At 34.7% G+C, this 60,948-nt stretch overlaps 1 protein-coding gene across 2 annotated transcripts; it reads left to right on the forward strand.

The window, feature by feature from the left end:
* Positions 1 to 41,550: 41,550 nt before the first annotated feature.
* CHORDC1 (cysteine and histidine rich domain containing 1) lies at positions 41,551 to 59,919 on the forward strand (the record flags this gene model as incomplete). 2 transcript variants are annotated; one of them, XM_080712337.1, is made up of 11 exons in its annotated part: positions 41,551 to 41,614; positions 45,544 to 45,593; positions 48,554 to 48,610; positions 49,173 to 49,330; positions 49,988 to 50,091; positions 50,739 to 50,797; positions 54,517 to 54,587; positions 55,603 to 55,708; positions 58,461 to 58,580; positions 59,507 to 59,569; positions 59,773 to 59,919. In XM_080712337.1, the coding sequence occupies 11 exons, from the start codon at positions 41,551 to 41,553 to the stop codon at positions 59,917 to 59,919; spliced, it is 999 nt and encodes a 332-aa protein (XP_080568463.1). The 2 variants fall into 2 exon arrangements, with proteins under 2 accessions (XP_080568463.1, XP_080568464.1); XM_080712338.1 differs by lacking the exon at positions 48,554 to 48,610.
* Between the last annotated feature and the right edge of the window lie 1,029 nt (positions 59,920 to 60,948).

The following is a 60,948-nucleotide window of genomic DNA, read 5'->3' on the forward strand; positions in this document are numbered from 1 at the left end:
GTGATGAGTTTCTTCAGTTCTTTGTATATTCCAAATATTAGTCCTCTATCAGAGGAATAGTTGGCAAAAGTTTTCTTTCATTTTGTCAGCTCTCTGTTGAGGTTCTGGATAGTTTCCTTTGCTGTACAGAAGCTCTGTTAATTTCTTGTACCTTTGTGGTCTTGTTGACAAAGTTTTTACCTGTGCCTATGTGTCGAAGCATTGGACCTACAGTCTCTTTAAGGAGATGCAAGGTCTCTGGTCTGATTTCTGAGTCTTTGCATGCATATCTATATTTACAGCTGCACAATTCACAATTGCCAAACTATGGAACCAGCCAAGATGTCTGTCAACAGAGGAATGGTTTACAAATCTATGAGATATGGACACAATGGAATTTTACTCAGCCATAAAGAAGAACAGAATTATGTCATTTTCAGGGAAATGGATGGAACTGGAGTGAGAGCTGAGGTGCTAAAAGAGATTAGTCAATCACAAAAAGTAACAAAAAATCATATGCTCTCCCCAATATGTGGAAGCTAGGAATAAAAAGGGCCATAGGAGGAACTCTAGATGAAGAAGGAGAAACCATAGATGAATAAATAAGGTGACCTAACTGAGTAGGATAGGAAAGAAGAAGAGAGAAATGCTCAAACATACATAATGTACATTCACAAACATATCAAAGTCAATCACTAAGCCAAACATGAGAAGGAAGGAGGGAGAAGGAATGTGATGGAAATTGGGAAAGAGCTAAATGAGTGATGTATGCATGTATGCCTGTATCATCTTATACCCCACTAAGATGTATGACTACAATGCACCAATTAAAATAGTAATAATAATATCTGAAAAACACAAAACTCTGCAGAGAATCAGAAAATAAAGAATTTATCTAAACATCTGAAAGTCAATATACAACAAATATACAACCAACATCATTTTGAATGGGGAAAAACTGCAAAAATTCCCTTTAAAATCAGGAACAAGACAAGAGTGCTCACTATATCCACTCCTTTTCAGTACAGTACTCTAGACTCTAGCCAGAGCAATAATGCAAAAGAGGAGCTCAAAGGAATACAAATAAGAAAAGAATCAAAATTATCCCTATTTGCAGTTCACATGCTCCTACACTTAGAAGACCCAATAAACTCAATAAAAGGACTTTTAGAACTTACAAATTCAGCAAAGTGTCTGTATACAAATCAATCTAAAAAAATTATATGTTTTTATATGACAACCATAAATCCACAGAAAAAAAATCCAGAAAACATTTTTATTCACAATAACTTCAAAAACAATAAAATACTTAGCAATAAATCATATAATCTTATTTACCCACTTTTCAAAATACCTTAACATTCTAATTCTATTCTTCTCTTGATTAAAATTTTATTTTGCTATCTCATAATGAAAAGTTGGTACAGGAAGGAAGATTCTTTTCACTTGTTTCTTCCAAAAAATATTTTGTGTTTTTTCACATGAACTCAGTTTCATTTTTTCATATGAAAGAAATGGTTAATAATCTAATAATTATCTCGATATTGAGGTAGAAATGTTTCTTTATTATTAACATTAGTATGTCTTCTACACAGGTCTCAATGCCCTGAGCCTTCAGCTATGCAAACCCATACCATGATACACCTTCCCTTTTCTTCTGTTGCATCAGGGAATAATTCAGCTAAAACTAATGCCATCAACTGTTATAAATTTCAAGACTCCTAAATTCAGCAATCATCTCCACTAACAGATATTCTACATGCTTAGTATTCCTCAAATATTCTGTTTAGCCTGTCTACCTCCCCCTTTCTAAGTAATTGCCATCACAATCAACAATAAATCTTTGTCAAGCCATATTTTGTATTAAGTGTCATTCTCTATGCCGGTCCTGCAGTGAGTTTCAAGAAACTGCAATTAATTTACTAGATACTATTCTATGCACACTGGGACTACAATAAAGATTGAAAAGGATTACCAATTAAATTAAAAGTTTACCTCATACACATTAAAATATAAATCATAGAAAATATATGGTGTCTATCTAGTGATTATCCCAGAATTTAATTTTAAAAAACTTCTGAAAAAATATTTTTTCATCAGGAACAATCAGAAAATCTAGGGGTGAAAAAAATGTGTAATATAGAAAGGAGATATTCTAAGAGAAAAGAAGCATTGAGAAAAATTATGAAGGTAATGACATACGAACTGGTTTTTCTGATATAGAAAATTTACATAAGAAGTAGAAGAGGAAAAAATGGGACTAAAGCCTCCAGTGTCAAAGTGCCTAGATTTACTTCGTAGAATGACAAAGAGCAAATGAAGACTTTTCAACTTTATCTGACAAGAACTGAGACTTGCCTTAAAATTAACCTGGCATCACAGTCATATATACCAGAGGTTGGAAGATGTGATAGGTGACTTTTGCAGAAAGGTAATGATAATTGTGTCATATGATATAAAGTGCCAGTGGAAATTAAGAAGAAAAGAGTGCAGTGATGTTACAAAGCAAAAATAAAATCTATAAAACTTAGTGAGTAACATCACATGGACAGTAATTTGGAAAAAGACTAAGACTAGAAAAGAATACTGCTATTTCATGAAACCTATACACATCAAAGTCAGATCAGTGTCTGGACGATATAATGTGCATAATAAGTACTATTACTCAAGTGTTTTTTTTAATAACTTGGATAATATCTTTTCTGTGTCTTGTGGCCTCATCTTCTCCTATCCTAAGTGGTTATATTTTTAACTACCCTTTGACAAGGAAAAACATTCAATAAATCTTTTTTTCTGCAATGATTTTATTATTCATTCATTTAAAAAACATTTATTGAATACGTACTAAAGGTTGGATAGTGGGAAACAATAATAAAAAAGACACAGTGCCTACCCTCATAGTAATTAAAATATAATGTAAAAAATGTATTTAATAAGTAATTGCCCAAATAACTATTCAATATGATTATTATGCATACTATTAAGTAAGTACAGAGGAAAATGAGGATATATAGCAGGAAGAATGAAAGTATTCTGGTAAGAGGTTCTAGGAAAGAAACCATGACAAATTAAAAAAAATAATCTGAGACATGTAGAATGAGTATTAGTTTGATGCATTAGGAAGAAGTATGAGTGTGTGTGTTTTCAAAGTGAAGAAAACTCTCTCATAAAAAAAAAGGATAAGCAGGGTTATGAAGTTTTAAGTTCTTAGGGAACTTCAGAAACAGAACAAGTTCCTATGGATGGAACAAAGTGAGTGAGAGAGAGAGATTAGTGAAAGATGAGGATGGAAAAACAGTCCGAAACTGTATTGTTTATGTCTTGTGGAGTTCATAAGTTTATCCAAATCGATGGAGAGCTATGAAATCCCTTTCAAAGGGTTTTTGATAATTTTAACAATCTGATAAAAGTGTGAGTATGGAAAAAGAGAAAGGCAAAATTAGAAAAAGAAAAACTAATTAGAGGCCTATTTGTCTAATTCTAGACAACTAATGATGGTGGCCTCAAGAGGTAGCAACAGAGTTTGAGAGAAGTGGATATATGCAAGACATATTTTATACATTTATGGAGAATAAAATTGAAAATTTGCATAATGAATTACATGTAAGAAAGTGAGGAAGGAGTGTCAAAGATGGTTCCAAAGTTCCTGAAATAACCAGCTCAGTGTATTAAAATATTACTTGCCAAGACAGTAAATACTGGAAGACAAACTGATTTCATAGGAGCAGATCATGGGTTGAATTTTTAACTACAGAGATCCTGCATGGATTATTCAAGTAGACCATTGAATACACAGATACTGAGGTCAATGTGGATTTAATACTTGAATGAGATTAATGTGGGTTTAATGATTGAATGAGACAATTTTGAGAGATTTCTGATAAGTAGGGTAAAGTTATGTAAAAATAATTTTCATTAACTATATATTCTATTTTAGGTAAAATGAAATAATTCAAAGTGAATCTGGAAGTATGAAAACTATGTAAATTTTATTCATTTAATTAAAATTCTAATGAGAATTCTTTTTTTAAGAGAAGATCAACTAGTTTAATAATAGTATTAAATGAAAGTAACTACTGTCAAGGTCAAATTTCTTTCCATGCTGACAGGCATAATATTTGACAGGCTAATATGCCATCTCTTCCTGATCACTTTTTACTTTCTTTTTCAAGCAAGTAACATTTTTCCATGACCTATGGAGATGTAGGAAAAGGTCATTTAAAAGACACCCTCCACTTCAAGGACGAAATATTCTAGGAATAAATGAACTGTTGAAGTTGTTTTAGATTTAACAGCACTTACCTAATTCATGAGTCTTTTCCATAACTGAACATGCTCTGCTAAGCTTTACTTGAAATCATCTAATGAGAGATAACCTGTATTTCAAGGACAAAGATTTTATATATATATATATATATATATATATATATATATATATATAATCATGCATTTACTTAATTCATATATGCATTTTTATTTTATGTGCTAATTTAACAAAGAACTGTTTTAAATGTTGAATCAAATATGAATCAGATATGATTATTTGTTCCTCAAGCGGCTTAAAATAAAAAAATATAAAATTGTTACAATTCAATAAAAATGTAATAAAAGCATATAAATAAATATCATAGTAATTTTAGAGTTAACTAACTCAGAGATAGTCTCTGTGTCACCTAATCATCCAATCTAATCAGCATTTTTCTGGCCATATAGGTGAAAAGTTGACCTAAGTTAATTCAGTAGGACTCCAAAGACTTTTATTGAATAGGCCTGGTGGAGTCTCTTTCTTGATAGACATGACACAGAATGCTAATGTACGGCTTGGAATTGCTGAGACATTGTGCAACCATATAGGAAGCCAGCCTAAGGACACAGATCACAGGAAGGAATGCGGAGCCAAGGTAATTGGGGATAAAAGACTGGTGACTGGTCAAATTGTATGCAAAGCTTTCCCTTTATCTACATTTTCAATTCTATAGCCTATACAGTTCCTTTATAAAGAACAGCAATTTGAGTGGCTCTGTTTTTTATAAAGAAAACTTTCGCTTAAGTCCCACAAAAGAATTAGCATCTGAGCTAGAATTTTTAAAGTGTTTAAGATTTCAGCTGCTATTATTTGGCTCTTAAATTTCTCTCAAAAACCATGTGTTAAAGGCTTGGTCCCCAAGGTGGCACTGTTAGGAGGTGAGGGAAACTCAAGAAATAGCTGGGACCTCATGGGAGGTGATTAATTCACACGAAGGGAATTGTGGCTCCCTGGTCTCTTTTTCTTTCCTTTTTTTTTTTTTTTTCTGGCTATGAGGTGAGTGGCAGTGCTCTGCCATGTGCTCCTGCCAAGATTTTCTGTCTCAAAGAGACCCAAATTCATGGGTCTAACTAGCCTTGAATGGAAACTTCCAAAACCTCCAAACTAAACCTTTTATGGGTGGGGGGGAGGGGGATAACTGGAATTTGAACCCAGGGGCATTTTACCTCCAAACCAAACCCCCAGCCTATTTTATATTTTATTTGGAAACAAGGTCTTGCTAAATTACTAAAGGTCGTACTAAGTTGCTGAGGCTAATTTTAAATCTGTGATCCTCCTGTTTCAGCATTCCAAGTACTAGGAAGCCTGGCTACCTTTTAGCTTTATGAGTTTATTATCTCAAGTATTCTGTTATAATAACAAAAAGCTGACTGAGAGTAATGGTAATGGGATAAAATATATTCCAGGCAGAGAAAATAAAGGCTTAGAGGAGAGAATTTCTGAAGTAAACTGTATCTCAGTCTGACTATAATAAAGACCAAATGTATTCAGTTAAATTGCCTACTTTTTACTGGGTACTACTTAGTATTTTTCCAAAAGCTTTAAAGTCAACAAGGACAATAAAAGTACATAAAAAAGCCAGACATGGTGGCACATGCTTGTAATTTCAGTACTTGGGAGGCTGTGGCAGGAGGATTTCAAATTCAAGGACAGCCTTGGCAAATAGTGATATTCTCATTAACTTAATGAGATCTTGTTTCAAAATAAAAATAAAAAAGGGCTAGGTGTGTAGCTGAGATAGAATGACCCCTGGCCGATAGATACATGAAAAAATGTTCATCATTAGTCATCAGGGAGATGCAAATCAAAACTTCACTGAGATTCCATCTAACCCCAATCAGAGTGGCAAGCATAAAGAAGTCAAATAACAAATGCTGGTGAGGATGTTGGAAAATAGGAACTCTTTTACACTGTTGGTGGGACTGCAAACTAGTTCAGCCACTATGGAGATCAGTGTGTAGATTCCTTAGAAAACTGGGAATGGATTCACCATATGATCCAGCTATAGCACTCCTGGGTATCTTTCCAAAGGGGTTGAAATCAGAGAACTACAGTAACATATGCATACCTATGTTCATCGCAGCACAATTCGTAATAGCCAAAATATGGAACCAACCTAAGTCTCCATCAACAGATGAATGGATTGCAAAATTATGGGAAATACACACAGTGGAATTCTACTCAGCAAGAAAGAATAACCATAGAGGTTTTTCTAATTTACAATCCCAACAAGAGCGTATAAGTGTTCCTATTTCCTCACATTTTCACCAGCATTTTGTTATTGTTTATATTTTTATGATTGCCATTTTAACTGGAGTGGAATGAAATCTCAGTGTAATTTTGATTTGAATTTCCATGATTGTTAATGATGTTGAACATCATTGGGTTATTTGCTTTTCTAGTGTTTAGTTTTTTGTGTTTTTTTAGATATTTTAGATGTTAGTCCTCTGTTAGAAGAGTAGCTAAAAAAGATTTTCTCCTATTCTATGGTATTTCTCTAGACTCCTGATTGCTTCTTTTGCTGAACATAATGCTGCTCATCACTCACTAAATCAATATTACAAAACAAGAACCATCTGTATTTTAAGCCATAGTGAATTACTCCATTAACCTACATATTTATCTCGGAATAATTTTATCTAAAATATTTAAAAATATCTTTTGCCATCATTTACTCTTTCACCTCATATCCTTCGCACATTCAAACTTGTCAGAAAGTTTCTTAATTTAGTCTCCATTACCTTCTCAGACAAATGTAATCTGCCTGCTGCCCCACTATGCTTTATGTCTCAGTTAGCCCCCCATAACTAAATTCAAGAGACACGGTTTACCTTCATGCTACTTAGTATTCCAACAGCAGCATTTTGCAAAGTTGATCTCTCTGATTTTTGAGAGCCCATCCTTGTTTCATTTCTATGACACAACATTCCATCAGGTTTTCTCTCTTTCCTCTGCCTACCATTTTTGGGCCTTTTTTTTTTTTTTTTTTTTTTTGGCTCCTCCTGGATTGGATTTTGATATATTGGAGATCACCTGTTCTTTCACTCATCTCTCTCAGCATCTCCTTCTTAGCCTCACTTTAGCTCTTCCTCTACATCACTCAGTGCTGGAATTACTATCACATTTTAGGAGAAAAGTGCAACTATCTATAGGCTAGAGGCCTTTTGGACATTAGGTATATAATAAGGTTTCTCTCCCCTGGACAATATTGGAATGTTTTCAATATTTCAGGAACTCAAAGGTTCTGAGTCACTTCCAGTATACACGGTTCTATGACAAAAATACTCTTTTTTATAACATATTCTTATGACCCTAAATATGTTATCACATGTAGGATTAACTATAATTTTGGCATATCAAATAACATTAACATTTCATCTATATTCTTTATTTAAATTCAAAGTTTTCTCTTATCCTTACAGGACTTATGTATCCCTGGAAATTAACAGTTTCACTTGGAAGTCAGCTGGAAGCCTTTGAAAGTTACAAGCTCAGCATCTGAGGAGTAGATTTTTCATGAAGTATGAATCATCACACAAACCTTTCCTAGCTTTGAAAATTCTCTGATCTGCTCCAAGAAATTTGGCAATTCCTTCAATTTTTAATTGCATTCCCTGGAGTGTGACCAAAAATATTTTTACAATATCTATAAGAAAATGAAACTCATCTTTATCTTTTTGTGTATTTTCTTCTAATAGGTACTGTAGATCACTTGGTTGATGCTTTAAAATTATGCCCATAAAGTTCTAGAAACAAGTATTTGCTCCAGTCAAAATAACTTTTCATCTTGTAAATCTATCTTACACTTCTCTGCACCCAAGTTTTCATTTCAATATTTCATTCCAGTGTAATAAGTTTATGAATTTTGAGCAGCAATTAAGATCCCAAATTAAATTAAAATCAATTTTCTCAGTGGTTACCAATCTGAAAATTGTCTAGTTGAGTTGACAATTAAATATGCACCTACACATAATTAAGTTTGTATGCATTAAAGATCATACAGCAACTTATTGCTTTACCAAACTTTTGGCAATGTGTGTGCAAAATTAACTGGATTAAGCAACGTACTCCTATTCTGAACTGTTAAACTGTGGAGACAATACAGTTCTGGATCAAATAAAAATGATAGTATTAGTCATTAAAACTTTGCTAATTGAATCAATGAAATTTGCAAAGAATCAGTATAAATTTTGAAAAACTTTTATGTGAATTACATAACTTAAAATAATTGTATTATGTATGGCATATCTCACTCATTATATTCATGTATAATTAAAGTTTGATATATATCATATATGTGTGGCAAATATACAAATTCCAGAAAATTCTCATTTGTTATTCAAACTTATTTAGTTACTCATCTAATTTCAGCACTCAGTTCATTCCTACTACTGCCAAGAATGCCTTTATTTTGGCTTTGAAAACCACTAAAACACACCATTTTTAAAGCATAAAATCACTATCATTTTGTTCCTGAGAACTGTAACCAAAAACATCATATTTTTATATTTTCACTATTATATTAACAGTTAAAGAGACACAGAAACCAAAACACTATAAAATGTATTACAGTAATTAAGATGTTAATATGTATGCATTTGAATTATAAAGCTGAAGTTGTTATAGGGGCAAGAAATTACTGAAATATGATATATCAATTACTTGTCTTAGACTTAAAGGAAGAAACAGCCTAAGTTTTCAAGCCATCGTTGAAAAAACTTAAATAAACCTATTTTTAAAAATTTTACTCAAGTAAAAATGCATTTTTGAAAAATACAGACATTAAATTTAAGCCCTAAATTATGAATGTTGAAAGTATCAACAATCAAAAATTGGTATACATACAGATATATTCTCTAAAGTATATAAGTATGAGCCAAATAATTTCCAAATGTAGCAGGGTTTTGTGATCACAATATATTGTTTTCTTGATTCTTTTTATCTCTGTTTGGTCAGTCAGGAAAATCTCCACCTTAAATATAATTCCCTTACCAGTCCAACCTAGGACAGTTTAAAAAATGGGCTGTCATTCTGAAGGCGTGTCTCTAAATAACCATTAATGTGTTTAGGAAATAGAGGCTTTTTCTAAATGTGTAATAACATTTGGGTATTATAATGGCCATTTTCCTCAATTTTACAATAAACCAAAAATGTGTGGTAATGTACTGATTAGGTTGTCAAAGTACCAGAAGATGGTAAAATGCAACTTGTAAGATAAAACAACTCAAAGTTGGGTCCTGAACAATCAGTCTGATAATATTTTTCTCCTGAGAGAAACGATATTGAGTAATGGTTAAAAGCACAGACTAGTCAGATTGCCTTCTTTGAATGGTACCATTTATTTGCTGTATAATCCTGAGCAATTTACTTACCTCTTTGTGCTCTTTCTTTCTATTAAAGAAGAAAAATAATAGTACCTACCTCATAAAATTGCTTATAAAACTACATGGTATAGTATTTATGAAGAACCTAAAAAAGAACCTGGAAAATAGAGTATTATAAAGGTTAACAGCAAACAATAGCAATTTAATGTGAATTTCTTTTTTCCTAAACTGAATCGTAATCTTGTCTCAGGCAAGGACCAAGCATTAAATTTATTTTTACTGCCCGTCGTGATGGTGAACTCTTGTAATCCCCGCGCTTGGGAGGTGGAGACAGGAGGATGATGCAGGTTCGCAGCCAGCCTCGCTGGCTTAAGAGACCCTGTTTCCAAATAAAAAGTATAAAATAGGTCTGGGAGTGTAGCCCGGAGGTAGAAGGGCTTCCAGGTACCCCAGTACCACCAAAAAAAATTATTTTTACTTCCAACACTAGCATGCAGTAGGTATTCAGGAGAAACTTGGTAAATAATAATGCAAAATCACATTATTTTATATGTTAGAAAGACATCAAAAGTATTATATAGATTCTGATAAGGGTTCTATGAGAATCCTTCAGAATAAATGAATTATATCAAAACAAGTATCTATAGGTAAAGTACATGCAGTATGCTCATGTTTGTTAACAGTCTAGAGTTTATTCTTAAGCAGAAATTATTTCCACAAAAGATGATGTTACTAGCTTTAAAGCAGAAAAAAAAATTATGAGCACCATTTCCAAAATAGTGTTCCATGGACATATTTGCAAGTGTTAATGATAAGATACTTTTATTTATACTCTGATATAACAGATAGAACATTTAAGCTGAGCACAGTAGTGCATGACTATACTTGAGATGCTGAGACTGGAGAATCACAAGTTCAAGGCCAGCCTCTGAAACTTAGCAAGTCCCTGTTTCAAAGATTTTTTTTTTTAATTGTGACTGGGGATGTAGCTTAGATGTAGGTTACCCCTGGGTTCAACCCCTAATACCACACCCACACAAATAAAAGAACATTTAATAATCTGAGTCATTTGAAGACCATCTTAAACCTATGAACTACTTTATAATTACAATATACAGTTTGTTTACAAAAATGACGTAAAGCTTTTAATTTTCATAGGCTAATAAAAAATGTATGTAGCTGATGAATTTTGCCACATTAAGTCCAAATATCATTTAAACATATTAATACTGAATTCACGAGGCGTGGTAGAGCATGCTTGTAATCCCCACGCTTGGGAGGCTGAGACAGGAGGATCCCACAGGTTTGAAGCCAGCCGCAGCTACTTAGTGAGACTCTTAGCAACTTAGTGAGACCCTGTTTCCAAATAAAATATAAAACAGGTCTGGAAGTATAGCCCAGAGGTAAAAAGCCTCTGGGTTCTATCCCCAGTACCACCAAAAAAAAAAAAAAAAAAAATTAATAATGAATTCAAAGGAATTCAAGCAGCAAAATGTTATAATCAAATTATCACATAGTCATGTAAAACTAAAACTTGTCTTCATCCAGAGAAAGTACTTTAATGTCCATTTATTCATTGCATCAAATTAAATCATTAGTATTAACATATTAACATATCGTTAATATTGATTTTATTTTTTATAGTTTAGGTTCCATATTACATGTGATATATAAAAATTTTTTATTTAATTTTCTGGTCCTGTATATTTAAGTACCAATACAATAAAAGTAATTTATATAACCATAGCAATATAAGTGTATTTTCTTTTTAAGTTGGGTCCTTATATAATTCAAGTGTGAATTAATGACTAAGACAATAACAAGGCCATTGGCATAGTGAACTTTGTAGTGCTAGAAAGAATTTAGCAGTATTTCTGAAATATCTAATACTTCCTTCAGTATGGATTGTACCTCAATTAATACACTTTTATTAGAAGAGGGATCGGAAATCGCAGAATATGGGCCAAATACAACCTATGGCATGCTGAATAAATAAATTATAATTGTAAAACAGTAACACCTATTGACTTATGTATAGGAATAGATGTTTTATCAGGAAATAAGTTATGACAGAGACCATAAAGGCAAAAATGTTTACTACCTGAACCTACACAAAAAAAGTCTGCTCATTTTTCTAGACTTCTTCCTTTCCTTTTATTGTTAGCAAATATATCTTAAAATATATTTACAGAAATCCAATGGGAAAGAATGGATAACAGAAATACTCACAAAAAAAACCCAAGTGATTTTTGACAGAGGTAAAGAAGTGTTTCAAATTCATAAACATAGAAAAGTCAAAAAGTAAGCCAAACATGAGAAGGAGGGGAGAAAATGGAGTGGGAACTGAGCAAGGGCTAAATGAGTGATGTATGCCTTTACCATCTTGAACCTCATTAGAACATATGATTACAATGTACCAATTTTTTAAAAAAGAAGTGTTTCAAGAGAGGAAAGGTAGTCTTTTCAACAAATGGCAATGAAGCAATTAAGTATGCATAGAAAAAAGCAAAATAAAACAAAAAATCAGTCTAGACACTCTTTTATATGAAAAAATTCAAAATGAATCACAAACTTAAATGTAAACAAAATACTATAAACTTTGGGCACGGTGACATAAAAAAGAATTTTTTTAAGATCTAGAATTAGGGGGAAATTGACACCAAAATTAAGATATATAAAAGAAAAAATGCTAAATTAAACTTCATCAGAATTTAAAATTTGTCTTCTGCAAAAGATTCTATGTTAGATTTCTGCTACTGTGACAAAATGCTGGAGATAATCCAACTATAAGGAGAAAAGGTTTATTTGGGCTCATGATTCCAGAGGTCTTAAGTACATGGTGGTTTGGGTTGTTGCTTTTGTTTCTGTAGTGAGGCAGTGTATCATTGTGGGAGCATGTGAGAGAGGAAGATGTTCACATCTTGGCAACTGGAAAGCAAAGAGAGAAAGACAGAAGGGAGCCTGCTTCCCAATATACCCTATAAGGACACACCTTCCAAGGGCCATACTTCCTTCCACTAGGCTCTGGTTCTAAAAGGTTCCTTCACCTGACAGTGGCACCTTTAACACTAGGGCTTTGGGAGACATTTATCCAAACTATAGCAGATCCTGTTAAGTGGATTAAATAGCAAATAACAAACTAGAAGAAAATATTTGTAAACCACATAAAGGACTAATCTTGAATATATAAAGAACAAATGACAAATATCTGCAATATATAGCAAATTTTCAGAATTCAACATATAAAGTAATCAATAAGAAAAGATGGGCAAAATTGTAAATAGATATTTCACCAAAGATGATATATAAATGCAAATAAAATTTGTCATATATATATATATGTGATAAAAAATAAAGAGATAACATCTGAAAAAATATTCAACATCACTTTCCATGGAAAAATGCAAGTTAAAAACCACAATAAGGTAGTATTATACATTGATCAGAATGGTGAAAATTAAAATTAAGTACAATAACAAACACTGGCATGACTGGTATGATCAGAAAGAAACAGGGTCACTTAAACCTTGCTGGTGGAAATGCAAAGCAGAGCAGCTGTTGTAGAACAATTCAGCAGTTCTACAATTACCATATAACCCGGAAATTACACTTTGGGACATTTATCACAGAGAAATAATACATATGGTCATGGAAAAACACATAGACAATTGTTCACAGCAGCTTTATTTGTAATAGCTTAAAACTGGAAACAACCCAGATGCCCCTCCATGAGTAGAAAGTTGAACAAATTGTGACGTATCCATACTATAGAAGAGTACTTTAGAAATAAGAAGAAATACAATATTGAAATAGGCTATAAATTGGATACATTTCCAGGAAATTATGCTGAATGGAAAAGGGCAACCCTTAAAGGTTCTGTACTACATTCTATTCTACTCATATAAGAGCCAAAATGGCAAAATTTTAGAGGAGAATAGAGTTCATAAGAGTTAAGAAAGTAGGAGTGGGGTGTGCAGGGAATTTTGTTTGATTTTGGAAGTGCAATAATAGAGACCACTTTAGTGATAGAACTCTTTTATATCTAGTATAGGAATAGGTATTCATAGAATTAAATGAACAAAGTTCTAATATATTTTATAGAAATTCATATAATTAATTTGAACATATTTTCTGGTGGGAATTGGTTGACATTATCTTCTCAATAAGTGGTCTATAGTAACCAAAGTTTGGTCCTCCTTTCATTTTTAATTGCCTGACAATGTCATTATAGAATATTATAGCTACCTAATACATTTGCATTGAATAAATTTTGTATTAAGACCCCCAGAGAAAATAGTTTAAGAAAGAAGTGGTTTCAATATTTGAAAGCTACTTTTTTTCTATGAAGTAGATTTAAACATTTTTAATTAAAAAGCCAGTGTGCAGCAACTTAGCAAAACCATGTTTCAAAACATTAAAAAAACAGCGAGGTATAGTTGCACACGCTTATAATCCCAGTACTTGGGAGGTTGAGACAGATCACAGGTTCACAGTCAGCCTCAGCTCTTAGTGAGGCTTTCTGCAACTTAGTGAGAATCTGTTTCGATAATAAAGAATAAAAATAGGGCTAAGGGTATAGCTCGGAGGTAGAATGCTCAAGTTCAATACCCAGGATCCAAAAAAAAAAAAAACATAAAAAATTATTAAAGAGGACTGAGGGTGTAGCTCAGTGGTAGAACACCAATGGGTTCAGTTCCCATTAACACACACACACACACACACAGACACATTAAATGTTCAATTTGAGGACAATTAAATATTCATTTGCAGCTGGAAAAAATAACTGTAATAACAGCAATAATTCTGTGTACCCTTTACTTATTTCTCCCAATTTGGCACCATCTTATAAAAGTATAGTATAAATATCATAGTAAGAAAATTGACACTGATCTATCTACTTAGTCAGACTTCCAAAATTTTACATGTAACAGGTAAGTGTTGTTTAATGACGGGGACACATTCTAAGAAATGTGTTGCTAGGAGATTCTGTCATATGAACATCATAGAGTATACATACTTATACAAACCAAGTTGATATAAGACTACTATACACCTAGTCTCTTATATACATTTATAGACATATATGTAAATATATATAAACACATATCTATATCATCTACTTATATACCTACCTATTGATCATGGGCCATAATGAACAAAATAACACAAAATTAAAAATAGTGTAGGAACATTGATGCAATGAGGAGATGCAGTAAACATGAACTATATGAAGCTGCTTCTGTTGTAACACAGCATAGTTTTAAGATAAACTTTTATAAAAAAAAAAGGTAAAATGCACCCTAAAATAATGACAAAAATTATAGGTACAGTAAATACATAAACCAGTAACCTAGTAGCTTATTAAGTACTATGTAGTATATATAATTTTATTGCTATATTTTTATGATGCATTTTTGTTGTCATTGTGTTGTATTATTGTCAGTTATGTTATTTTTATAATACATAACAATATAAGATAATTTTATATGACTTAAGTGGATATGCACATATTTAAAAATTAGATGTTTTTACAGTGCCCTAAAATTTAATTTTTTTATGTGTGGTACTGGGGATAGAACCAGGGGCCTTCTACCTTTGTGCTATACTCCCAGACCTCTTTTATATTTTATTTGGAAACAGAGTCTCACTAAGTTGCTGAGAGCCTCACTAAGTACCTGAGGCTGGCTTTGAACCTGAACAATTCTCCTCTCTCAGCCTCTAAAGTACTGGGATTACAGCATTCCCAGCTTTGTAACTTAATTTATTTTTAAAAATTGTGAAATAAAGCAGAGCGTGGGGTGCATGCTTGTAATCCTAGCATTCAGGAGGCTGAGACCAGAGGATTGCGGTTCACGGACAGCCTCAGCTACTTAGTGAGGCCCTCTGCAACTTAGTGAGACCCTGTTTCCAAATAAAGAATAAAAAATAGAGCCGGGCGTGGTGGCGCACGCTTGTAATCCCCGCGCTTGGGAGGCAGAGACAGGAGGATCGCGCAGGTTCGAAGCCAGCCTCGTGATCTGGCTTAGGAGACCCTGTTTCCAAAATAAAAATGTAAAAATGGGTCTGGGAGTGTAGCCCGGAGGTAGAAGGGCTTCCAGGAACACCAGTAACACCAAAAAAAAAAAAAAAAAAAGAATAAAAAATAGAGCAGGATAGAGCAGGGGGTATAGCTTGGTGGTCAAATGGCCCTGGGTTCCATTCCCAGACCCGCAAACAAACAAACAAAAAAAAAGAGTGAAATAATATAAGTATTTTAGAAATATGTGTTGATTGAATTACTCTTAACTTTTGAAATTGTAGCTTACATTATTATCTTTCAGAAATATTTACTTATTTTCAATGACAAAATAGTAAACAAATATTATGAAGCATGTTCAATCAATGAAATAGGAAATATTCATTAAATGTGATCTTGAAACTTACAATTACATCAGTATAATAACCCAAAAAAATGAGAATTTGTTTTTGCTTCTTTAACAAATTTAAAGCAGAAACATCTGGAATCCTTTTTTATTTTAACATGAACAAATACTCCTTGAACTGGTCCTATTAAAGCCTGATATACTTTAAAGTACTTAACAGATGTTTTCTGCTTTCACTCTTATTTATATTTTCCTTTCCATTACATTAGCCCCTATTTTATTCCCAGTTTTCATTTTATAGAATTATTTTCCCAGAGAAGTAATATGTGTGAATAAATATATGTAATAGAGCTTGACAACACTTCATAACATTTTTTAGTTTCAAAACTCTTTGAAAGTTGTCATTACTGCTATTATTTGATAGGTTAGTAAAATGTGACCATATTTTATTAAAAGCATCATGTTACCCACATTGGTCACATTATTTTTAAATTTCTACTTTCCAATGGCAAATGCCATGTAATATCGCCATTCTACTTTATTCATACCAAGTAGATATGCTAAAGGTCTATTAGGCTCCTACTCAACTAAACCACTATATAATATTACTCCCAAGAGCATACTTTTTAATGCTGTTTCCAGGCTGGTCTTGAATAACTGAAGTTTTCACACTTCCCACAGGAGAATATTTCATAGCATGACTTTAGTATTAGACCTTTGTTCCTAAAAATATATTTGTTAATTTTTTCTTGTATTATAATATTATATCTATTCAGTTCTTTAAACACACTCTACATTTTTTTACAAATTTCTCATTCTGCTAACTTGTGACCACCTAATGAGTAATATGAGACTATCATTTTCAATTTAAAAAAAACTTATATTAAGTCAGCGATTCTAAAGAATGGAAAAAGCTTATGCATGTATTATTCAGAATCACAGACAAATGAGCAAATATAAGATTTCTTAAAATTTATTAAATGGTATTTATTAAGTTGACTTATTTTCATGGTTTTAAGAGGTATATTATAAATATAGTTTAAAAAATATGGCTTTGAAGCATTTCTAGGACACAGAGTGATTGAAAAAATTAGGAAGAATTGAATTACACATAAAGAAAATTGATCCTCGACATAAGCACAATTCCAATCTACCTGAAGGCAACCATATATTTTTCCTTAGGACTGAACAAGAAATATGTAAAATCTCATTCTTTAAATTGAGGAATATAACTTGCACAAATAAGCAGAGAAAAATACCTTCATAAATAAACAAAACTAAATATGTAACATTCTGATATAAAAATTTCATGGAAGCACATTAGATTTCATAGAAATAGTTGTCATCAAGAAAAATTCCCAATAGTAGCAGTTACAAATAATCATAGTATTTTATAGATACAAAAATAATCAAAGAATCAAATCTCAGTTTAAAACTTTATGATAAAATATGCATATTGATGAGAATAATTTTAGAAAGAAAAAAGCAATTCAGGCACGGTGACACATGCCTACAATCCCAGTACTTGGAAGGCTGAAATACAAAGATCACAGGCTGAAGGTCAAGCTCAGCAACTCAGCAAGACCTTCAGCAACTTATCTTTCCTAAGTTGGGAGTATGGCTCAGAGGTAGAATGTCCCTGGGGTTCAGTCTCCAGTACGAAAAAATTTAAAAAGGGCAAAATTATAGTGAACCATGCAAAGAAAACTGATTAACAGATTAAACTGACACAAAGAAATTTATTCACCCAAATACTTTTTCACAAAAATTATAGGAACCCTTATACACTCTTGGTGGGATTGCAAATTAGTACAACCACTCTGGAGATCAGCGTGGAAGTTTCCTAGAATACTGGACATGGAGCCTTCATATGAACTAGCTATCCCACTACTGGGCATCTTTCCAAAAGAAATGAAGTCAGAATATTTTAGCAACACATGCATATCCATGTTTATAGCAAAACAATTCAAAATAGACAAACTATGGACAGAGCCTATATCCATCAACAAATGCATGGATTACAAAACTGTGGTATATACACACAGTGGAATTTTAGTCATAAAAAGAATAAAGTCATGTCATTTATAGGAAAACTGATGAAACTAGAGAATATTAGCCAGACAATCTCACAGAGTGATGGGCTATATGTTTTCTCTCATATGTCAAAGCTAGAGAAAAATTGGAAAATAAAAATAAATGTCTTTAGCAATTAAACAGAAAGAGTCTAGAAATAAACCCACACATGTGTATGGTTAATCAAAGAAAAATGATAGTCCCTTCAACAAATGGTGCTGGAAAAAAACAGATACAGTATCTTAAAAATGTTATTAGACCCCTATCATATCCCATGCACAAAAATCAAAATGAAATGGATTAGAAACATAAACATAAACTTAAAATTATGAAACTCCTGGCAGAAAACCATTCCTGACAGTGGTTTTGGCAATGTTTATTTTTATAAATATTTTTATATGATACAAAAGCAAAACAACATAAATGCTATTACATCAGTCTACAATGATATGCACAGTCAATGAAACAAAAATAAATAAAATGAAAAGCAAACCCATAGAATGAAAGAAAATATTTGAAAATCATTTGCTTGATAAGGAATTAATACCCCCAAAGGGGTATTATATAAGGAACTCATATAGGTCATTACCAAAATACAAATAATTGAATTTAAAAATAGGCAAAGAACCTAAATAGACACAACACAGATGAACAAATTCAGATGTTCAACAGGCATATGAAGAAGTACTCAGCATCTTCTTCACTCATCAGGGAAATGTAAAGTAAGACAACAATAAGATGTGTGCCTCATACCTGCTAGGATGACTGTTACCAAATAAACAAAAGAAAACAATAAGTATTGGTGACAGTGTAAGGAAAAGGAACCTTGTACTCTTCTTTTCAAAGGAGCCTCTCCAGTTCACTGGTCTTGTAGCCCTTTCTTTACTTCTCATCACTACGACTCAGATGCACCTCAGTCATTTTCCACCTGCTACGCCGCTAAGGTCATCATCTAGGATACTTCTGTCAAATCTAATCGGTTGCTCTTAGTTCACTTACCAATTAATAAATGCAGCCTTAGACACTAGATTATTCCATTTGCAAGTCTTTCAATGCTTGCCGGGGTCCAGCCCTAGCAGAGTCAAGGTTCGTGTGTTGATGAGGGGAAGCCGAAGTCGATGAGAGAAGATGACCACACGAATTAGATTCAACCTTCTCCATTTTATTCAGGATTTGTTACAGTTTTTATACTTTATTTTTTGGCATAAAAACAAGGGCATAGCCATGCAAGCAGGATTGCCAAGGATGGGAAAAAGTTATTATGTTTTATAAAGTTTAGGGCAAGGGTGCCAGACATTTAATTAATCATAGTATGCTTTGTCTCACTTCACAAGGCTGACTCAAACTTAATCTTATACAGTGGCTCTAACAAAGGTCAGTTTGAACTTAATGTTTGGCCCAATAACTTTATCCTTGGGAAAAAAATCTTTGCTGCCTGAGTCTCTCACAAGCCGCTGCCCATCAGTTTTAGTTATAATGTTTATACATAAAATTCCAATTATACATATTAATCCAAATAATCCTAAAATAATTTTATGAAGAAAGGAATGCTAGACATTCTTCATGGGGGATCTACGCCATTGCGGATGCCTTGATCTAGCTTTCTCAAGATCTGCAAGATATGCAGTAGCAAATGCTTCTCATATATAACACTATTCTCCCAATGCTAATCCAGTGGACTGACCATTTTTCTTCAGTATCATTTGCTGTCCCCTCTACCTACTCTTTCCATACCATTGAGTTGCTCTTAAAAAAGAATGCATATATGGTTCCATTTATAATCTATTATGTATATAGTGATAGACTTAGAGTTGATCCATAACTTGTGTGTATGTATATACATATATACACACATATTACATGTACATATGCATATACATACACACATATGTATATGCACATTAGAAATAATCTTAGTGAATTTCAGTTTAATCACTTCTATAGTTCCCAGTAGCTCTTAATTATTATGTATAATTTTTTAAATTGGAGTCAGTAATAAATTCACTAGTTATGCATATATATATATATATATATATATATATATGTGTGTGTGTGTGTGTGTGTGTGTGTGTGTGTGTGCGTGTGTGTGTCTGTGTGTGTGTGTCTGTGTGTGTGTGTGTGTGTGTTTTACTGGGAATTCAATCCAGGGATGTTTTACTTCTGAGATACACCCTCAGTCCTATTTTTTTTTTTTAATTTTGAAACAAGGTCTCACTAAATTGCTGAGGGCCTCACCATGTTGCTGAGACTGGCCTAAAACCTGAGATCCTTCTGTCTAGGCCTCCCAAACACTGGTATTCCAGGTATGTGCCACCAACTTGAGCACTTAAATATTTTTAATTGGACTTACCTGTTCTTAATTCTCAAACTGTTACTTCAAGCCTAGGATCCAGCCTAGGATCCCTGAGAGCATAGGCTCTCTGACTTTGAATTTGATCTAATAGTGAAACTAACTCCTTACTCCTTTTTTTTTTTTATCCACAAACCATAGTTTTCCTTAGGTAAGTACTTTATTGCAACTGTATCTTTAAAGATGTATAATTCCCAAATGGAATTATCCATGTTTCTATTTCTAGTGCCCAACATGCATAGTGCATTGTAAATAGAACATAGTTACTGACATTGAGTGAATAAATTGACATTATTCTTTAGATCTTATGGCTTAGAGAATTTTTGAAATTATTTTAATTAGTCACATGTTTGAATTTATACTTTAAAGTTAATCTGGAGGTACAGTTCTTTCCTGTTGAACAGTGGGGATACATTCTGAGAAATGTGGCATAAGGTGGCTTCCTTGTAGAAATATCATGTAGACGCCGGGCGTGGTGGTGCACATTTGTAATTCCTGTGCTTGGGAGGTGAAGACAGGAGGATCTCGCAGGTTCGAAGCCAGCGTTGCTGGCTTAAGAGATCCTGTTCCCAAATAAAAAAAATAAAAAATAAATAGGTCTGGGAGTTTAGCCCAGAGGTAGAAGGGTTTCCAGGAACCCCAGTACCACCAAAAAAATAAACAAAAGAAAAACGAAATACCATGTAGAGTATTATACAAACCTATCTAGCATAGGTCCATTACTTGATGAGGTCTGTTGGTACAAATAAGAAATACAATAAACATAAGAATAACAAAACTGCTGCCAGCATAAAATGGCATATAACTTTAAACTTTTTTTATATAACTAGAAGTACTCTTTATTTTTTATTTTATTTTTCAGAAGTACTCTTTAAAATAAGAGTAAATGCATAAACCAGTAACATAGTTATTATCTTTACTATTATGTAATATGCATAATTGTATCATCACACTCTCACACAACTGCCAGCACAAGTTTCTTTACACCAGCACCACCACAAACACATCAGTAATGAATTACACTACAGTGATAGAAGACAGGAACTTTTCTGCCTCATTCTAATCTTATAGGGCCATGTGGCTGTCTGCTTTCATTGATCAAAACATCATTAAGCAGTGTGATTCTATTTTTTTTAATTGAAATGGAAGTGGAGAGTTTAGAAGGAAAGAGGCATTAAAAAGTCACATAAATTCTTTTTGTGTGTGTGGTAGTGAGGGTGGAACTTAGGGGCTTTTCTACCTCTGGGCTATACTCCCAGACCTATTTTATACTTTATTCAGAAACAGGGTCTCACTAAGTTGCTGAGAGCCTCACTAAGCAGCTGAGGCTGACTTCGAATTTGTGCGATCCTCCTATCTCAGCCTCCCAAGCGCTGGGATTACAAGCGCCACTATGCCCAGCTTAAAAAGTCACATAACTTTTAAGCATCAATGATAGAATATTCCTGATGAAGTGGAACTTTTAAGAGACGGGGAAAAAATCCTTTCCATTCCTAGTACATTTGCTTTAAAGATGTACATTAGAGTGACTGCTGTTTCGTGATTCTAAAATGAATCTTTGCTGCCATCTTGTGGAGAAAAACATTTAGGTTTTTTGTTGTTTGTTTGAACCTAGGGGAATTCTACTTCTAAGATAAATCCCTAGCCCTATTTTTTATTCTTTATTTTGAAACAAGATCTCAATAAATTATGGAGGGCCTAAGGAGATGAGACTGGCCACAAACCTGCAATCTTCCTGTGTCAGCCTCCAAAGTACTGGGATTAAAAGTGTGTACCAGCCGGGCATGGTGGTTCACACTTGCAATCCCTGCACTTGGGAGGCGGAGACAGAAGGATCATGCAGATTCGAAGCCAGCCTAGCTGGCTTAAGAGACCCTGTTTCCAAATAAAAAGTATAAAAATAGCCAGGAGGTAGAAGGGTTCCCTCCCCAGTACCACAAAAAAAAAAAAAAAAAAAGTGTGCACCACATCTGGCAATATTTAGATTCTTATAACAATGTGTATTAAGCTTTGTAGAATTTAATGAGTTTAAGGATTCTCTCAAATTCTTTATTATTTAAAAGAAAATTTGCTGGTCAAGGTGGTGTACACTTGTAATACCAGTACGTGGGAAGCTGAGACAGTAGAATTTTAAGTTCCTGGCCAGGCACAGCTACTTAGTGAGACCATCCACAACTTAGTGAGACCCTGTTTCAAAAGAAATAATAAGGTCAGGAGTGGTAGTGGACGCTTGCAATCCCAGCATTCGGAAGATGGAGACCTGGAGGATTGCGGTTTGCAGCCAGCCTCAGCTACTTAGTGAGGCCCTCCACACCTTAATGAGACCCTGTTTTAAAATAAAGAATAAAAAATAGGGCAGAGGGTATAGCTCAGAGGTCAAATGCCCCTGGGTTTACATCTACAGACCCTCAAAAAAAAAAAAAAATAGGGCTGGGGATGTAGCTACGAGGTAGAATCTATCCCCAGTAACACAATCATCATCATCATCATCACCATCATCATCATCATCATCAACATCATCATCAATAAAATAAAAGGAAATTTCTACTTAACATTTAAACATCTAAAAGTCTTCCTTCTGTTATCTTTATGAAAATTTACTTTTAAATCTACATAGGCTATTTATATCATTTGGACTGAAATACTACTTCATTAATTGTAATATAAATACTTCTAACATAATATCTTCATTTAAATTTTTGTTCAGCCAGGTGTGGTGGTGCATGCTTGTAATCCCAGCATTTGGGAGGAAGAGACAGAAGGATCGCAGAGGTTCAAAGCCAGCCTCAGCTACTTAGTGAGGCTCTCAGCAACTTAGTGAGACCCTGTTTCCAAATGAAATATAAAATAGGTCTAGGAGTATAGCTCAGAGGTAGAAAGCCTCTGGGTTCCACCCCAAGTACCACTAAAAATAAAATAAAATAAAATAAAATAAAAAATAAAAATTTTGTTCAATTTTGCTCCAAACTGTATAGACTACAGAAAAATATTAGTAAAAATTGTGAGTACTTCTAATTTAGTGTGCATAAATTCATTTATTCAACAATACTTATTAAGAGCCTATCTTATATAGGTCATTTCTCTAATTACTCAAAATATAAAATTTTGGAATTATCAGAAGGAGAAATAGCAAGGAATCAATGAGCTCCCCAAATCTACAATAACAGAATCTGACAAAACAAAACTGCAGAGGTCACCAGAAGGACAAATCAAATTTATTTTATTTTATTTTATTTACTTATCATTATTATTATTATTATTATTATTATTATTATTATTATTATTTTGTGGTACTGGGGTTCCTGGAAGCCCTTCTAACTCTGGGCTACACTCCCAGATCTATTTCATACTTTTTTTATTTTTGAAAATAGGGTCTTTTAAGCCAGTGCAGCTGGCTTCAAACCTGCGCGATCCTCCTGTCTCCGACTCCCAAGCGCGGGCATTACAAGCGTGTACCACCACACCTGGCAACAAATCAAATTTCAAAGTAGAAATGATACAGGACTTCCAAAAATGAATCTAAGAACTGAATAACATAGAAGCCATGGAGAGAATTTTAAAGGCAACAAAAGCAAAAGACCAAATAACATTCAGAGACAACCAATTAAAATCACTCCAGACTTCCCAAGCCAAGTCATGAAAGCCAAGATAGGCTTGAGCAACATATTCCAAACTCTGAAAAAAAACAACTTGCTGCCAAGAATTTTCTACCAAGCAAAGCTATCTCTCAAGTTCGATGGAGAAATAAAAGTCCTCCAGCCGGGAGTGGTGGTGCACACTTGTAATCCCAGCATTCAGGAGGCTGAGACCAGAGGATTGTAGTTCACGGACAGTCTCAGGTACTTAGTGAGGCCCTCTGCAACTCAGTGAGACCCGATTCCAAAAAAAGAATAAAAAATAGGGCTAGGGGTATGGCTTGGAGGTCAAATGCCCCTGGCTTCCATCACCAGACCCGCAAAAAAAAAAAAAAAATCACAACAATTAGAAGCTGAGTTTATGCCTTCTAAACCAGCACTAAAGAAAATACTAAGATTAACTGCAAAGAAGAAATAAATAATCAACACCAGAACCAGAGAAACAAAAATTTCCATCAAACAAACAACTATGAAAAGAAGAACAAGCACTACCTCAAACAGAAGTTAAAACTCAAATTGCTAGGAATTAAAAATCATCTCTCAATTATCAGGCTGAACATAAATGGCCTCAACTGCCCAATAAAAAGACATAGGTGACCAGGCATGGTGGCGCACACTTGTAATCTCGGTATTTGGGATGCTGAGCCAGGAGGATCACAAATTCAAACCCAGCCTCCACAGCTTAGTGAGGCGCTCCGCAACTTAGTAAGAACCTATTTCCAAATAAAATGTAAAATTTGTCTGGAGATTTAGCTTAGAGGTAGAAGGCCCTTGGGTTTCATTCCCAGTACCAAAAAATAATAATAATAATAATAGGTAGCCAAATGGACTAAAAATCCATCTTGCTGCCTCTAAGAAAAACACCTTACAAGTAAAGATAGTCACAAACTAAAGGTGAAGAACTTGAGCAAGATAATCCATGCCAATGGCACTCAAAGACAAGCAGGAGTAGCAACTATTATATGAGATAAATTAGACTTCAAGCCCAAGCTTATCAGAAGAGATAAAGCAGATCAATTTATATTGGTAAAAGGCATAATATAGCAAGAGGAAATAACAATAGTCAACATTTATGCTCCAAACATAGATGCAGCCACTGTCAAAAAACTGACATGATTTACATTATAGTGTAAGAATATAGTGTACCAATAAAAGCATATTTTTTTAAAAAAAGAAAAGATCAAATGGTAAATTTGTTCCCATTCTTCTGAGAATTCTCCATACTGATTTCCAAAGTGGTTGCACTAATTTACAATCCCACCAACAATGTTTTAGAGTTTCACTTCTCCACATCCTCACCAGCATTTGCTGTTGTTTGTGTTTTGAATGATTGCCATTCTAGTTGGAGTAAGGTGAAATCTCAGAGTAGTTTTGATTGATTTGCATCTCTCTGATTGCCAATGATATTGAGCATTTTTTCGTGCATTTATTGGCCATTTCTTTCATGAAGTGTCTATTTAGTTCACTTGCCCATTTTTTATTGCATTATTTGTTTTTTTAAGTGTTGAGTTTCTTGAGTTCTCTGTATATTCTAGATATTAGCTATCTATCGGAGGAGTACATGGCAAAATTTTCTCCCATTCTGTTGGCTCTCGATTGAGGTTCTTGACAGTTTCCTTTGCTGTACAGAAGCACTTCATTTTCATGCAATTCCACATATTGATTCACCTTTTAGTTTGTTGTGCCTTTGGGTCTTTTGAGAAAGTTTTTATCTGTGCCTATGTGTTGCAGTGTTGGACTTATGCCAACTTCAAGGAGCCTCATGGTCTCTGGTCTAATTTCCAAGTCTTTGATCCATTTTGAATTGACTCTTGTGCAGGGTGAGAAAGTGGGATTAATTTCCAATTTTCTGAATATCCAGCAATACTACTTCTGGCCATCTACCCAAAAGAAAGAAAACCAAACTACCAAACTAAGGCATGTATATCTATGTTCATAGCTACACAATTCACCATAGCCAAACTATGGAACCAGCCAAGATGTCCATCAACAGATGAATGGATTACAAAACTTTGGGATATGTACATGATGAAATTTTACTCAGCCATAAAAAACACAATTGCATCATTTACAGAGAAATGGATGGCACTGGAGGACATTAGGCTAAGTAAGATTAGTCAATCACAAAAAATAAGAAATTGGATGCTTTCCCTAGTATGTGAAAGCTAAAGAAAAATGGGTCATAGGAGGAGCTCTGGATAAAAAAGAATATCTTACAGAGGAGCAATAAGACAACCTAACTGAGGGGATAGGAGGGGGAAATAAGGAAATTCTCTAAAGCACACTATGTACTTATTCATATCTTAGTCAACCACTAAGCCAAGCATGGGAAGGAGGGATGGGGAGGGAATGGGGTGGGGATTGGGTAGGGGCTAACTGGGTGATGTGTGCATGTATGTCTACACAAGTTTTTTACCCCATTATGATGTATGAATACAATGTACCAATAAAAAGTCAAATACAAAAAAAAGAAAAGAAATCATGTCAGATGTTTTTCCCACTTGAAATGCAAAATAAGAGCATATTCATCTACCAGTTCCCAACCCTAAGGAGGTCACATGTTACACCATTGTATTTGTGCTCCACTTTCTCCAGGTTTGATGATCATCAGAAAGCTTCAATAAATTCTCCAGACATTTTAAATATCGACATCAGAGAATCCAACAAATGAAAAGAAAAAGGTACTTGCTACAGATAAAATGAGATGTCCTGTTACACGTTAACACTGCAGGACTAAAATAGTGAGCCAAGAGAATATATAATGGACACAACAGGTTCGAAGCCAGTCTGGCTGGCTTAAGAGAACTTGTTTCCAAATAAAACTATAAAATAGGTCTGGGAGTAAAGCCCGGAGGTAGAAGGGTTTCCAGAAAACCCAGCACCACCGAAAAAATAAAAATAGATAAATAAATAAAATGGGGCACAAATGGTGCGTGATTCTCACCTCTTTTGTGAAGTTATTAAAACTAATAAGTACACCACTCTAGATGGGAAATAAAATAGTAAAAATATAAATTAGATTTTTATTATTAAAAAGCAATTTTTATTTGAGAATTTAAAATTTATTTCCATCAGTATTGCTATAAATATAGAAAATTTACATATGGGTAATATGTACACTTTGGGCAAAATTCTCTTTTTAAATAAATATGTACAATAGCAAGGCGTTGTGGCGCATGCATCCCAGCACTTGGGAGGCTGACACAGGAGGATCACAGTTCGCAGACAGCCTCAGCTACTTAGTTAGGCCTTTTGGCAGTGAGACTCTGTTTAAAAATAAAGAATAAAAAATAGGGCTGGGGGTATAGTTCAGAGGTAGAATGCCCCTAGGTTCCATCCCCAGTACTGAAAAAAAAGAAAAATATACTATATGTATATACTTATGGAGGTATATACATACATACATACATACATACATACATGTGCTTTAAAGTGAAAATATAAATATGTGAAATTTTAATATAGAGTATTACCACTTCTAGTCATTCTTATATTCTGTGTTTAGTTCCTCCCTTTCTAGGTATATATTTCTGATTTGAATTCTTGTTTGTAATCTTTACTCTTAAAACTTGCAAATATTAAAATGTGTATCAAAAACATATATATACTGCTATGTCATTTGTAGCACTATTCACAATAGCCATGATATAAAAATAACATGTGTCCTCTGACAAGTGAATGTATAAATAATATGTAAAATTTATATATACACAATGGAATATTATTCAATCTTAAAAATAAAATCTTGTTATTTGTGACAATTATGAATGAACTTAGAGAACATTATGCAAGGAAAATAAAGAAGACACAGAAAGACAAATACAAAAATATGCTGGGGATATTTCTCTGTAATAAGGCAGTGCTCTAGCATGTGAAAGCTCTGGGTTTAATCTCCAGCACTTGGCAGGAGGAAGGAAGGACCTATTCTACATGCCTTCACCTGTGGAATCTTAGTAATTGAACCCTTAGAAGCAGAAAGTAGGAAGATAGATATCAGGGGCTGGGGATGTGGAGGAAGTGAAGAAATGTGGGTCAAATGGTACAGTTTCAGATATGCAAGACTGATAATTTCTAGAGATCTAATGTAGAGCATGGTGACTATTTAGCAATACTATATTGCATAATTTCTAAGAGAGTAGATCTTTATTTTTCTGACACATGCAAACAAAATGGCAACTGCAAAGTGCCAGGTATGTTAATTAGCTGGATTGAAATAAATATTTATCAGTATAGATATATATTAAAATATATTGATCCAGGCCTGGTGGCGTATGCCTGTAATCCCTGTAGTTGGGAGGCTGAGACAAGAAGATCATAGATTCAAGGAGAGCTTCAAAACCTTAGCAAGGCCGGGCAGTGGTGACACACACTTGTAATCCCCACACTTGGGAGGCAGAGACGGGAGGATTGTGCAGGTTGGAAGCCAGCTACACTGGCTTAAGAGACCCTGTTTCCAAAAAGAAAAAGTATAAAATAGGTCTGGAACTGTAGCCCGGAGGTAGAAGGGTTTTCAGAAACCCCAGTACCACTGGAAAAAAATAAAAGAGAAAGAAAGAAAAAAGAAAATAAACTTAGCAAGAATATCAGGAATTTGATGAGATTCTGTTTCAAAATACAAAATAAAACAGGGCTAAGGATGTAGCTTAGAGGTAGAACATGTCAGGTTCAATCCCCAGTGCCACACATATACACACACAAAAATGTTTGTTTTTTTTTTTTTTTTTTTTTGGTGGTACTGGGGTTCCTGGAAACCCTTCTACCTCCGGGCTACACTCCCAGACCTATTTTTACATTTTTATTTGGAAACAGGGTCTCCTAAACCAGCGCTCTTGGCTGGCTTCCAAACTGCATGATCCTCCTGTCTCTGCCTCCCAAGTGCGGGGATTACAAGCGTGCACCACCACGCCCGGCTAAAAATGTTTACTTTAATCACTAAAAACACAAACAACAACAAATGCTGGGAAAGATGTGGATAAGTGGGAACTCTAATACATTGTTGGTGGGATCGCAAATTAACACAACCACTTTAGAAAACAGTATGGAGGATCCTCAGAAGAACAGGAATGAACTTACCATATTATCCAGCAATACCACTTCTGAGTATCTACCCACAAGAATGGAAACCAAACTACTAAACCAATGTGTGGGTATCTATGTTCATAGCCCCACAATTCACAATTATCAAACTATGAAAAAGCCAAGATGTCCATCAATCGATGAATGGATTTTGGTATGTACACAGTGGAATTTTACTCAGCAATAAAAAAGAACAAAATTACATCATTTGCAGGGAAATAGATGGAAATGGAGAACATTATGCTATGTGAGAGTAGTCAATCATTAAAAGTAAGAAATCGAATGCTCTGAAATCTAGGGAGAAAATGGGTAATAGGAGGAAATATAGACAAAAAAGGAGAAACCATAGATGAGCAACTTAACTGAGGGGGATAGGAGGAAGAGTGAAATTTCCTAATGTACATGATGTACATTCACAATCATATCAAAGTCTATCATTACACCACATATGAGAAAAAGGAAGGGGGAAAGAATGGGGTGAGAATTGGGGAAGGGCTGAGTGATGTGTGCATGTATGCCTCTGCCATCTTGTACTCCATTAAGATGTATGACTACAATGCACCAATAAAAAAACCAAGATTTTAAAACGTAAGAATTAAAATTTTCTAGGAACTTACTCTTTCTTGTTGGAAAGCAATATTCTACTTTTCTTAATAACACATATTAGTTATATATAAGAATGGGACTATGCATGATATTTGAATGCATGCATACAAGATACATTAATCAAACTTAGCTTCCTTTTACCCACCCTTTCCAATCCCTTTCCAACTCCTAGTAGTCACTATTCTACTATTCAATCTGTCAAAGCTGAAGGGTGTTCTAATGTAACCCATTATTTTATGTTTTTAATAGTATCATAGCCAGGCATGGTGGCACATGCTTGTTATCCCCATGCTTGGGAGGCGGAGACCAGAGGATCACGCATGTTCGAAGCCAGCCGTGCTGGCTTAAAAGACCGTTTCCAAATAAAAAAGTATAAAAATAGGTCCAGGAGTATAGCCTGGAGGTAGAAGGGTTTCTAGGAATCCCAGTACCACCAAAAAAAAAAAAATAGTATCATATATTTATAAATATTCTGAGTTATTTGTGTGGTATTGTATTATCAAACACATAAAGTATAATGAGAAAGTAAGCAAACTTTCAGCTATTGACAGTAAAATGCCATTATTATCAGTCATCCATTGTCAGCTGCTAGGCATTCTGTTCTTTCCTTATTGCTCCTTTTAAGGTCTCCTCTTTGTTGTTGACACTTTACAAATTAAAAAAGAAAATCAGCCTGCTTGAGAGTTGCTGAGAGTCCTATATCTGTACATAGTTGTCTATTTAATTTCTGGAAATTTTTCAACAGTTCTGTCCCATTCTCCCCCACTACTCTGATTAGACAAATGCTTTACTTTCTCAATTTTCTCTTCTATTTACCTCCTTGCTATATTTTCACATTTTCTTAATTTGAGTCTATCAGCCATTAAATTCATTCATAAAAATTTTAATGTTATACTTATATTTGACAGTTTTCCCTAATTCTTTTCAAATTGCTTCTTCATTTTTTAAAAAGTGTTGTTCTTATTTTGCCAGTCCTTTTTATTTCTTTGTCTGTATTGCATTTGGTACATTTAAATTCTTCTCAGGGTTAATTTCACTATTTTGTCCACTTTATTTCAAAGTACTTTATCCTTTCTTGATAATGTGAACTCACATTTTTTTAAAATTTTTGTTATTGCCATCCTATGAGGCCTAGGTTGAAGTAGGACTATCTGGAGAGAATGTGTGTTGTTTATATCAGGTGATAAAAAGGAGAACTTTAAATTCTTAAGATATTTTTAGAATGAATCTGGATTACAAACTTGAGGTATTTTTTCTTCTCCACTTACAACCAAGATTTTAGGCAAACAATTATGAAAGTTGCTGATACGAAGATGAAATTTGTTCTTGTCAGACCCAGACAAAATTAAAGCCTCCAAATAGATTTAGATAAGACGAAACCAATGGGACACCAGTTTCAGTTGCATCAGATTATCTTATGATAAGAATACTGTGGTACACTGACCAATGCCTCCCCTTTACAAGATGTTGATATACTTGCAATCTGTAAATATCATTTTCCTTATATTTTGGGGGTCGGGGGTACTAGGGATTGAACCCCAGAGGTGATTCTACCTCTGAGCAACAGCCCCAGCCCTTGTTTTATTTTTATTTGAAATATGCTCTTGCTAAGTTGCTGAGGGCCCTGCTATGTTGCTGAGGCTATTCTCAAATCTAAGAACCTTTGTCAGCCTCCCAAGTACTGGGATTACAGGAGTGCACCATTACACCTGACTGAAAAAAATGAATTCCAACTTCAAAATTTTGATTGACAGTCTTTTTACCCATTACTCTGCAAGTATGGCCCTATTCCTATTGGCCTCCATAGTTAACCCAAGAGTTTATCTTATAGAAACTCGCTTTTAGGTGATGAGACATTTCTCTTGGTTCTGATCTCATCAACATTATTGAAAGTTGACATTATTGAAAGTTCGTGAAAACTGTAGAAGGTGGGGCCTGGTTAGAGGAAACAGATCACTGAGGGCATGTCCTGGAATGATATTTCTTGTCTCTGGCTCTTTCTTCTCTGCTCTGATATGAGATGAGTAGCTGTGTTTTACCACACCCTCTCCTCTATAATGCTTGCCCCACCACAGGCCCACTGCAATGGTGTTAGCCAACCATGGACTAAAATAGTTGAACCTGTGAGCCAAAAGAATTTCCTCCTTAACATGTTTTCTTCAGTTATTCTGTCATAGCAACAAAAAAGCTAACATACATGACTTCATTTCTTTGAAAATATTTATGATTGATTTAATGTCTTTGTCTAGTAAGTCCAATGTCTTCCTTGGTCAGCTTCTAATGTATTTCCTCCTCTGCTCAAATATGGGCTATTCTTCCTGTTTAACTACAGGTCTTATAATTTTTAATTGAAAACTGTATACTCTTTATATATAACACATTGTATATACTACAAAACCCAGATCCTCCCCTTTCTAGGTTTTCCTTTAGTGGCCTCTTATTATTGTTGTTGTATTACTGTTATTTCATTTCTTTCCTGGATTAATTCTATGAAGTCTTCATTCCTTGCTGTGCTTAGCCACTTAGTCCTCTGCTTAGTCAGCTTTGTGATTAGCTGCTGGTTGGACAAAGATTTCCTTATATGTCCTGATGAATAACCTTTCTATTCTCTGTTAAGAGCTTCACTGTGTATATTGTGCCATGCCCTCCATGCATTAGTCTTCTTTTATTGCTTATGTAAGATGTCAAGGTCGGGTGGTATTGACAAATGGAGCATTCTGAGATCATTCCTTCACATGCACTCAGCCCTGTCCATGCATGTAGCTCTCTTAGAGAGCCTCAGGTATACGTCATTGATTTTCAGCCTCTTGTGTAATCTCACTTACTGGGTGTTCTGTTTAAGTTTATATTGATCAGCCTCTTATTTGCTTTAACTGGTATTGCCTTCTCAAGCAGTTGTCATGTAAAACTATCACTGCTGTTTTCAAGCATTCTGGAGACAAGATTTTTCTCAAAGAGGAAGCTTTGAGTAGGTCAGATAATCATAAGCCAGGAAAATGGAGATTTTCTGAGATGCTTTCATGCAAATCAGTAGTGATAGTTATTTGGGGATGGGACTTTAGAGAAGTTCTAAAGCCATTCTTAACCTGTAGTTTTAGGAGGCTTCTGGGTTTTAAAGTTATCATTTACAAAAGACCAGAGAAGAAAAACAGGGCAAATTCAAATGCTATTCAAATTCTTACTGATAGGTTAATTTCAAGAATTCTGAAAAAGTTTAATTGGCAAATTCTGCCACTGAATTTTTTTTTTTTTTTTAGGATGAACTCATTCAATTTTGGAGATCTTTACTCCACCATTGTGGAATTCTTATACATTCATGGTAATTCCTTTCAATTATTCTTGAAAGCTCCAAAGATAAAGACATCATTCTTATTTCAGTCTCTAGGGCAACCTCTATGGTTTGGCCTCAATCTACATCTCTAACATCATTTGGCACTCCTCCTTTCTGAGCTCTGACTAACCCAGTGGCATTTTAGTTTTCCTTAATGATGTATTACCTTCCATCTTGGGGCCTTTGTCTTAACTACTACCTATTCTAGCATTCCAACTAAGATCATGTAAATTCCTGCCCTAATTTAGCATAATGTTCTGTGCATTCACAGAACTTACAATAACTATCAGAGATTAAATCAACATATGGAGGATGTCTTTGTCATAAAATTCAAACACAAAGAATGCAGATTGAGTTTTACTTTAGTTCATCAATATACCCTGTCTTTCTTTAGTTAAATATCAGTGCAAATTTACTATTTAATATTTGTTGAAATGAATTATAATTAGATAAGTATTTTTAAAATCACAAGAAATAAAGCAAAACCAGTTTACTTAGAAAAAAAGAACAAAAATAAGAAAGCAGGAAAACAAGCAAGCACACAAAAGGAAAACATAAATAACAGAAGACTAAACATCTTATTCTTTATCATATATTTTTATTGTTCAATTTTACAGCCTTATTACTAGGTGCTTACAGACACTCTATGTCTCACATACATTGTTTCATTCATTTTTCATGATACTCTATTATTAATCACTAACATTCTTTTGTCTGTGTGTGTGTGTGTGTGTGTGTGTGTGTGTGTGTGTGTACATGTGGTACTGTGGATTGAACCAAGGGGTGTTCTACCTCCAAGCTAAATTCCAAGTTCTTTTCATTTATATATTTATTTTTGAAGTAGTCTCAAAAGTTTGCTGAATCTTGCCACATTGCTGAGGATGTCCTTGAACTGGAATATCCTTGTCTCAGTCTCCCAAGTTCTGGGATTAAAGGCATGCTCAACCATACTTAGCTAATCATTTTGACAATTATATGGCGTGGGGATCCTCTTCTCGGATCCTGTCTAAAGGGAGTTCTATAAGTTTCCTGGATCTGTGTATCAACCTCTTGCTCTATATTTGGAAAATTTTCTGCTATTACTTCCTTGAAGAGATTGTTGATCCCTTTGGTATCACTTTCTTTTCCCTCCTCTATTCCAATTATTCTTAGGTTAGCTCTCTTAAGATGGGCCCATATTTCTTCAATGTCAGATTCCTGCTGTTGGATATCTTTTTCTAGATTAGAAACTATGCATTCATTTTTGGATTGCTCATCTTCTAAGAGCGAGATTCTGTTCTCCATGTGGTCTAATCGGTTGTTTGTGCTTTGAATTGAGGCCTTTACTTCATTAATTGCATTCTTTATCTCTTTTTGGCTCTCTCTGAGTTCTTTTCGAAGCACCTCTATTATTTCTACAGTTATTTTCCTGATTTGATCTTCTAGAAATCTCTGATTTTCTGTTTTATCAGGTTCTGATGTTGTGGGGTTGTGCACATTCATTACTTCAGTGTTATTCCTCTTTCCCATGATTTCGGAGGTTTGTGCCTTCTCTGGGTTCTTCCCTTGGGTCACTATGGCTTCACTTAAGGTGCTCTGGATCTCGAGTCTGTATTATCTCAGACCCTACTACTCCTTTACTGGGTTGTATCACAGAGTCTCCGACCCAGGGAATCGATAGAGGCTGCTTTAAACTATGGGGGGTGCCAGGTTGCACGCTCTCCTATGGTGTGATATCTCTGCCACCACCACTCCCTCACTGGGTCAAGTCCCAGGAGGCACAATACTGGGATTTCTCCTCTGTGGCCCGCAATTTGACTCACTGTTCTTGAGTACGCAGATGTAGCTGTACTGGACTCGGTGAATTCACTGCTGCTGCCGCCGCCGGTGGCAATATGGCGCCTCTGCAACGCCCTCGGCCATGAGGCTGGCGTCATTTAAGCTTTACCAATAAAAAAATAGAGAATTATAGATGTTGAGTACTTAAAAGGTCACAAGTATGTTTGTTCTGGGCCACTGTGGGAACTGAACTTTCAATCGCTAATCAGAAAAAAAAGGAAAAAAAACCTCTGCAAAACAAAACATTCTCATCAGGTATGATGGGGCATGCCTGTAATCCCCTCACTTGGGAGGTAGAAATTGGAGAACACCATGTTCAAGGCCAGCAGCTTGCAATAACTTAGAAAGACCCTGTTTCAAAATAAAAAATAAAACAAACCTGGGGGTGTAGCTCAAAGGCAGAAAATCCCTGGGATTCAAACACCAGTACAATAAAGAAAAAAAAAAGACAAAAATGAGAAGAATATCTTCTTATATTTAAATCAAGAAAAGTTAAATAAGAAACAATCCATGTGCTTACTAAAGAAATACCGAAACTAAAATGATTCAAATTAAATATGAAGGATAGCCTAAGGTCTATTGGGCAAAATCAAGGAAAGATATAGCAAAAGTTAAGTGTTAAAATAAAGATAGATTTTAAGCAAAAAATACTAAATGATACAAAGAAGCTTTTTTATATAAAAAAGATAAACTATGTAAATATAAAATGTGTATACCTTTATATGATGAATAATTTAAGGTTAAAATATATAAAATGTAAACTCCTCAAAATATACTCATAATTTAGAAAGTCCCCCATCCCTCACAGAAAACAAGGTAGCAATATTGGAAGCTGGACTTGATTGCTAAGGAGTGGTCTCTAGGGGTGTGGCCTTGAGGATTATATATTTGTTCTCCTTCCCTGCTCACTCTCTCTGCTTCCAGAACATGAGAGCAGAGCGCTCTCTGGCCCACTCTCTCCCTCTCTCTCACTTTTTCTCTCTACTTTCCATGCTGCCATGCCCTGACCTTCAGACTCTGACCTTTCATGGACTGAGCCCAGAATCTCCAAACAAAAATAAGCTGTGAGCAAATAAACCTTCCTACCTCTAAATTGTGTGCTCATTTGGATTACAGCAGTAAGAATGTTCACTGAGACAATAATGGAGCTGGGCATGCCTGTAATTCCTGTGCTTGGGAGGCTGAACAGAGGGAGCACAGGTTCAAGGTCAGCCTCAGCAACTTAGAGAGTTCCTTCAGAACTTAGTAAGACCCTGTTTCAAAAATCAATGTTAATATTGTATAAATTGCTATAATACTAGATGTCAACCAGTAAGCCAAGCGTGGGAAGGAGGGATGGGGAGGGAATGGGGTGGGGATCGTGGTAGGGGCTAACTGGGCGAGATGTGCATGTATGTCTACAAAAGTATTTTCTTTATACCACTATGATGTATGAATACATTGCACCAATAAAAAATAAATTAAAAAAAATAAAGATTAAAAAAAAAAGAAATGCAGCGAAAAAAAAATAAAATAAAATAAAAAGTAAAATAGAGTTAAGGCTATATATAGCTCAACTGCGTTCAATCCCCAGTACCACAAACAGACACAAAAATTTTACATACAGTAATGTACATAAATACATATACATATATATATATATACAAACATATCCATGTATACATACAGATGTATACATATATAGCAGTATACATATTCAAAATAGAAGAAATTATGTATCTTTCTAAGAATTAAGTAGATGAAATAAAAAATTCATAGAAAAGTTCTTTTTGTTCATGTTATAGCAAAGATGAACACATACCATATTATACAAAACATATCTATGTATAGAGTAAAAAGCAAAATATTACCTTTATTCCTTTGAATATTTGTCTTTATATTCACTGTTATAAAAGATTAATGCATGGTATTTTAAAACATTATTATATGTATTTACATAGGTACATATATGACATATTTATAATTGTTGTTGTTAAAGAAAATGGAGCTTAATTAAACTTTTTTTCACTTTTTCCTAATACTTATGAGGCAGAGACAGGAAAATCTCAAGTTCAAAGCCAACAGCTGTTTCCTAACATCTTTCCAAGTCAGCCAACATTATGCCAATTGAACTATATCATCTCCTCCTCCCCTCCCCCCTTCTCCTCCCCCTCCTCTCCCTCCTCCTCCCCCTCCTCCCCCCTCTTCCCCCTCTTTCCCCTCTTCCTCCTCCTCCTCCTCCTCTTCCTCCTCCTCCTCCTCTTCCTCCTCCTTTTCCTTCTTCTTCTTCTTCTTTTGTGGCACTCAGGGTAGAACCCAGGGGCTTTTCTACCTCCGGGCTATCCTCCCAGACCTATTTTATACTTTATTTGGTAACAGGGTTTCACTAAGTTGCTGAGAGCCTTACTAAGCAGCTGAGGCTGGCTTTGAACCTGTGGGATCCTCCTGTCTCAGCCTCCCAAGCACTGGGATTACAAGTGTGTGCCACCACTCCCAGCTTAATATTATCTTCTATTGGCATATTAGAAGTCATTCACACAAGCACTGTAAAAATACTTATTGAATAGGTACTGATTTGGTAAGTAATTCTGCCTAATATGGCATCCACTAGCAACTTCTGACTACTGAGGAGCGACATGTGGCCAAGTCAAAATAAGATGTAGTATATATTTTGGACAATGTACATCTAAAATATACATATTTTGCACATTATGAAAAAATTTAAAATATTTCATTAATGATTTCTATATTGATAACATGTTTAAATATTTTAGATATTTTATAATATATTATTAAAGTTAATTTCATCTGTATTTTTTCCTTTTTTAGTGTGTCTATTAGAAAATTCAAAGTAAAGCTGGGCGTGGTGGCACACACTTGTAATCCCCTAATCCCCCCCCACCCCCCACCCCCCCGCTTGGGAGGCAGAGACAGGAGGATCATACAGGTTCGAAGCCAACCTCGCTGGCTTAAGAGACCCTGTTTCTGAATAAAAATATAAAAATAGGTCTGGGAGTGTAGCCCAGAGGTAGAAGGGTTCCATCCCCAGTACCACACACACAAAAAAATAAATAAATAAATAAATAAAATAAAATAAATAAATACAAAGACTAAAAAATAGGACTGGAAGTATAGCTTGGAGGTAGAATGCCCCTGGGTTCCATCCCCAGTACTGCAAAAAAAAAAAAAAAAAAGAAAAGAAAAATCAAAGTTATAAATGTTCTCACATCTGTGACTCATATTACCTATCTACTGATCATATGCCATAAATATACAGAAGTGAATAAGCAGTCTATCCTTCAAGGAGGTGATGCTTAGCCTGGTGAATAAAGACAATGAACATAAAACCATGTACAGAGACACACAAACACACATGCTTATACAAATATATGTAACACTATGTATATACTTTGGGAAAAAAACAGTATAAATAACCACTTCAGAGTGACACCATATTAATTAAAACATTCTTTATAAAATACTGCCATAAAATTTATAAAGTTGAATTAATTTTACAGAAAGTTGCAACTTTGTTCCTTAACAAAATGTTTTTTCTTTTAAAAAGTAGTTTAAATTAGCCAGGCACGGTGGCACACACTTGTAATCCCAGCATTTGAGAGGTTGGGACAGGAGGACTGCAGTTCCCAGAGAGCCTCAGCTACTCAGTGACGCCCTTTGCAACTCAGTGAGATCCTGTTTCAAAATAAAGAATAAAAAATAAGGCTGGAGGTGTAGCTCAAAGGTAGAAACGCCTTGGTTCCATCCCCAGTACTACAAAAGAAAAAAAAATATTTTTAATGGCAGGAAAGTAATGAGAATACTATGATAAACAGCAATTTCCAACAAAGAACAAATGACGATTGTTTTATTAACTCATTTAAATCTTTTGTTAATAAAAATAAGATAGTCTAGGTTAAAGTAACTTTTGATAGGTTGAGGGACAAAGAGAAGTTGGATTTAAGATGTATATAAATTATACATACATAAAGAAAGCTTTTCGGTGGTGGTTAACACTGGAGTGCAGGATAGAGATGGGAGTGGAATGTGTATGTATCTGAACTGATTTTTACCACAAGAGCGATTATATTTTATAGTTTATTATAACATTTCAAAGAGTATAAACATCTCATATCCTATAATTCCATTCTTTATTTTGTTATTTTCTTAAACATCTATATTTATAAATGTAGTAGCATTGAAGCTAAGTTTACTGAGGAGTTATTTTAGCACTTTAATACTTAAACTGGGTGGTAGAATTATTGATTTTATTATTTCATTATCTACCATAAGTAATTATTTTCTGAGTGTAATCTGTTACAGGTGAAAAATCTGGCACTGAACACTAAGACTATTTAAATGGTTTAGCTCACAATCCCAGTAATTTTGCAATGATACTAGAACAATGGATTGGGCTATGATGGAAACTTCTTGGAGAGCTTCATCTTTCCATTTCTAATTACAAATAATTAATTTCTATGGTTTATTACATCTATGACTGTTGAAATTGAAAATGGTCACCAAGTTTTGGAAAGCAATTGGGTATATACATTATCTTTAGTATCTTAAAATTATTTAAAAAGGCATATGCCCTTTGCCTCAGAATTGCGACTACTCAATCCTAGTATTGCTACTTCTCAAACATTATCCTAAGAGGGAAACCTAATATAAAATACATAAAAAATTAGTCATTAAATCTTAGGTATAACTAAGAAAGCTGGTGAGATTAAAGGAGAAAGGTTAAGTTACGGTGTTAAAACGTTCAGTATGCATTATAGGCACAACCAAAGAACATTAGCTAAAACTTACCTATTTTTAAAATATTCAACAGAATCCTTCATCATTTGTCATAATGATTATAAAATAAAATAGACAAATATTTCTGGGTGTGATGTAGAAAAATATTTCTGGGTGTGGTGGCACACACATGTAATCCCTGTACTTGGGAGGCTGAGACAAGAGAATCACAGGTTCCAGTCCAGTCTCAGCAATTTAGGGAGACTCTCAGCAAACTAGAGAGACTGGTTCAAAACAAATTAGCAAACGACAATAAAAAAAAATAATAATAACAAGGGCTAGGGGTATAGCTTGGAGACCGAATGCTCCTGAGTTCAACTGAAAGAAGGAAAGGAAAAACTCATGTTCGTTTAAACGAAGAAAACAACGTTGTATGCATCTATGTTGGAATATTATATAAAATTTTAAAGCTGAGCATGGTGGCCTACGCCTGTAATCCAAGTACTTGGGAAGCTGAGACTGGAGGATTACAGATTTGAGGACAGTCTCCTCTAGTATTGAGACTTGCATCAACCAAGCAAGGCACTGTCCAAATAAAAATAAAAATGGGGCTGAGGGTGTTTCTTGAAAGTAGAATGCCCCTGAGTTCAATCTCACTGCTACACACACACACACACACACACACACACACACACACGCTGGTATTTCCAAGTATCAGGAGAGAGAAAAAATATGGAAAAATGAGAAGTCATTTTAATTGGGGATGAAGGATTGTGAGGTTTCTCATTAACAAACTTGGGGTCACTTGGGAAACACTATATAGCTTTTTTTTTAAACTTTAGCTTACAAACTACTGATACTTTAAGATTATCCAAAGAAAGCCAGAGTAGTGGCATATCCCTTTAATCCCAATCAATATTTGGGAGGCTGATATGGGAGGATCTCATGTTTGAAACAGCTTCAGTAATTTAGGGAGACCTCATTTCAAAATAAAAATAAATAAATAAAAAGGTCTTGGGGTTGTAGTATCAAAAAATAAAAATCCAGCATAAGGTTATCAAAAGCATTTGCTTTTATCTCTAACACACCAGGTGGGGGAAATCTACAAATTGGATTTAGCGTTTGCTGCATGTGCCTCTTACTGAACTACTATGCGTATTGTAAAGCTCTTGAAATCTGCCCAGAAGCTCCAGCAGTGGAAAACTGAATAATATTGACAAATTGGTTAAGTGGAGGCTAATTTGAAACATTACTGTAAGATCTTGGAGCAATTGTAGCCATTTCTAGAACTGTATTTGACCCATACATGTCTTGGTTAATCTTGCTTTTCAGAGGTTTTACTTTCTGGCTGCAATTGTTCAGTCATCAAAATTGGCCCTGATGCCTACATTTCTTCAATGCTGCAGAGATCTGTGGGGACAGACACCGTCACCTACACGGACAGACTCGTCCACCACTCCTCTCGTTTCGTATGCTCCACATTCTACGCAGGGGGTTGAAGATTGTGTAGGATTCTACACTTACGCTCCAGCTGTGTGATGACAGCCTCAAACGCAGGTTGCCAGGGCGCGCGTGTGATCGAAAGAGCGGACACTTTGTTTCACACACAGACACCGATGCCACGACAGGGCGGCGCCTAAATCTGAACGGACCGCACCAGCCCCCAAAGACCTTCGTTTTCCGCTGCGAGTGTTTCACCTACAGATGTCCGGGCTCGCTTTAGACCCCGGCCTCCACCCTCCGGAGTCCAACCTACCTCGGTGCCCGCAAGAGGCAAGGTTCCCGCGGCGGGCGCCGCCTCGCCTCCTCCCTATTGCGCCTGCGCGACCGGAAAATTCGCGAAGGTTCCTGAAGCGGAACGGCCGGCTTCCGGAAGCGCGCAGCCGCGGAGCCGACACGCCGCGCTGAAGCTGAAATCTCACCGTCTTGCGGTTCATTCCCGGCGTCTGGACCTGCCCGGGACGGTGGGGAAGGGAAATGGCTCTGCTGTGCTACAATCGGGGCTGCGGCCAGCGCTTCGACCCCGAGACCAATGCGGATGGTAAGAGGAGCGCGCCGGCCGGGCCCGCCATCCCCGCGCCGGCCGAGCCGGGCTCCCCCGGCCGCGCCGCTGATGTGGCCAGGGGTTTGCGCCGACACCCGGAGCCCCGGGCCCCGCAGCCTCTTGGGGGGAAGTTGAGGAGTGCTCCCGAGCGCGCCCTGCCGCTCTGAGCTCCGCAGCGGGGCCCGCTGTGATTTCTGGGGGTGGGGAGTACGGGGGGAGAGCAGCGGAAAGAAGGGTGGACACGAGTTAGGCCAGCATTTACGTTCTGCCTGATCTCAGGACAGCCTCCTTGACCCGCTGTGATAAATTGCACTTGAAAGAAGTGTTTCTAGTGAGAGAAATTATTCTTTTTTTTTGTAAATCCCGCAAAGTTTTGATACACCCCCCCCCCTCAGTGCACCATTTCATTCTCCTTTCCATCATGGCAGCATTTGCTGCGAATTCTTGCTGAGGCCTTAGTCTTCAGCGTAAAGTGACAGGTGAATGTTCCTTCCCTAAGGCACCTAGGTGTAGAGTTCAGGATGCGAAGTGAAAGTTAGTGACTCTATGAGGTGAACAGTGGAAATGACCCATGGATTTTCATTTTGATTCGTGAGCGCGATAAAAATAAGTTATTCCATGATTGTCATGGATAATGGCAATTCCTTAAACTCAGCTAGCATTTATTTTGTTTTTAAATATGCCAGGTGTTAGTTCAACACTTTATTATTGGATTTTGTTTTTGACAACAACCCTCTGAAACATGCAATAATAGACCCGTTTAATAGAGCGACTGAGTTCAGCATCATAGTAACATAGTTCAGCGTTGGGAACGAGATTAAAACATCCCTTTAAAAATCGTTTTCACCTCTGAGATGTTTGAAATATTAACATATGCACACTTGTAATCTTAGCATTTGGGAAGCTGAGACAGGAAGATCGCATGGCCCATTGCAACTCAGTGAGACCCTGTTTCAAAATAAAGAATAAAAAATAGGGCTGGGGTGTTACTCGGGGTAGAATGCCCTTGGGTGCCATCCCCAGTACCGAAAAAAACAAGAGAAATATTAACATAAATATATTAAGGAGAAAGTTGGGATATTTCAGTGGGTGACAAAATTGAGAAAAGAGGGATTTTAAAGCCATTTATGCTAGAGGTTTATGTAAATCAAAACATGGCATATACACATATTCTACCAGTGCTTTGTTGTATGGGATCAGTAACTAGGGAGTTATATTTCAGTCTACAGTTCAAGGTGAGATGCCACTATTTATTGAAAATCAGTGTGTCCATGTGTGAAATAATGCAGGGCATTAGAAAAATAGAGAAGAAAAAAATCCTACAGGAAAACCAAAGGGGATCCTCAAGGATTGGGTGGTCAACAGTACCCAGTGCAGTAGGAATTCCAGTTAAGATTGCTGAAAGTTTATAAAACCAACATAGACGACCATCAACAGATGAATGGATTACAAAATTGTGGAATATACACAACAGTGGAATTCTGTGTAACAGTAAAGAACAAAATTAAGTCATTTGCAGTCAGATAGTTGGACCTGGAGAACTTTATGTTAAGGGATAATTCAAGAGTCACCAGGCACAGAAAGTGAAGGGTCATATATATTTTTTCTCTTATGTGGAAGCTAGGGAGTAATGGAGATACAAGAGGGACATTAGACAATGGAGGAGAAACCCCACTGGAACAAGGGAGGTGGTCAGGGAAGGGTGGGCGGGGGGTATTATTGAAGGAAGCACTTCCATAAATATTATGTATATGTGTAAGAATATCAGTGCTAATCTGTGGGAATGGGATGGGGGAGCTCACCTGGTACATGTTTGTCTCTATCAGTATGAACTACATTATGATGTGAGACCATAGTGCACCAAAGTCTAGATCATTTTAGAGACTTAATATATTAAGTAACAGGGAGCATGAGTAGAAAGTAAAGAAAAGTGAAGAAAATAGAGATGAAGATTAAAAGGCATCTAATAGCAAATCTCTTACATGGAGCTGGAGCTAGACGATGGATCTGTGACAGATATTTAACCATCTCAATCTAGTCAGTCAGTATTCTGTTTCTTGGTGGTGTGGCATAATTGCCCTGCTTATTGAATATATCTCCTTATGATTTTTTTTTTCTAGAAACAAAAAGTGGACTCTGAAGGTGATGGGACATTTTAGTTTATATTACAAGTTATATAACTGTTCAAAAGAAACATAGTTGGTAACTGGGATTATTAAACACTCCAGAAATAGCACAGTTCTGCAAACAATGTTTTGTTTAATCTACATAGATGAGAAAACTGAAGCAGCTCCTAGTGATGCAGTAAGAATTTTAGCCAGGGTTAAGTCCAGTGTGAAAAGCCCTTGACACTTAACTACTTCTGTAACTTCTTCCTTAAAGCATTTTAATTTGAGCCTGATAAAGGCTACAGAACTTATTCATCTGCTTATATTACTTGCTTTTCAAAAGAGTGGTTTTCAAATTTTGTTTATGCTAGTTGTGTGGTTAAGATCTGAATCTCTCCTGCTACCATTTTGCCAAAACTGACCACTATTATGACTGCTTTATGCCACAGCCTGTACATTGTACAGTTTATGCCTCTGGCTGTATAACATAGTTGATTTTAGACAATACCGTATCTCTTCTCTATTTCTATTTTCCTCTCAACTTCCTGTCCTTTTGTGAATGAATTTCTACTTCCAACCTGCTCATGCAGTTCTTAATTCTACTACTAAAAGATCAATTCCTAACCCACAGAATACTGTTCCAGGAAAATACTTAATACTACATTAGCTAGGATAGTATCTGTAAAGCAGATAATTATAAAGGAAGTAGTAGTGGCTGTTAGTACAGGATAGGGAGATTTAATCATTTAGAGGCAACACCAGGAGTCAGAGGTTATATAGAATGGAAAGTTAAATAGGCTTTTAGGTTGAGTACGTTTGCCTTTTATTTGTGAGGGTTGGAGGTGACCTGTTTTCTCTAAGCTCTTGTTACTTCTAACCAAAGTTAAATGTGCCTGTGTTACCTGGATTTTTTAAAAAGATACTCTATGTTGCCTATTGTATTAACCTTATTTTCAAAAGAGAATTAAGATAAATGGTAAGGGAATGAGGAAGGAACATGTAGAATGATAATCAGTGACAACCCTGACAATAAACTGTAGAACTCAACAATTCTTTTTAATGAGGTTTGTATCTAATAGGAATTGACACCTATGTAAGAATGTGCAATTAGAAGTTATATATTATAATAGTTTTAAAAATATGAGTCCTATTCCTCCAAAATTCATTCTTTTTGTATGTGTGTGTGGTACTGGGAATGGAACACCAGGGGCTTTCTACCTCCAGGCTATACTCCCAGACCTATTTAATATTTCATTTGGAAACAGGGTCTCACTACGTGGCTGAAAGCCTCCCTAAATAGCTGAGGTTGGCTTTGAACCTGTGTAATCCTCCTGTCTCAGCCTCCCAAATACTGGGATTTCAACCGTGCGCCACCACACCTGGCTTCAAAATACATTCTTATGGAGTCTCTTGAGCAACCTTTATGGATCAGTGCACATAAGTACACTTAAGGTTGACTGCATTTTTATAAAAGAACTGAAATATGGTTAAAATTGTGGGGCATGAAGTTTTAGTTCTAAATGAATTTCACTACAAAGATTAGAGGAATATAAATATAACTTGTTATTCTTGAACTGTTTTGTGTTTTTCTCTAGCCATCACACTCTTCATTAAAATTTTAACTCTTACTATTTGAGTACAAGAGAGTTCGTGCTGTGCATCAAACACAAGCATTAGTAAATTTTTAAGGAACAATATTACTGAATTTGGGAAAAGGATGAAGCTTAATACTACAGGAAATAGTGATGTATACCTGTTTTTTGTTTGTTTGTTTGTTTTCATTTTAAAGAGTGAATTTTTTTTTCTATTTTTAACCAGATGCTTGCACATACCACCCAGGTGTTCCAGTCTTTCATGATGCATTAAAGGTAGGAACTAGTTACATTTTTGTTGTTTTCATTTGTATAGCAAATTCAGAAATTAATTTCTTTTCATTTTCTCATCTGTTTGTCAGCTTGTGCATTTTGCTTTTTTAATGACTATCATGGTATGATTTAAGCTTATACTCCATTAAAATAAAAAAATCATTTTTCCACTCAAAATCATTTTCCTGATAATTTCTTAGCTTTCTCATTTTGAAGGGAAAGTTATAATGATTCTCAGCCTTTCAGTTCATCGCTGTGGAAATAGCTCATAATTTTAGGAGTGATTGTTATAAACACTTGTGCCAATCCCAAGTGTCAAATATGTTTAGAGTATGTTACTGAAAAGAGATATTGCAGTTCTTAACCTGTATTTTCCTTATGTTCTGGGGAATTAGAGAAATAAAGGGATGCCTTTTGATGATGACTTTTTTTTAAAAAACTCATGATAATATAATACATTTGAGACATTTCATTTGCATATATCAAAAGAAAATGTAGTTGAGGTGTCATGATTTTAGGTTCTATGATGTTCTCAAGAATATAAACAGTCTTAAATGTTTAATTATTTGAGTTTTCCAGTTATATTTTTTAGAATGAAGTTAGACTCTTGGGATTTAACTGATTAAATCATAAAGTTGTGTAGCATGTAACAAATTCATGTTAGTCTGCTTGGTTTTGAGTGAGAACAAAATATTAGACAATTTGAGATATGAATCATTACATCTTTATAGATTCTTTTTATAGAACTTTATAGTGCTAGAAACTGGTTCAATGGCAATAGCTATTTTTGGAATTTTCTCTCTTAGACTACCATTACTGTTCTTTATATTATTATGCCTTAATTTTCCTATACTATTCTCCTATCTCCTAACCATACAAATACTTTACTTCTCAGTCCTTAGCTTCCTATTTTCTCATTTAGTTCAAATGTGTCCTCAGTGTCACCTCTATACCAGTGGTTCTTACATCATATCTCTATTTATGTGTCTCAATGGCAACATCAAAACAGTTTCTAGAGTGTTTTTGTTACTCGTAGTTCGCCTGTTTATAATTACTTCTATACTATAAACTTTTTTTATTAGGTTTTTCAAGACTATTGGATTTCATAACCCAGTAGATTTCAGACAAAATATGTACATCAAAATAGTCACTAGTTTTTTATTTGACCAAGTAAGACATTAAACTTGTCTTAACAAAAGAAGGAGCATTTTAATATTACACGGGTAATATTCAGAGAAAAGGACAACCCTCAGGAAAAGAAAGTTACCAACTTTTTACTGACATTGACATGCTTGTATATAAATATTTCTTTTTTGGGGGGGGTACTGGGGATGGAACTCTTCTACCTCCAGGCTACACTCCCAGACCTATTTTTATATTTTTTTTATTTGGAAACAGGGTCTGTTAAGCCAGCGTGGCTGGCTTTGAACCTGCGCGATCCTCCTGTCTCCCCCCCCCCCTGCCAAGTATGAGAATTACAAGTGTGTGCCACCATGCCCAGCTTGTGTCATTTTTTACATGTGTATATCCTAGTATCTGACAATTCTTTATGTATGTATGATTAAGAGAATAAAGCTCTCTCTTTTACTGAGTAACTTTTTTGATGACTGTTGTCAATACTAGTTGAACTCTAAATTAAGGTACAGGTATTTGGTTTTCTACATCTCAGTTCAGAGTAAAAGAATTAAATTTCAAGAATAAAGGAAGCTCATTGTAGTGGTGAACGCTTATAACCAAGTACTTGGTAAACTGAGACAAGAGGATTGCAGTTTTATGTTCATTAATTGATTGATTGATTGATTTTTGGTGGCACTGGGAATTGAACTCAGGGGCAGTCCACCTCCAAGCTACAACTCCAGCCCTATTTTATTTTTATTTGGAAACAAGGTCTCACTAGGTTGATGAGAATCTCAATACTTGCTGAGACTGTCCTCAACTATGATCTCCTGTCTCAGTTTCCCAAGTACTGGGATTATAGATATTCACCACCACTTCTGGCTGGAGTTGCAGTTTTAAAGCCAGTCTCAGCAACTTAGTGAGATCCTTTATCTAAATAAAAAAATAAAATAGGACCAGGGGTTTAGCCTGGAGGTAGAATGACTCTGGATTTCATCCCCCATACCATACCCCTAATTAATTAATTAATTAATTAAAGGAAATTTTGAACCATAAGCTATTTAATTTTTAAAGGAAATCTAAATGTTTATATTGTGCAGAAAATCACCACCAAATTCTTTTTGCAGTATAACCAGAAATAGGCCCAGGTGGATATATATAGTTGGCCCGTAATCTAATTTAGGACCTCCCATGGCTCAAGAGTGCTGTTTCTGTTTCCTTGATGTTTTTAGCATGCTGGATTTAGAGGTAAAATTTGTAGTCTAGTTTTTATATTTTCATACTTTTGGGTAAAAGGATCATTTTACCTTCCAAGATTTAACAAGTAGGTTGCTAAATTAAATAATCTACTATGGTGTTCTAAAATAAGAGTAGTTATTGTTAGACAACAATGAGTTTTGTTTATTTCTACATTTTTATAATTGTTCCTGGGTTTTTTAGTGCGTGCATGCGTGTGTGTGTGTGTGTGTGTGTGTGTGTGTGTGTGTGTGTGTTGGAACTGGAAATTTGGAAATTGAACCCCGGGGGTATCCTACCTCTGGGCTTTTTGGAACAAGATTTCACTAAGTTATATATGCTGTATTTGAACCTGATCAGATACTTCTGTCTCAACCTCTCACGTACTGGCATTATAGGCACGTGTTATTCTGCCTGGCTTAGGCAGTTTTACGTTTTAAGTTTTGTTGTTTTTTATCAAAAACTGGAAATTATTTCATGTGATTAGGATAACCAGTTACAGCACTTTAAAACCCTAAAATCTAATTAAAGGAGATAAATACAGAAATATTTCAGTGGGTTGGGTTCCCAAAGAAATATAGTTTTCATGCTTTTTTTTTGTATCTTCATAGGGTTGGTCTTGCTGTAAGAGAAGGACAACTGATTTTTCTGATTTCTTAAGCATTGTAGTAAGTACTAATTTTTTTTCTAGATTATCTCCCTTAAAATAGTATCATAGGAAGCTCTAGATTTTAAAGGTGGTTAGGATTTTAAAATATTAATTATTCTTTGGTCATTGTAAGTTCTTATTGTTAAGTCTCAAAAGAACATTAAGAAAAAGTGATAGGCAACAAACAACTTAAAACATTTTTAGTTAGGAGCAGTTAACTTTTATCAGATTTAAGACATCATTAGTATACCATTATTTTATATACCACTAAGAAAACTAAGTGCCATTGTCTCATTTTTACAGATGAAGAAAACAGATTTTATGTGATTATCTTGCTCAAGGTCATAGCTACTAAGATAGAGAATGGGGGTTCAAATTGAGGTTTTCATGAGTAAAAGACTTGTACATAAATAATTTTTAAAGGCTTTTTTTAAAAAAAGTTTTATTTAGAGCTAAAACCTTTACATATATAGCAAGTTTGGAATCCTATTTTTGGTTCCTTAAGATAATTCAATATAATAAAAGTATTTCTGTCCTGGCAAATAATTGAATAACTCTTAATGAATACCTTTGACCAACAGGGCTGTACAAAAGGTAGGCATAATAGTGAGAAGCCACCTGAGCCAGTCAAACCCGAAGTCAAGACTACGGAGAAGAAAGAACTATCTGAATTGAAGCCCAAATTTCAGGAGCACATCATTCAAGCCCCTAAACCAGTAGAAGCAATAAAAAGGCCAAGGTACATTGTAGAGTTGCAGTTAGTGTCCACATAAACTCTTTGTACTAGAAGTGATTATGAATTTACTTAATACATATTTATTGCCTGTTAATTATGTGCACAGCATTTTGCTTAGGCTTGGAATGGAAAGGTACCTTACTGTCCTTTCCTCAGAGTTACTTATCTTGACAACTCCTATTCCTGGTCTTCATTTCCTTCCCATTGGCCCTACTGGTTAATTAAATAGGTTGGCAATAGCATAATTATTTGAGACCTAATACTTTAAAAATGTTTTCTGCTGGGCATGGTGGCGTGCACTTGTAATCCCTGCACTTGGGAGGTGGAGACAGGAGGATCACACAGGTTCAAAGCCAGCTGTGCTGGCTTAAGAGACCCTGTTTCCAAATAAAAAATAAATTAAAAATAGGTCTGGGAGTGTAACCCAAAGGTAGAAGGGTTTCCAGGAACCCCAGTACCACCAAAAATAAAAAATAAAAATAAATTTTAAAAAATTGTTTTCCATTAAGAGATTAAATTGTAGATAATATTATTTGTAAAATGCTTTTCATAAGGAATAACTGGATTCACAAGGAACTTATAAAGGTTTTAAATCTATTAATTTTGATTGTATTAATTATAGTAACTAATTAATGGTAATAAGGTTTCAAAATTCTTCAGCCCGGATGAACCAATGACAAATTTGGAATTAAAAATATCTGCCTCCCTAAAACAAGCACTTGATAAACTTAAGCTGTCATCAGGGACTGAAGATGACAAGAAAGGTAAGGTTTTATTTTGTTGTGTTGTAATTTTTTCTATGCAGTTATTCATTCTAATGATATAGGAGTTTATCATGCTTAGGAGTATATAATGCATGGAAGAATGAAAAAATCAGTAACTACAAAAACATTTTCTAAACAGTAGCACAGAATAAAAGATGTGGTTCACCTCATTGTATTTTTTATTGAAAAAGAAAACTTCATTTCAGTTTTTTCTGTGGTTTATTATAATTTTTAACAGAGCTAAATTTGACAATTAAAAATGGTTTTGTGAATAATTTAAAATATATTTAATGTTCACCAAAATACAACTGATAGCATGAGACAAAAAAACCCTTTCATGATTTCTCTTTTACAAGGTTAAAATAGATACAACCAGGCATGGTGGTGCATACTTGTAACCCTAGTACTTGGAAGGCTAAGACAGAACAGGTTCTAGGCCGGTGTGCTATAAATCAGCAAGACCCTGTTTCAAAATAAAAGAAGGAAGGACGGGGGTTATGGCTCAGTGATAGAATACTGCTGGGTTGAGTATTACCACACATGCACACACATTAGAAAAAGATATTGGATGTTTTAATTTAAATTTTTTTTTTGTTTAAAAAGAAGATAGTAGTGAAATTTAATTTGCTTTTTCTTTTTCATTTCAGAAGAAGATAGTGATGAGATTAAGATTGGGACCTCATGTAAAAATGGAGGGTGTTCAAAGGTATATATTATAGATCTTGTGATGATATGAGATAAAATTTTAATTTTGAAGGAAGGGAATATAATTCATCCTCAATATAGCAAATAGTTGGTGTCTGTTATATGGTGAACCCTATGTTTAGGACTTGGAATACAGACATGTATAAAAGACAGTCTCAGAGGAGCATCATATCTAATAGAATCATGGGGTTCTAATTTAATTAATATTTACCAAGTGCTTGTTGTGCGCCAGACATGTTCAGGTGTTTGGAATAACAGTTGTAATGACAAAATCTCTTTGTGGAACTGACATTCTGGTAGGTCAGAGGAAAAACAAGTAGGTAATTAAATATTGTAAATTCAGGTAGAAATGAAGTAAATAGAACTAGTGTGATGCTCTGGGAGCTGTTAAGATTGTTAGTGAAGTTCTTTCTGACATGGTGACACTGAATCAGAATTTTGAATAATATAGAGGATACATTGTAAACCTGGAGGAAGAGTGCTATAGATAAGGCAGTACCAGTAGAGGCTTTAAAATTGGGCTGTTCATGAAATAACAAGGTTAGTGGAGGCTGGATAAGGTTGTAGAATTAGTGGGTAAAGCAATAGGCAAGATTTTAGAGGTATTAAGCCATGATAAGAAGTTTAGCCTTTATCCTAAAAATGAAGATTTTTTTTCCCTACTTTGTAAATATTACCTCTCTCCATCTCTCTTTTTCTCCATGGTACTTATTTGGCTTATTTTGCTACCATCCTGTCCCTACCCCCACTCATACAAGGTTTATAACAACAGAGCTCTGATAGTTCTTTGTCATGTCTTGAATGTTAGAACAGTGCCAAGCACAGAAAATACATATAAAATAAATAGTATGTATTGAAAGTATTTACAGGTATTGCTAATGGGTTGGATGTGAAAGGAACTGTGTCTGGAACGTTTTCTTGGTTGATGGTGTTGTTAAATAATCACCTTGCTTATTAAAGGAAAGACATAGAAGTATAATCATGTGTATATGAAATAGAAGTAGTGGTTGAAAAGGAATAATAGTTCTTGGGGTAATAAAGGCAGCACAAGTGGTAGAGTGATGGGAAAAGATCAAAGAGAGAGTACATGGTAAGTTTTTGAGAAAGGAACAGAGTTTGAAAAATGGAAAAAGATTCCCAATAGAAGTGATAGCAGTAGTATAAAGAAAACAGTAGTTAATAGAAATGGTATAAATTTGCTGGTGTGTAATTGGACTCAGCTCTAAGTAGTAGGCAAATTCTAACAATCCTTAGTACTGCTAGACCATATTTTAGATTATGGAAGCCATTAAAGGAATTTTTTATCTTTTCCAATAAAGTATAACATTAAAATTTGTTAAAATAAGCCAGGCGTGGTGGTGCACACTTGCAATCCTAGAACTTGGGAGGCTGAAACTGGAGGATAAGGGGGATAGCCTTAGGAACATGTGAGGCCCCTCTGTAACTTAATGTAACCCTGTTTCAAAATAAAACATAAAATAGGGCTAGGGGTGGAGCCTCAGAGGTAGAATACCCCTGCGTTCAATCCTTAGTACCACCGGGGGGGGGGGGGGGGGGGGAGGTAAACTGGACAAGAGTAAACTTACATCCAAGGGATTGTTACAGAGAACATCAGCATTGCACACCACTCATGATTCCTGTCATACATTTTCCCCTTCCCCAAAGGTAACTACATTTTTCTGAAAATATTACCAATTGTTTTAACTTATTGTGAATGGAATCATAGACCAGGTACACTTCTTCTTTTGTTTAATGTTTGTTAGATTGATCTTTATTATACATAGCCATAGTTTTTTTGTTTGTTTGTTTGTTTGTTTGCTTTTTTCATTGCTTTAAAGTATGCCAGTGTTTAGGTGTCACAACTTAGTGCTACTACAAACATTTTCTGTGTGACTTTTGGGTCATGTGCACATTTGCACATATGACTAGAAGTGAAATTGTATATATATCTTCTGCTTGAACAGATACTTCCATGCATGTAGTTGTCCAAAGTAGTTGTGTAACTTTACATTCCTATTAGAAGTATATGAGAAAGGTTTCACTTCCACACTTTGCTAACACTTTGTAGTATTAGCTTTATTTTTACTTGATCTTTATGAGGCATACTCACCTTTTTACTGTCCATGATAGCTTTGACAAATAGAGCTACTTTAATTTTGATAAAATACAGTTTTACATCTTTTATACATGCCTAGTGCTTTTTCTGTCTTAATTAAGAAATATTTGTTTACTTCAGGGTTGAGTATTTTTTCATGCAGAAGTACATTTAAATGTGCAAAGTACCTAGAATTGATTATTGTACAAGGTATGAGGTACATATAATTAAAAGACTTTAAACAAGAGTGATGGTAATTAGATGTTATAATAAGGTAGTAGGGAATAAGAATCAAGTTAATTAGTACAAAATTATTTAATTAGTAATTAAAATTACTAATTTTAATTTCTCTGTCTAAAATCTTCTAATTTGTGACTAGGGTTAGAAAATTAAACTGATACTTTCGAGTCACACTGACAAGATTTTATGATAGACTACATAGGTAGAGGCAAAAGAGAAACTGAAGAACACTTGTAGGATTTTGCTTTGTGAGACAGTGCATAGAGTGCTATCAAATAAGATGGGAAGAAAAGGTTTCAAGAGCAGTAGTGATAAATTCATAATCTAACAATGGAATTTATGTGCTTATGGAATATATGGAATATATTTAGGAGAAATATACACCTAATACATAATGATTTACAAAAACTAAACACCAAATTTTATTTTCTTTATACTTATAGGTAGTTAATGTAAATACAAAAGTAGAAAATATGCTACTGGCTGCATCCATGTTTTATTAACATAACTTTTTGTGAATTCATCTGTAGAGCCTTCACCTACAGCAGCAATTGGGGCCCGGATCTTCCAGACAAACCATGGATATATATATATAGGTCTGCAGCTCATTTTACCATTTGTTAGGGATAAGAAATCACCATCACTCTACAACTTCCAGAATTGATTTCCATATTAACTGACAATGCCCACACAAAGTTTACTATACACATAAATTATGTGTAACTTGATTTCTGTTGAAAATACTAATCCCTTGGTTTTAACTTATCTCTGTACATTTAAATAACTGATTATATTTGGATGGAACCTCAGAACCAAAAGACTGTAAAAACATCTTAATACAGATGATTGTCTACTTTTCTGTTTGCCTTTCTCACATAGACCTAAAATTTAACCATATCCAAAAGGGAATCATTTTTTGTATACTTTTATTTGTATCTTGTAATTATATGTCATAGTGAGATTCAAAGAGATACATAACTACATGTACAGTTTGCTTGGTGTATTTTCCTTCATATATGACTCCCCCACTCCCCCATCCTCCTTATCCATGTTGGTGAGATTGATAGTGATACCTTCATTTATGGAACTAATCTTATTTAAACTGTTCCCTCCTCAAACCTCATTTTTTCCTTCCCCACTTTCTTCTCCCACTACCCTTCCAGTATTCTGGTTTCTTTCTTCATTTCATTGAAGTTCAAAGGGAATCATATTTTATTCTTTAATGGAATGACCTGATCAGTGTTCTAGGTAACCATTGTTATTTCTTGAGTATTTTTCAGAAGGTCATAGAAATATGAAGTACTGTACTACAAATATATATAAGGAGTAATTGAAAGATAAGCAGCTAATTTTCTCTTTTTTTTTCTTTTTTTTTTCCCTCTTAGACATATCAGGGTCTACAGAGCCTAGAAGAAGTCTGTGTATATCATTCAGGAGTACCTATTTTCCATGAGGGGTAACTTATACATGACTAATTAAAATACTTTGTAGTAGAGGTTAGACAAGTTAAGCCTTTATATCTTTAAACATTATTTACCATGCAGTATTAAGAATTTTACATCCATTTCTGTTTAGTCTTTAAGCTGAAAATGTGGGTTTTGTCTTTTAACATTGAGAAAAAGTTATTAAGTAACCATTATGATTCAAACCTTATATGTTTTCATTATGCCTTATATTTTAGTATGGTGCTTTTCCTATCTAGGATAAATTTATTTTTTGTTTTGTTTGTTTATTTGAAGGCCTGTCCTATGTGTTCTAGGACACACAGAATTTTAGCTGTGGGCAATTAAGGCACCATTAACCAAGAAAACTCATACATTTTTCCAGTGCTTTCAGTTGAGAGCTTGTCTTCTATATTATGCTGTAGTTTATAGAAATACAGTACAGTATTACAAATTTTCCAACTTTTCTATATGTTTCAGAGCTTAGACCTGAAGGTTTAGCCTCTTGTGTCTGTAAAAGTGGGTTTCTCCCACGTCAAGATTGACCATTATAAGTTGAGTGTAAACATTAGTTTTTGTTTTATGTTCTTTTTACTATTTATTGAAATGTGAGAATTACAAATTTTTAGTCATGTCACTTTTGGGTAGTTTTATGAGGTCACTGGAGTGTGACCTATCAGTGAAAACCTAGTGAAATTTTTTTGTTTTTTAGTGTTGGTGAGTTGCTCCAAAATTACTATACTAAATGGAATTTTGGAGGGCTGGGGATGTGGCTCATTGGTAGAGCACTTGCTTAGCATGTGCAAGGCTGTGGGTTCCATGGCCAACACCAAGAAGAAAAAAAAATATTGTGGTTTTAGATTACTGGTCTCCCTGATATCTATATTTTTTTAACTGTTCAGTAACTTAAACACTAGTGAGAAAAGTTGCATGCTTAATAACTTTAAGAAATTATGCTCATCACTATATACTTCAAGATTTAATTGATTTCAAGATTATACCACTGAAATTTTTTTTTATAATTTAAAGGATGAAATATTGGAGCTGTTGTAGAAGGAAAACCTCTGATTTTAATACATTCTTAGCCCAAGAAGGCTGTACCACAGGAAAACACATGTGGACTAAAAAGGATGCTGTAAGTAATCTTTTCAAAATAACAACACTGAGCACCTAGTTGTAGTTATCTGAGTCATTTTTAAGAGATTTGAGATAATTATGCCTTTATACTTAGAAAGAAAAGTTCTTTCACATAGTTTAATATTTATATTCCACAAAATAAAAGTAACATTAATCAAGCTCTTAAAGGACCATATATTGTGTGGAATAGCCCTTATGTATGTTGTGTGGGTATAAGTTCAAGGCTTGTTAGCATTTTTTATTGTCTTAAAAATTCACTTTTTCTGCCGGGCGTGGTGGCGCACGCTTGTAATCCCCGCGCTTGGGAGGAAGAGACAGGAGGATTGCGCAGGTTCGAAGCCAGCCGCGCTGGTTTAAGAGACCCTGTTTACAAAAAAAAAAAAAATAGGTCTGGGAGTGTAGCCCAGATATAGAAGGGCTTCCAGGAACCCCAGTACCACCAAAAAAAAAAAAAAATCACTTTTTCTATTAATTTGATTTTGCCTTACATTTAGACCTGATTTTTTTCTGGCCACTTAAGACTTCAGCCATTTCCATATCCACAAACATTATATTTAGTGTGTTTTGTGTCCAAAGATGAGAAATGTAGACTTGTTTCAGTAGAATTCTTTTGAATTCCTTTGCTTACTGCAGTGAAATTTATCAAGAGAAAAAGCATGAATTCCTACTTCCCTGGACAGCTTCGTAAAATGAACTTGAAATATACACAAAATTCTCTCAATGCCCATAAAATTGTAAGAAGGAACACAGTTTATTGCTGAATAAGTTTAACTATTAGCTATTGTTAATTATTTACATTGTGCTTTGTAAATTAATCTTATGTGCTGTGTGAGATTAGCCCAATATAATGAGGCTTTTTAGTTCATAAAACTTGTGCCTTATAACTTAGAAAACAGTTGTATATAAATTTAGAAATGTATTTATCATTTGAATATTCTATAGTTGCCTTTAGTAACACATGATTGAATATTATACTCTTCAAACTTAAAATAATTGACTACTTAAATTTCCAGTACTCTGTGTGTGCACACGTGCACATATATGTGTGTATTATGCTAGGAATTGAACTCAGAGGCATTCTACCTTTGAGTTATGCTGCTAACCCTTTTTATCTTTACTTTTTTGTCTTCAGATGGTCTCACTAGGTTGCAGAGGCTCTAGCTGAGTTTCTGAGGCTGGTCTCAAACCTCTAGGTTTGTTTTTTTTTTTTTTTTTTTTTTTTCTCAGCCCCTCAGGTATTGAGATTACAGTTATATGCCACCACGCCTAGCTCCAGGAATTGTTATTAGAAGAAAGTGAGGCCTGTACATTTTCTCTAAGGTTCCAAAATGTAAGAGCTTTAATTTAAAAAATGTTTCTTTTCTATTACGTTAAAAAGCTCTTAGATTATAACCTTTAATGAAATTATATATTTTTATTAAGATTTAATTTTATTTCTGGTACCAAAGATTAAATTCAGACTCATTCTACCTCTGAGCTACATGCCAGACCTATTTTATTTTTAAGTCTCAGTGAATTACTGAGAATCTTAATTGCATTAAGTATCTAAGTTTAGGGGGAAAAAGGTGACATACATAATTTAAATTTACTACAAGTGTACCAAATTATAACTGAAGTGTCTTGGGTTCTTAAATTATGTGACAAAATTATTTTTCTTTAAGACAGGCATTATGGCGCACACTTTATAATCCCAGCTTTTGGGAGGCTTGCAGGTCAGAACAGCCTCAGCTACTTAGGCCTTCTGCTACTTAGTGAGACCTTGTTTCAAAATAAAGAATAAAAAAATAAGGCTGAGGGTGTAGCTTGGAGGTAGAATGCCCCAAATTCCATCCCCAGTACAGAAAAAAAAAAAATCTCCTTTATAAAACAAACACCATTTGCATCTTTTTTTTTTTTTTTTTTTTATGTTTTTGGTGGTACTGGGGTTCCTGGAAACCCTTCTACCTCCGGGCTACACTCCCAGACCTATTTTATTTAATTTTTTATTTGGAAACACTCTCTTAAGCCAGCAGGGCTGGCTTCGAATCTGCGCGATTCTCCTGTCTCCATCTCCCAAGCGCAGGGATTACATGCATGTGTCACCACACCCGGCTACAAATTCTTTTCACAGTAGAAAATAAATCTAAGGTCCCCTTTTCATGAGATTAAAATGTTGTCTGTTTTATTCCACTTAAGCAGAGGTCTGATTCTCATTTTAGTCTTTAAAGAATGTTTTTTGACAGTGCCTAGAAGATTATAGAATGTTAAAATTGAATAAAGTTTAGTAAGACTTCTTAAGTTGACTTTTTAAATGCATAAACTGGCATAGTGGTGCACACTTGTAATACTAGTACTTTGGAAGCTGAGACTGGAGCATCAAAGGTTTGAAGCCAACCTCAGCAACTTAGACTGTTTACAACTTAGAACCTATTTCCAAATAAAAAATAAAGGGCTAAGTACCTCAGAGGTAGAATGACCCCCTAGGTTTAATTCTCAGTATGATGGATGGATGGATGGATGGATGGATGGATGGATGGATGGATGGATGGAGTAAAATATTATAGTCCTAAAAGGAAAAAAAATGGAGGAATAAGTGATTTTCAAATTATAAAACTAATAAGTTTGTAATGTGTTTTACTTTTAAAATTTTTTGCCCTAAAAGCATTAACATTGTGCTTGGTAATTTTTCGATTATAAATGGGTCAAATTCTTCTTTTAAAGAAGTTAAATATATTGTGCTTTTTGAACTTATAAATGTTCTTTTATTACAGGGGAAAAAAGTAGTTCCATGTAGACATGACTGGCATCAGACTGGGGGTGAAGTCACCATTTCAGTTTATGCTAAAAATTCCCTTCCAGAACTTAGTCGAGTAGAAGCAAATAGTACACTGGTAAGTACACTATAGAGTAAAAATTGTCTTCTATATATTGTTTTCATGTTAGTGTATTATGAAATACTGTTCTTACCTTTCTCATTTGAAAAATAATTTTAAATTACTTTTGTGGAAACCTTTTTTTTTTTGCAGTACTGGGGATAGAACCCATTTCTACCTCTGAGCTACACCCAAAGCCCTATTTTTTATACTTTATTTTGAAACAGGGTCTCACGGAGTTGCAAAGGACTTAACTAAGTAACTGAAGCTGTCTGAGAACCCAGATTCTCCTGTCTCAGCCTCCCAAATGCTGGAATTACAAGTGTGTGTCACTCTGCCCAGCTCTGTGAAAACTATTTTAAATCTAATAGTTTTTTTCTGTTAACCATTCTAGATATGTAGTAGCTTATAAGAATTTTTAGATTATATGCTATTAAATTCTTAGTATTTAACTTCAAGTCAATTTGTTTTCTTTTAATGTTTAATGGTTTTCTTAAATGAAAGAGAGCTGGGCTTGGTGACACATACTTGTAATCCCAGTACTTGGTAGGCTGAGGCAGGAGGATCACAGTTTGGAAGTCAGTCTCAGTAACTTAGGTTCTCAGCAACTTATCAAGACCCTGTTTCCAAATAAAAAAATTAAAAATTAGGGCTGGGGTATACCTCTGAGGTAGACTGTCCCTGAGTTCAATCCCCAGCACCGAAAGGAAAGAAAAAAAAACCAGTATTAGCAGTTTCCTAAAATAATTTATATCATTGTCTTATTTTTATAAGCTATTTGGGTATTATAAACTCTTGTTGTGAATTGGATCAATTAATCAACTTTTGGGTATGTAATGTAGTGGTAAAGCACAAGCTTTAGCATCTGCAAAGCCCCGGATTTAGTACCCAGCACCAAGGAAAAGTTAATCAAGACTCTTATCTTTTTTTTTTTTTTTTTTTAGTTAAATGTACATATCGTATTTGAAGGAGAAAAGGAATTTCATCAAAATGTGAAATTATGGGGTGTAAGTACTACAAGTCTATCAAAAAACAGTAGCTTTGTAAATACTGACTTGAAAGAACTATATCTTATCAAAAATGTAAATACAGGTATAAACATAACCTTTGAGGCCTGGGATTGGGATTTTTAGCATTAACAAAACTGGTATTTTCCTCTGAAACTAATAAAACCACCCATGTTTACTTTATTCTCCTTAATATGTTATAGGTGATTGATGTAAAGCGAAGCTATGTAACTATGACTGCAACAAAGATTGAGATCACCATGAGAAAAGCTGAACCTATGCAGTGGGCAAGCCTTGAGCTGCCTGCAACCAAAAAGCAAGAAAAGCAAAAAGAAGATAATACAGATTGAGGGGAGGAGGAGGATAAAGAAGCTATTGCTATTTCAGAATTCTCCATGTGTGATGAAATGATGGCTTGCTGCTGAAATTTTTTCTTTTTTGTAGTTCTTGTTGAATCTGGCATTTCAGAGTCAATGCTAGGTTTTTGTTTATTAAAAAAAAAGCCAAAGTCAAATTTATCTTTTTGTGCCTCCCATCCTGTTAAGTTTCATAAGATTGATAATTAATTTGTCCTTGCTGGTAGAACCATATTATGTCCCTTACTTGAAGATGGAAAAAAGTTCATAAATATAGTTGCAGTATTTCTTAGTATATTATGTTAAGCAAAGAAATACGGGACATTTTTTATACTTCACTTACCCCAGAATTAGTAAAGCAAAAAGAGATGTCAAATTTTTGAATCTGTTTTTATGGTCTTTTGTTCCTATAATACTTGAAAATCTTTAAAGAGATGAAGCTCTACATTGTTTTTTTCCATGTGAGAAGGTTCCTTCCAGGAGGGTCAATTCTGAGGTAGTACAGTAGGTGAAGCGAAATATATATATTGAATAAAAAATTAGAATTGTTTACAGTTAATTTAAAATTTTGCATCAAGACCTATGTTACTTGCAGAGCAGTTTGATTTAGGAGCATAGGAAATAAAATTAAGACTAGCAGTATGAATTTGGCTAAAATTCACCATTTTTTTAAAACTAAGCAATAATGTTAATCTGATTGTTTAAAGGTCTGGTGTTATGTATGGTGTTATGACTAACTTGTAACTGATATAGTCTAAGCTCTTTCAAAACCTTTAATTAGTTACCTGTAAAAAGAAATATATATATCTGTTCTACCTAATGGAAAACTGTATCTATAAAATGTTAACAAAGATTTGGGGAAATACATTAGGATATGGAAAAACTAAGTATATAAACTTTGCTTCATGACAACTCTTACATGTTAAATAAAACAGCTTAATTCTTTTGGAGCTTCTTTTTTTTTTTTTTTTGTGGGTCTGGGGATGGAACCCAGGGGTATTTGATCTCTGAGCTACACCCCCT

The sequence above is a fragment of the Muscardinus avellanarius genome (genome assembly GCF_963383645.1).
Source record: "Muscardinus avellanarius genome assembly, chromosome: 1".
Classification (NCBI taxonomy): domain Eukaryota; kingdom Metazoa; phylum Chordata; class Mammalia; order Rodentia; family Gliridae; genus Muscardinus; species Muscardinus avellanarius.